Here is a 72,089-nt window from a genome sequence, read left to right as displayed (position 1 = left end):
CAGGGCCATCCACCTAGCCCAGCCCCAGAAGGGGAAGAGATTGAGTGCACCGATGCCCAACCACTTATATTTCAAGATGAGTACATGGGGGGACCATCACAGCATGTCTTGCATGATGATGATGAAACAGCTGGTGCTTTTGCAATTGTGCAGACCTACAAGGAGGGCAGTGGTGAAGACTGGGTGGAAGATGATGTGCAGGACGATGAGGTCCTCGACCCGACATGGAATCAACCTCATGCAGGTGACCCATGTAGTTCGGAGGAAGAGGCGGTGGTCGCACAGAGCCACCAGCACAGCAGAAGAGGGAGCAGGGGGCCAAAGCAGAGCGTCCGTCCCCTAGACAGTACGCCTGCTACTGCCCAATGCAGCAAGGGACCGAGCACACCAAAGCCAGGTCCAAGGAGTTCCCTAGCGTGGCAGTTCTTCACACAATGTGCTGATGACAAGACAAGCGTGGTTTGCACGTTGTGCAATCAGAGCTTGAAGCGAGGCATAAACGTTCTCAACCTGAGTATAACCTGCATGACCAGGCATCTACTCCACTGCAGCTCGTGCTTTGCACTTAGACACCTCAAAAACCAAGAAAGGTCTCTGGATCCTCCTGCTTCCTCTTCTGCATCAGTCTCGGGCCTCTCTGCCTCTTCATCCACCTCCATAGTGACAGTGCCACCTGCCACCCCTCAATTAGAGGACCGGCAAGCAACACTACCACCTGGGTCACCAAACATCTCCACAATGTCCCATGGAAGCATTCAGCTCTCCATCTCCCAAACACTGGAGCGTAAGAGGAAGTACCCCTCTACCCACCCACGATCCCTGGCCCTGAATGCCAGCATTTCAAAATGACTGGCCTTTGAAATGCTGTCATTCCGTCTGGTGGAGACGCAGAGTTTTAAAAGCCTGATGGCATTGGCTGTCCCACAGTATGTCGTGCCCAGCCGCCACTACTTTTCCAGACGAGCCATCCCTTCCCTGCACAACCAAGTGGGGGACAAAATCAGGTGTGCACTGCGCAACGCCATCTGTGCCAAGGTCCACCTAACTACGGATACGTGGACCAGTAAGCACGGTCAGGGACGTTATATCTCCCTAACAGCGCACTGGGTAAATGTAGTGGCGGCTGTGCCTGAGGCGGATAGCAGTTTGGCGCATGTCCTTCCACCACCGAGGATTGCAGGGCGCTTCAGTTTGCCTCCTGTTCCTAACTCCTTCTACTCCGCTTCCTCATCCTCTACCGCCTCCTCATCCAGTCAGCGTAACAAATTCACCACCAACTTCAGCACAGCCATGGGTAAACGCCAGCAGGCAGTTTTAAAACTTTCCTGTTTGGGGGAAAAACCACACACCGCGCAGGAGTTGTGGAGGGACATGGAACAACAGACTGATGAGTGGTTGACGTCAGTGAGCCTCAAGCCAGGCCTGGTGGTGTGCGATAACGGGCAAAATCTCGTAGCAGCTCTGGGCCTAGCCGGTTTGACGCACATCCCTTGCCTGGCGCATGTGCTGAATTTTGTGGTGCAGAGTTTCCTGAAAACTTACCCCGATACGCCACAGCTGCTGCAGAAAGTGCGGGCCGTCTGTGCGCACTTTCGGCGTTCTCACCCTGCTGCTGCTCGCCTGGCAGCGCTGCAGCGTAACTTCGGACTTCCCGCTCACCGCCTCATATGTGATGTGCCCAGACTGTGCCCAGACTGTGCCAGCAGCAGCAGGCGATAGTGGAGTTCCAGCTGCAGCACGCACGCGTGAGTCGCTCTGCGGAACAGAACCACTTTACCACAAATAACTGGGCCTCCATGCGAGACCTGTGTGCCTTGTTGCGCTGTTTTGAGTACTCCACCAACATGGCCAGTGCCAATGACGCCACTATCAGCATGACTATCCCAGTTCTATGCCTCCTTGAAAAAATGCTACGGGCGATGATGGAAGAGGTTGTGGCACAGGAGGAGGAGGAGGAGGAATCGGGATCATTTGCAAGGCTTTCAGGGCAGTCATTCACAAGTGGCTCCGAGGGTGGGTTTGTGCACCAACAAAGGCCAGGTACACAATTGTCCAGCAAGGGCACAGTTCTGGAGGATGACGTGGTGGAGGATGACGAGGAAGACATGGAGGAGGAGGAGGAACCATGTTCACAGCAGGATGGCATCCAGACCAGCTCATGGCCATTACTGGTGCGTGGCTGGGGGGATACAGAGGACACAGATGATACACCTCCCACAGAGGACAGCTTTTCGTTGCCTCTGGGCAGCCTGGCACACATGAGCAATTACATGCTGCAGTGTCTCCGCAACGACCGGCGTGTTTCGCACATTATGACAGGTGCTGATTACTGGGTGGCCACGCTGCTGGATCCCCGTTACAAGGACAATGTACCGTCCTTAATCCCCTCACTGGAGCGTGAACGCAAGATGCGCGAGTACAAACGCACGCTGGTAGACGTGCTGCTGGTGCAATTCCCACCTGGCAGCGGGGGCACAGTGGAAGCAGAAGGCGAAGGCAGAGGAGGAGGAAGAGGTCGCCAACGCAGCAGGGGAACCGCCAGCACCTCAGAAGGCAGGGTTAGCATGGCCGAAATGTGGAAAAGCTTTGTCAGCACGCCACAACAAACAGCACCACCAGCTGATATGGAACGTTTTAGCAGGAGGCAGCATTTCAGCAACATGGTGGAGCAGTATGTGTGCACACGCCTACATGTACTGAATGATGGCTATGCCCCCTTAAACTTCTGGTTCTCCAAATTGGGCACATGGCCTGAGCTTGCCCTTTATGCCTTGGAGGTGCTGGCCTGCCCTGCGGCCAGTGTATTGTCTGAACGTGTATTTAGCACGGCAGGGGGGCGTTATCACAGACAAGCACAGCCGCCTGTCCAGAGCCAATGTGGACAAGCTCACGTTCATTAAAATGAACCAGGCATGGATCCCACAGGACTTGTCCGTACCTTGTGCAGAATAGACACCGGACCAGCCTTACCCAGCCATTGTTTTTTTTCTGATCTTTCTAGGGTTGCCATCTCATCCCTTTAAAAGCAAAAACATATTAATTACACAGGTTCTCTGGCTAAATAAGTTGCTGCTAATTAAACTCACTTGGTGCCTTATTGACAGTAAATTAGCCCCAGAACCTGTGTAATTACTCTGTGTTCTGGTTTAAAGAGATGAGGTAGCAACCCTAGATCTTTCTCACTCTTTTGGGGTTTACCCCAATTTAAAAAATACATATATAGCTGTGTTGGCTACCTCCTCCTCCACTGCCGCTTCCACCTACACCGCCACATCCACCTCAACCTCCTAATACATATGGACCTCGTCCTCGTAGGTCAAAATGATTTTATTTTTTTTTATTTATTTTTTTATGTTTTATTTTATGTTATTTTGAGTTATTTCCCTATCCACATTTATTTTAAGAGTACTTGCCATGCTGTTTCCGACATTTTGCAAAATGATAATTTTTTATGTTATTTTGAGTTATTTCCTTATCCACATTTATTTTCAGAGTATTTGCCATGCTCGTCCCGACATTTTGCTGCCATTTGCAGCCCTCCAGCCCTTTCCCTTAGTTTTTTAGAGACATTTTTGTAGTCAAAAGTCCAGGTCCCCATTGACTTCAATGGGGTTCGGGTCCGGGTCAAAGTCCGGGTTCAGGTTCGGTCCCGAACCCAAACTTTTTTTTCAAAGTCCGGGTTCGGGTCCGAACATCCAGGTGTCCGCTCAACTCTATACATAATGTTTTGGGGCGTTTAAGTAATTTTCTAGCAAACCATATGGATTTTAACTTGTAAACACCAAATGTTAGAAATAGGCGTAGTCATGAAAGAGTTAAACACTTCCTCCTTAGCTCATGGCAGCATCATCGCATTTCTTGGTTTGGTACATTACACAACATCAAAATGATGTATTTCCTTAAATCAGGGGTTTCCCAACACTGACCAACCTTGGCTCCCTTACACTCTTCACCCCCCTAATCACACCCCCCCATAATATACCCCTCTATAACCTCATATCTTTTCCTACACCCCCATACAATCTGCAACTCTCTATATCCCCTATGCAGATTAACGCTTCTATATACTGTAGGGGGTTAGCTCGGTAGCAGGGTGTGTGACCCCCCTGGATGGGTTCACTACACACAGAAAGGCAGTCGAAGACGGTTGAAAACAAAGATTTTGGTTTATTCGTCCATCTTGCTGGAAACAAGTGCAAGCATCCAAACAGCATAAACAAAATCAAACATGAAATAAACCATGGCCACTTGGGGCGTCTACCTTCACCACACAGGAACATATCTAGGGAGTCTGGCACAGCCTAGTGCTGGGCAGACACTGCTGGTCATACAGCAGAAAAACAATAGTCTTTTGATTTTCATCACACAGAAAAATCGATCACTACCTCACCTCCTCAGAAGACTTTCAGCTACTGCTCTCCTTACTCACAAAGCCTCAGGATGCAGCAAATCAGTGGTAATCCTCTGTATTACTTATAGAGGCCTTAATTGCCTCATTCTGAACAGCTGAAGTTTTCCAACGCCCTTATACCTTTTCTGGCTACTTCTGCAGCCGACGCCTAATAACAATTGGTGTATTGTCTAAACAAGGCAGAAATGTATCTCCCGTTTGTGACAACACCCACAGATTTACCTGACTTCCTGTCACAATACATACACCCAAGCTAAAGATTGATTACATCTACTACCGGTATGTATGTCCACAAACCAATCGACACCAAAGCATAAAAGTCCTACGTGTCGAATTTCCATTAGTATCTGAAGACCCCCTACTAAACATTACTAGATACTTAGATACTACCAGTAGTCAACACAACCTCATGGCATAGGTGAATCTAAATACGAAATACAATAAAGTTACATCTATCTTTTGGGATGTAAACCTACCATCTTCAGAATCAGACTATTGGAATGTTTTTAATAAAGAGTTTCAAACAGTGAAAATTACAAACATGGAAATAAATCAGGGGTTTTCAACCTGCAGCCCAAGACGGCAATGGATGCGGCCCAACACAAAATAGTAGAATTACTTAAAATAAATATGTTGATTTTTAGGGCATTTTATGTACAAAATTTACACTTAGCAAACCTATGTAGCCAAAGAAACATTTTACAGTGTCCCTTTACTGGACTTTTATATGTTTTATCTTCCAAAAGAAAAATACCCCACTCTTCACAATCACGCCTTGTTCATGTCATCAGTTTAACGGCAGCACCTATATTTGTGAGCAACTATTTTCAAGGATGAAGCACATGAACGGCAAAATTAGAACCAAAATTTCAGATGAGCACCTTGAGAATTCATTGAGAATTGCTACTACATCCATCAAACCAGATATTGATGCGTAAGCTTATAAAAAACCTTTTCAAATATTTCATTTGTTTTATAAACAATAAAACAAAAACAAAACCAATTCACTAGTTTTATGTGGCTCTCATTTACTTTTATAATAATAATAATAAAAAAAAAATGAAGTTGTATTATTCAGAGTGGATATATTATCTACAGACAATCAGTGATTGTTAACTTGCGATCTGCTTGACTTTTTCTGTCCATCAGGTATCCTTATTACTAGTGTAGTTTATGTTTGGCCCAGGACAATACCTCTTCTTCCAATTTGGTCCAGTAAGGTCAAAAGGTTAGACACCCCTTCCTTAAATTGTGTGAATTCTGACTTCTCCCCTTTGCTTTCCACATTCTTCTAATACAACATAAACACATACAATTTATTTGGGAAAGTATAGGACTAGGTTTACCAAAATATCCTGTTTGCCTTAAAATGTCTTATCTGTGCCCAGTGTTCACTATTATTACTTAGCTGCTAATATTATCCCTGATTCATGTTCAACATAAGTGACATGATAAATAACAATGTATGTACCTGGTTGCCATTTTTGTTGTTTTTTTACTTTTACGGTTTACTTTTTCTTTTACAGTTTGCTTTTTCTTATGTGAATGAGCAGGGCCACTATGTACCACTTCTTTTTTTACATGGTGGGTGATATGTGGGTGCCCTCTTATTGTATAGGGGGCTTTTAGATTCTGATAAGCCCCCTGCCCCAAGACCCCCACATTCAGGGGTCATTGGGGTTTCTGGGGTCATTAGCCATTGTTGTTTTTTTTAATTCAGCTCCCATTGACTTCAGTGAGGTTTGGATTTGGCACCCAAACTTTAGTCATGTTCTGCAAACCATTTTTGATCTGAACGCAGGTACATTTGGCACATTTTTATTAAAAAGTCCCATACAGGTGGTAAATTTAAAGGGGTTGTAAAGGTTTGTTTTTTATTTTCTAAATAGGTTCCTTTAAGCTAGTGCATTGTTGGTTCACTTACCTTTTCCTTCAATTTCCCTTCTAAATGTTTTTTTCTTTGTTTTCTGTGTCTGAATTTCTCACTTCCTGTTTGTCCTCAGTAAAGTGTTCAGCAAGCTGTTCTAAATGACTTTCCACCGTTTGGATGATGGTGGAAAGCTTACTGAGGAGAAACAGGAAGTGAGAAATTCAGACAAAGAAAAAAATAATTTAGAAGGGAAATCGAAGGAAAAGGTAAGAGAACCAACAATGCACTAGCTTAAAGGAACCAATTTAGAAAATAAAAGACAAACCTTTACAACCCCTTTAACCCAGCTTGTCAGGGTGTTTCCTCAAAACGAACCCTTCCACCTGTTTCTGTGGCTGTTACTACCCAAGTACTATGATGCATAGTCAGTGGACTTTCTAGATTGTAAAACTATATCCACATCCTACTTACTAACTCCTTCGTACATTACTTCTTACATACCAATCTTCTTAAAAACCCCTATGGAGCATGTTGTTAGAATTGTATTTTGGAAATATAGTTGGCATTAATTGTATTTCCAGGTAAGATAACAATTCTGATTTCCACTGAAGCCAGCATTTTTTTATTTTCTTTTTTTTTTTTGCCCATAAGTATGACCTTTTATTTCAGTTGGCAAAATAATAATTAGCGATGCACAGATACCATCTTTTTAACACTGAGTACGAGTACAATACTTTGTTTTAAGTACTCGCTGATACCAATTACCGATACCTATCCCCTAGGAAGAGTAGTTAGAGGGGTGGTTTGGGAGGTGGGAGGTGCAGGGGAGATGGGTGAGGCTGGGGTAAGGGCAGGGTGGGGGGACGGAGTAGGGTGTGAGGAGTAGGAGGTTGAGGGCTGGGTGGGGGGAATTGATGGGTGAGGACAGGATGGAGGGAGTAGGAGGTAAGTGAGGGCTGGGTGGGGGGGAATAGGGGGGTGAGGACAGGATGGGAGGAGTAGGGGGTAAGTGAGGGCAGGGTGGGGGGGAGTAGGGGGGTGAGGACAGGATGGGGGGAGTAGGAGGTAAGTGAGGGCTGGGTGGTGGGGGGATTGCAGATGGTCAGAGACTGCGGACATGGCGTATAGTATGATGACATGATATTTACATAGGAAATAGTCAGAGCGCCATCAATAATCAGTGAGAATCCCAGCACAGCTATCAGTGTGTTGTGCAAATTAATCTTTATTTCATATTCCCATTCAGGACCTTCACACAGATGACAGATAACCCTTCATTTGATTATCAATCAGGCAGACATAAGGTTACCTGCAGACTCACCCCAGTAACGCAAACTTGTTCCTGTAACCTGCATTCCTATTCCTATGAAGGGATCTACCGAGGAATCTTGTGTTTTCCGGGCTGCACTGAGTGATCACATCCCTGCTGTCCCTCCAACTTGAAGTGCCTTACAGTGCACATTGAAAGATGTCAGCAGTCCGAGCAACATACAAATCATCAGAAAGGAGCCGAAACTGCACAGCATTACACACACACACAAGGACAGGGAGAGCTGTTACAGTTGAGTGAAGCAGGAGGAAGGAGGAAACAGAGTCCATCCTGTCCATTCTCTATAGATGGGGGTGAGTGGAGTCCCTTAGAGATGGCTAAAGAGAGGAGGGAGGGGGGATCCGCTATGCAAGGACATGTCTTGGAGACTCTAGGCAGCTGAACACTTTCATTATCCATTCACCCTCTGCTGAGTCTGCCCCCCTGCCCTCCTGTAGCAACATAACTTGTTTGCGTCGATAGATACGACCCTGCCTTTCAGTACACCTAGCACTGCAGAGGACATGCGACACTGGCCAGGGGAGGAGAAGGCAGGGAGGGCAATCCCATGGCCAGCTGACATGGTTGTAAAGGACACGGTGGTCCCGCTCCTTAACAACCAATAATTAACAACTTTAATTTCTTTACATTTCAGCTGTTAGTGGGGCATTCCGTCTGACAGCTGTAAAAAAATAAATAGAAGGTATCGGTTCATTTTCACGAGTCCCGATACCCTTAAAAATGCTTAGTATCGGCACCGATACCGATAATGTTATCGGTATCGGTGCAGCCCCTGATACCGATAATGTTATCGGTATCGGTGCAGCCCTAACTGTTATATTTTTTACTGTTTTTCACTTTGGTTGGTTGTTTTATTTTACATTTGTTATTTATTGTTATTAATATATTTTGTAAAATATGTTGTAAAATATATTTTTTGTATTTATCAATGTTCTCTCAATGATATCAATTGATATCAATATCAATTTATCAATGTTCTGTGAAAATTCTTTGAGTTTTTTACTACTGCGTGACACGGAAATAAAACAGTTTTATTCTTTTATAATGTCTTGAGTTCTTCATAATTATAAAGAAGATATCATTAGTCTGTATTGTGGTTTGAAAACTGTCACATGACATAAAAAAAAAAAGTATCGGTAATCGGTATCGGTGAGTAAATCAATTGCTTTTATTTTTTTATAATAATAAACAGGTCAAAAAATAAACAGTTTCAACAGGTCTTCTAAAGGAGAAAAGCTCCAGAAGTTCACCTTCGTTGTTCTATATTTTGATGATATTTTAAGGACAAGATAGTATTTTCAGTCCATGATAGTCCATAAAACAGGATTTTTTTTGTTATGTACTGTAACTTGGGTTAAAAAAGTAATTGAGTAAATTAGTGCAAAACGTTATCATTTGGTCTGGTAACAAAAGTTATGATGACCTTGGATAAAAAAATCTAAAAACTTTAATAGTAAAAAAATATATTGGAATTTAATAGACAAGCATAACAATTATTTAGCCAGATAGATAGATAGGATACTATAGCATGCAATCAAACTTAAATCATTAAACTTAAACTTATTTAGCCAGATTCAGAAAGACTGGCTTAACTTTGTGCAGGCGTAGCGTATCGCATATACGCTACGCCGCTGTAAGTCAGAGAGGCAAGTGCTGTATTCACAAAGCACTTGCCTCCTAAGTTACGGCGGCGTAGCGTAAATGGGCCGGCGTAAGGGAGCGGAATTCAAATTGTGAAGAGGTGGGCGTGTTTTTATGTAAGTAAACCATGACCCCACGTAAATTACTTTTTGAACGAACAGCGCATGCGCCGTCCGTGGACGTATCCCAGTGCGCATGCTCCAAATTACGCCGCAAGGACTTATTGGTTTCGACGTGAACGTAAATTACGTCCAGCCCCATTCACGGACGACTTACGCAAACAACGTAAAATTTTCAAAATTCGATGCAGGACCGACGTCCACACTTAACATTGGCTAGGCCAGCTTTTTGGTGGAATAACTTTACGCCTGAAAACGCCTTACGTAAACGGCGTAACTTTACTGCGACTGGCAAGCGTACGTTCGTGAATAGGCGTATCTCGCTGATTTACGCATTCTAGGCGTAAATCAGCGTTCACGCCCCTAGCGGCCGGCCTAAATAGACAGCTAAGATACGACTGCGCAGGCGGTCGTATCTTAGCTAGATATCTTAGCTAGATTTAAGTGTCTCTCAATTTGAGAATACACTTAAATTTACGACGGCTTAGATTCAGAGTTACGACGGCGTATCTACTGATACGCCAGCTTAACTCTTTCTGAATCTAGCTAATTTTATTTAATTGAATGTAAATAAATCTAACCCTAAATCTTTACATTTACGTCAAACACAAGAATTCTCTTATTATTAAAGAATCACTTTATTTACTTACATTTTTTAGAAAATAGCAAACCACAATATACATAGTTACATAGTAGAGGTTGAAAGACACAAGTCAATGAAGTCCAACCTATGTGTGTGATTATATGTATATATATATATATATTTTTTTTTTTTTTAACGCAAAGCAGAAACAGTCAGTAAGCCAGTTAATAAAGATTTAGATTTGTTTATTGCTGACTTAACATCCTTGTTTCTCAAAGTGTAAATAAATGGATTTAACATTGGAGTTAGGACAGTGTATACAAGAGCTAGGAATTTGTCCATTTGGGTGCCAATGGGTGTAATATATACAATCATAGCTGTACCATAGTACAGGCTGACCACAGTAAGATGAGAGGAGCAGGTAGAGAATGCTTTTTTCTTTCCAGCAGAACTTTTAATTTTTAAGATAGTGTTAATAATATGAATATAGAAACCTATAATGATAAAAAATGGGATGACTACAGCTAAGACAGCCGCTACTAGTATAGCCAGTTTGCTGATTAAAGGATCAGAGCAAGACAAATCTTGAAGCGGGGCTGCATCACATACAAAATTGTTGATCTGGTTTGAACCACAATAATTTAGACAAGCTGTACAAAATGTAGTCACAAAAGAAATAGAAAGCCCAACAATCCATGGTGCCACAGCTAGTTTAAAACAAAACTTCTTACTCATGATAGATAAATAATGAAAGGGATTGTTAATAGCTAAATCCCGATCAAAGGCCATTACTGCCAAGAGGTAGCATTCAGTTATCCCTAATCCGTTAAAGAAATATAACTGTGTGAAACATCCTAGAAAAGAAATACTCTTTTTTCCTGAAATTAAGTTATCCAGAAGCTTAGGTATTGTAACTGTTACGAACATAATTTCCAGGAATGCAAAGGTGCCTATAAATGTATACATTGGGTTATGAAGTAAAGGATCAGTTATAATTAAAATGATAATAGAAATATTTCCAGTAACACAGATCAAGTATGACAGCAAAATGGTGACAAACAGTAATATCTGCAATTGTCCTAAGTCAGAAAATGCCAATAGGATAAATTCTTTCACCATGGTCTTATTGTTGTCATCAGTTATGTAGGACTCTAATCTCTAAGATAGAAATACAATTAGCTTCCATTAACAAGCAAGGAAAGAATAAAGGATACATTGCATTACCTAATGTATGTATGCAGTTATGCTTTTGTGCATATTGCTTTACTCTATCTATAATATAGTTAGGAGTGTACAACCAGAAAAAAAAAACAATCATACAAGGTGTTTTTTGGCTTTTTATATATTCACTGTGTTTTGCAACTATGGCACAAAATATCTTATGTAGTTAAAATAACCATTTGTTCAAATGCATCATAATAACTAGATGTGATTTTTATTCTTCCACTCAAATCTCAGTCAATTGTTGTTTTACTTCACACTTACTAAATTATCATCCATGGTCCAAACAAAGCGAATAAAAAAATATATTATTATTTTGTACATTACGTAGAGCATATAAATCTCAAAACAATTTGGATGTGAATCATTTTATAACATAAATCATAGGTATAGGAGGAGGAACCTGGAGACTTGTAATTCCCATTTGATGTTCATTTGTATATTTTATGAAAACATCTAAAATAAAAATTCTAATTACTATAATAAACTCCTAAGGGTATTTTAATTTATTTATTTGTTCTGCCATTGACATATATATATATTTTTTATACATAAGAGATTTTATATCTTTGAAGGGAAAGATTTAAAGAACCCCTTTTTGACAAAAAATTTAAAATTCATGCTTGATATGCTCAAATGTTTATTAGCATGCTTTTTAAAAATCTTTTCTAAACTTACTTTTGCAGCATATCTTTGTTTGCATGTGACAGTGACCTGGGCTGGGACAAACCATAACCATATAGCAACAGTTTTTTTTGTAGAACAGTTTTTGTGTTCAAAATTTTTATTGAGGAAACAAAGTTTACATAGTAAAGAGATAAATGTGAGTCATCCCCTAAGAACAGGGGGTAGGACAACGTATGAAACAACACGGTACAGTGACTGGGACACAACCCACATTAATAAAGCATACATGTAAAAGATACATAAACAAGGATTTGAGGGTCCGGCATGTGCACATACCCAAAGTGACACAAGTTTTCAATAATATGGCATGGCTTAAGGGTAGTTTAAGTGTCAGGTACCTGATAGGAGACTAAGTTGATGAGTCCAGCCTCTCTTATTTCTGCTGTCCTGGCTCCGCTGAGGATGAAACAGAGGAGACAAAAGCACAAGAGGGACATGAGTGCCTGATGTGGAAGGTCCCAGGTCAGCAGCTTGTCAGGGTTCCGCAGACTGGAGTAGGCAGAGCAGGGACAGGAGACAGCCAGGCAGGCAACCAAGGGTTAACAGCAGCCAGGATCAAAGACAGTAGCAGAATCTCAGGAATAGCCGGGTTTGTCAACAGGCCAGAATCAGGAACAGAGCCGGGTCAGAGGGGGGTATAAGCACAGGAACAGAATACGGAGCCAAGGTCAAGAACAAGTCGGGTCATAAACTAGGAGCGCACACAGGATCAGATCAGGATAAAGGACACAACTGAAGATCAGTCAGCAAAGATTAGGAGGCTAGACTCTCTTTAAATAGTACGTCTGGCGCCAAGAGGAATTAAGCCCGTGCGTACACACGATTGCGGGCTCCTGCATGCATGCGTGCGCCTGTTAGCAATTCTATGGGCAAACCTATGCGCCAGACATCTCATGGGGATTCCATGACATTGCCCTCTCCTTAGAAGAGAAAAGGGCCGCTCTGGTGTGGAAATCTTCAAGGTGATTGCTTCTCCCAGAAACCACGGGTGCAGGCAATGTATATGTAATTGCAAAACAAAAGAACAAATTCTTCTGGACAGCCACACACCGAATAAAAATTGCCTTTATTGAAAAATCCAAAAATAGAAAACAGCACTAAATGTCACAGCACACCAGTAAATCTGACGCATTTCACACTGTTAGTTTTTAGTCATGAGCTATGATTAAACACTAACAGTGTGAAACGTGTCAGATTTACTGGTGTGCTGTGACATGTAGTGCTGTTTTCTATTTTTGGATTTTACAATAAAGGCAATTTTTATTCGGTGTGCGGCTGTCCAGAAGAATTTGTTCTTTTGTTGTGCAATTGCCCCCTCTTTAGGGGCAGCCTGCAGATGCCCACAAGAGCCAATTTTTCAGGATGAAGCTGGAGGTAGGCTTGTACCAACTGGGGAGCATGGACATTAGAGGCTTGTTCCCAGGAGTTATCCTCAGGACCATAGCCCTTCTATTTAATGAGGAATTTAGTCTGACCTCCCCTCTTTCTACAATCCAGGATAGCCTCTACGGCCGGGTACACACGGGCAAACATGTACGATGAAACCGGTCCGTCGGACCGTTTTCACCGTACATGTCTGCCCGGGGACTTCTGTACGATGGCTGTACTAACCATCGTACAGAAGTCCGCGCGTAAACAATACGCGGGGCGTGACCGCGCCGTCGCCGCGACGATGACGCAGCGATGACGCGGCGACGTGGGCGGGCCTGCCTTTTAAATGCTTCCACGCATGCGTCGAAGTCATTCGACGCATGCGAGGGACGGCGGGCGCTCGGACATGTACGGTAGGTCTGTACTGACGACCATACATGTCCGAGCGGGCAGGATTCCAGCGGACGGTTTTAAAACAAGTCCAGGAATATTTGCCCACTGGGAAAAGGCCCGGCGGGCAAATGTTTGCTGGAATTCTGCCCGCTCGCGCCTACACACGACCGAACATGTATGCTGAAACTGGTCCACGGACCAGTTTCAGCATACATGTTTGGTCGTGTGTACGGGGCCTACCTCGTATTCTTCATTACCATCAATCAGTAAAGGGGCAAGAGTTTCAGGACCACGATTCGGGAAGGAATTAGCAACCGTTGGCTTGAGCAGAGAAATGATGAATCCTCATATTACTTGGTAGGGACAATTCAAAGGCCACAGAGTCAATCCGTTTCTTAATAGAGAAAGAACCCAGGAATCTTGGGCCAAGCTTCTTCGAGGGGCACTTTAATTTTAAATTAGCTGTGGACAACCAAACCCTGTCTCCTTCAGGTTTCCTCTCCTCTTCTTATCAAAAAATGTTTTCTTGATCATACATCACGGGACACAGAGCCTTAATTACTTAATGAATTATGTAGTCACCACAGGTGATTGGACACTGGCAAATCCAATTAAAATTGAGTTCCTCCCCTATATAACCCCTCCCAAATGGAGAGTACCTCAGTTTTTTCGCCAGTTTTAAGGTGGTTGGTCACGTTCAACATGTGCCAAGAAGAAAAATGCTCTTTTGATGGTCTGGCTGCGGAGACCTAGGAGCTATAACGGATCCATTCCTTGGGCTGATATCAAAGGCCTAAGATGGTTGGTACTCAGGCCTCGTGTAAGAAGAAACAAGGTTTGCCTGTAATGTCTCTCTGCGGAAGTCTGGGCTCTGGGATCCAGACTTTGGTGTGCTAATACATCTGTGGCACGAAAGGTTTCTGGCAGAGTCTTCTACAGGTCCAGGTTTCTCTAATAAAACCCTTGGTAAACCTGAAGATTGGCATAACTTGCTTGACGTGATGGGTGAAAGCTGGAACTACTTTTAGTAGCTTTTCTGCGGCGTGGATCAGGTAAGAAGAAGATAATTTTTATTTATGTATTATCTTCTTTGGAGTAGGATGTCTTTCCTGGTTCTCACCACTGGAGGGAGTAAGTGCAAAACCTGGCAAAAAAAAGCAAAAGCTTTTTTGTCAGAATAGAGACATGGATGGGGGATGGTCAAAAGTGGTTGCTAGTGCCCGTGTGCAATGCAGGACACCTGTGTGCAGGCACCAAGAGGTTGGTTCAAAAGCCCAGCACGCCAGAGCCTTCTGTAAGCAGCATGGACATAGAGCTGTCAGCTATAAGCATCCCTGTGGACTGAACCAGGAAAACCTAAGACTCTTACTCGGCATCAGGTTGTGCAGTGGGCTGATATTTTTGTGTATTGAAAGACTATAGCATAACAGTGATTGCATTTGTATTTGTGGATAGTACCTTTGCTTTGCAGTAAGGACTATGGGCCAGATTCACAAATATCTGTGGTGGCGTAACGTATCCCCTTTACGTTACACCGGCGCAAGTTTTCAGCGCAAGTGCCTGATTCACCAAGCACTTGCGTATAAACTTACGGCGGTGTAACGTAAAGCCATCCGGCGCAAGCCCGCCTAATTCAAATGGGGTGTGTACCATTTAAATTAGGCGCGTTCCCGCACCGGACGTTCTGCGCATGCTCCGTTTGAAAATTTCCCGATGTGCTTTGCGCGAAATTACGGCGCCCCGACGTATTTTTTGAACGGCGACATGCGTTACGTCGTTTCGTATTCCCGGACGTCTTACGCGAAACAGAAAAAAAATTGAAATTCAATGCGGGAACGACGGCCATACTTTAACATGGCTGTTCTAAAGATAAGCCATGAAAAAGCAGGCCTAAGTTTGCGACGGGAAAAACCGACTAGCGACGACGTAAGAGATTGCGACGAACGCGCGTATCTTCGTGGATCGTCGTAATCAGCTAATTTGCATACCCGACGCTGGAAAACTACGCGAACTCCATCCAGCGGCCACCGGAAAATTACACCTAGGATCAGCCGTACGCCTGTCGGATTTCAGCCAAAAGCCGTCGTATCTTCTTTGCGAATTACAAATAAAGATACGACACAGCAAATTTGAAAATACGCCGGAGTATGATACTCCGGCGTATTTCCTCTGTGAATCTGGATTGCTAATATTGTCGCAATCTCCTTGACCCCTGGGTCACACTGGTACAATTTGAGATGCGATTTGACATGTCAAATCGCATCTCAAAATCGGCGGCATTTGCTGGCAATTGTCGGCAATGGCACCATCCTAATCGGTGTGACGCCGCATCTGCGGTGCTGCACCGATTTCAAAAAGTAGTTCCTGTACTACTTTTTGCGATTTCAGGCCACGATTTACATTGACATCTGTGCAGAAATCTGAAATCACGTACGAAATCGAGAATTCAGCTGAACTTGCACGGCTTCACTCTCGCAGCCCAGTGTGAACCATCTGTAAGAGATAGCAGAAAAATGAGTAGATACCCTTCATCTGCTCTGGCTCTCTTTTCAGATAAGCCTTCTGAGGGTAAAAAATCCCTCTCTGGAGATAAGGATCATGTGCAGTCTGAAGATTCAGAGCATGAGAGGTTTCCTGCGACCTCTCAGTCGCTAAAGATGCAGGTGCAATATTATGCAGAGATGGTGCGTGCCACTTACAAATTGCCTCATGTTGAAGCTTCTAGGCCCTCTGTTTCCTCTTTGGGATCCCGGAAATCCCCACAGTCTGCATGCGCCTTTCCAGTTCATCCCTTGCTGGATAAACTGATGCATGATGACTGGGTTCACCCAGATAAGCTGTTTTCTCCTCCTAAACAGTTCTCCCTCCTTTGTCCTATGGAGGAAGGTTTCACCAAAAAATGGGGGGTACCTTCTATTTATGCAGCTATTTCTTGTGCAAATAAAAACCTGACCTGTCCTTTAGACAACGCTCAGGGTTTTAAGGATCCAACTGATGAAAAATGCTGGAGTCCCTATTAAAAGCCTCCTCTGCCATGGCTGGGGCTGTAGTACAACCTGCAGTTACAGCCATTGGTGTATGTCAGTTCCTCAAGGAACAAATGAAGCAGATGATTAACCTCCTCCCTACAGAAGAGATTAAGGTTTATGAGGACCTTCTTTAGGCCTTGTGCTTTGTGATTGTTGCGATTATGGACTCTGTTCAACAAGCATCTCGCTTGAATCTCCTGCAGGTACACATGCGCAGGTCCCTTTGGTTAAAACATTGGGAGGCCGAGACTTTCTGCCAGAAATACTTGGCAGCATTCCCCTTTGGGGAGAACGCCTGTTTGGAGATGACCTGGATAAATACATCCAAAAGATTACCGAAGGCAAGTCTACCCTATTGCCGGTTAAGAAAAAGAGTAAGCGTCCCTCATTTAAACATACTCTTTCTCCAGCCCCTGGAAACTCAGTCTCCAGGCAGTGGCGACGACCGCCCCAGTCTAACACTAGGGGAAAAGCCCAGAGCCAAGCCCAAGGGCAGAAAATAACTTGGGGTTCAAGGTCTAAACAGATCCCCAAAACTTCTCTATGAAGGGATGCTCCCGCTCAGCTGAGTGGGGGGGGAAGGCTGTTTTGAAATTTTGGAAACGCCTGGTGGAACGAGGTTCAGGACAAGTGGGTCATCTCCACAGTGTCCTCAGCTCAGGCTACAAGCTAGAATTCAGAGAACTTCCGCCACCCCGTTTTATGGGATCAAGAGTTGCCAAAGATCCAGAAAAAAGAAGGCCTTTGCTGTTGGCCTTGGAACACCTGTTGTCCCAAGGGGTAACCATGGAATTAGCCCCAGAGGATCAGGGATGAGGGTTTTACTGAAACCTTTTCATGGTTCGAAAACCAAACGGGGATGTCAGACCTATCCTAGATCTGAAAAGCCTGAATCAGTTTCTGAACATTTGCTCCTTTTGCATGGAGTTTGTCTGTTCAGTTGTTTCCACCCTTTAGGGAGGAGAATTCCTGGCATCAATAGACATCAGAGATGCATATCTACATGTTCCAATATTCCCCGCACACCAAAGGTTTCTAAGGTTTGTGGCCCTTTCCTTCGGGCTGGCTACAGCACCTCAAGTGTTCACAAAAATACTGGCCTCGGCCCTGGCAAGGCTAAGGGCACGGGGCATAGCAGTAACAGCCTATCTGGATGATCTGTTGATCATAGATCAGTCCGCTGCATGCTTGAGCCACAATGTGCACAGCACAGTGGAATATTTTGAGTACCTAGGCTGGGTCCTCAATCTGGAAAAATCCTCCTTGCAGCCTTAAAGAAGGCTGGCGTATTTGGGCATGATTGTAGACACGTCCCAAAGCAAGGTATTACTTCCCAAGCCAAAGGCAAAAGCCATTGGAGACTTGGTCCGAGTGATAGGGGCAAAGAGAAGGCCTTCCATCCGTCTATGCATGGGATTATTGGTAAAGATGGTAGCCCCATTCAAGGCTATCCCTTTACTCCCAGCTTCACTCAAAGCCGTTACAGGGCAGAATTCTGTCAGCTTGGAACAAAAATGTTCAGGCCCTGGACCTTCCTATGATCTTATCTCCAAAGGTTCGCCGGAGCCTCAATTGGTGGTTGCTCCCTGAAATCTGTCAGAAGGAAATTCCTTCACTCCGTTTACCTGGAAATTGGTAACCACAGACGCCAGACTTCTTGGCTGGGGGCAGTTCTAGGAGAAGCATCTGCCCAGGGGAAGTGGTTCGGAGCTAACAAGCTCCTACTCAACAACATTCTGAAGATTTGGACAATTCATCTAGCCCTCAGAGTTTGGTCTTACAGACTGCAGGGTTGGCCTGTTCGGATTCAGTCCAACAATGCTACAGCCGTGGCCTATATCAATCACCAAGGAGGCACCAAAAGTCTGGATGCCCAAAGAGAGGTGAATCATATCCTGGCCTGGGCAGAAAGGCATATCTGCCTATCTGCGGTCTTCATTCCAGGGGTAGAAAATTGGCAGGTGGACTTTTTAAGCCGCCAGCAGCTGAGTCCAAGAGAATGGTCTCTACACCCCGACATATTTAGAATCATATGTCAGAAATGGGGAACCCCAGATGTGGACCTGTTGGCTTCCAGGTTCAACGCAAAGCTGGACAACTTTGTGCCAAGAACAAGAGATCCCAAGGTTCAGAGGCCCTGACAATCTCATGGGGTCGTTATTCTCTGATTTATGCGTTCCCTCCAGTTCCGCTTCTCCCATGATTCCTTCAGAGAGTCCAGAGGGCAGGAAAGCCAGTGATTTTGGTCGCCCCGGCTTGACCGAGGAGACCCTGGTACGCAGAAATCATAAGCATGGCAGTAGAAAGACCTTGGGTTCTCCCACTACGCTCTGACCTACTATCGCAGGGTCCACTATTCCATCCTGCCGTACAAAGTCTAAATTTGTCAGTTTGGCTGTTGAGACCCACATTCTGAGGAAACATGGGCTCTCAGGTCCAGTCCTATCCACTCTGGTTAATGCTAGGAAGCCGGCCTCTAGGCTCATCTACTACAAAATCTGGAAGGCATATGTTTCCTGGTGTGAACCCAGAAGGTGACATCCTAGGAAGTATGCCATTAATAGGATTCTTGCATTTCTTCAGTTGGGCTTAAATATGAAGTTGGCCCTAAATACCTTGTCGGTATTCTTTCAAAAACCGCTTGCCTCTCGTTCCCCAGTCCGGGCCCTTGTTCAGTGAGCACTGCGTTTGAATCCGCCGGTTAAGTCTCCCGTGTGCCCATGGGATTTGAATTTGGTATTATCTATTTTACAGAAGCTACCTTTTGAACCATTACACCATGCTTCTCTAAGTCTTTTGACAAAGTAGCCACATCCTCAAGCAAGGAGGGTATCGGAATTGGCAGCTCTTTCGTGTAAAGAACCATATATGATTATTCATGATGACAGGGTGGTGCTGCGTCCTCACCCGACTTTCTTATCTAAGGTGGTTGCAGGATTTCATCTGAATCAAGATATAGTCCTACCGTCTTTTTTTCTAGATCCGCAGTCTGCAGAGGAAGAGAGTTTACACTCTCTAGATGTTGTAAGATCGGTAAAGGTTTATCTGCAAGCTAGGGCTCAGATAAGAAAGACTGATTGTCTGTTTATTCTTCCACAGGGCCCAAGGAAGGGACAGGCAGTGTCGAAGTCCACTATTGCAAGTTGGATTCGACAAGTCATTATTCAGGCCTATGGTTTAGCAAAGAAGAACCCTCCTTATCAGTTTGAAAGCGTACTTGACTAGAGCAGTTGGTGCTTCATGAGGCCTCCATGGCTCAGATCTGTAAGGCTGCTACTTGGTCTTCGGTCCATATATTTACTAACTTCTACCAGGTAGATGTGAGAGGGTACGAGGATGCCACCTTCGGGTGTAGTGTGCTGCAGGCAGCAGTATAGATCCTCTGGCCCGATGGCGGTCTTGTTCTGATCTGTGTCTCCCTCCCCTCAATTTTAGCATTGCTAAGGGACATCCCATTAAGTAATTAAGGCTCTGTGTCCCGTGATGTATGAGCAAGAAAATAGCATTTTTTATACAGCTTACCTGTAAAATCCTTTTCTTAGGAATACATCACGGGACACATAGCTCCCGCCCCTCTTTGGAGTTAAACGTGGGACACTTATTGCTTTGCTACAAAACTGAGGTACTCTACATTTGGAAGGGGTTATATAGGGGAGGAACTCAATTTTAATTGGGTTTACCAGTGTCCAATCACCTGTGGTGACTACATAACCCATTAAGTAATTAAGGCTCTGTGTCCCGTGATGTATTCCCAAGAAAAGGATTTTACAGGTAAACTGTATAAAAAATCCTATTTTTGTAGTCAGGTAACAGATCAGAACTTAATTTGGAGTATGTGAGATGGTCACCTAATAGGCGTTCTGCTTCCAAGATTTAGTTGGTGCAGGTCCTGTATGAGAATCCCGCCACCCTTGTCTACAGTTTTGATTATAAGTTCATTATTTTTGATAAGGGATGACAGGGCAATATTTTCTTGTTGGGTCAAAACCCACATTATAAAAGGTAATAAGGTGCGGCCCTTTTGAATGATAAGGGTAGAATATGGATTTGGGTTTTAAAGTAGAATGTATGATCGGTGGGGAGGTATGAAGATGTTGAGTGTATAACTCAAGCTGTGTATAGGACTCATCATGATACAATTGTTCGAGCATCTCAATTACATCTGCGTCAAAGTCAAAATCACATGGGTCTACCTCAGGCCCAGACATGGTTGGACCCTCAACAGTATCAGCTAGGGGTGTGATTTTGGCATTTTTTTATCTGGAAAAATCTCTTTAAAGTCAGATTCCTTACATACCTGTTTAAACCTTTGAACAGTACAAAAGGATCTGGTTTGTTAGAGGGAGCAAAATTAGAGCCATGGCTTAGCAAGGACATCTCTGCAGAGGATAAAGTATGTTTGGACAGGATGAAAATCTTTAAATTTTCTTAAATTTGGACGGATTTGCCTCTAGTTCTGCCTTTACCCCCTCTGCAGCCTCTCCTGCAAATGTCCTTTTGCTTGGTGCGGCTGGAGAGGGGTTCCTCAATAAAAAAAGAACATGAAACAGAATTATCTAGAGCAATGTGTACAAAAAGAGTCCCTAAAGTCAAGCTCCTTGCTGCTGTCACAGACTAAATCTGCCTCCAGCAGACATGCACACTCTGGATGAGCACATGCAGCCTCCCTGACTCCTGCAGAGGATTGGAGTCCTCCTGACTCCCATGCACAGACCTCCTGTCTGTGGGGTGGGGCCCTGAGCCATAGTGAGATCACAACTAATAGCCCTGCACACAGCTGGGCAATCAGCGTGCCTGTCTCTCCAAAAATCTGGCGTAAACCAGCAATCTTCTGAGTAGCACAGAGTCCCACTGCTATACTGTCTAATGTACTGATAGCCTATCCTATTTCTCACTCAATGCCTGGACAATAAAAAATACCCCCCAAATTACCCCTTTTTGGAAAGTAGACAGTCAGTTGTATTTAGTAAGAGGCATGGGAGTTTTTTGAAGTTGTAATTTTTTTGTTATAATTTTCTTGGAAAACAAAGAAATTAAATGATATATATATATATATTTTTTTTAAATTGTGAAAAAAAAGTGTCACCAGTGCAGTACAGCGTCATAGATCATGGATACTGACTAGTGACAGCATATTAAAAAATATATAATTTTTTATTCAACTTAACATCTTTTTCTTACAATTGTTGTATTTTTTATTTTTTTTACATCCTGTTAACAGAGTAGCTCAGTGTCAGCATAGCGTGGGTGGGGTGATCATGGATTTTTATTTTTATTTTACACTGTAAACAGCAATGTATATTGAACTGTCATGAATGGGTTTAATTTATAACAGCTGTGATAACTACTGTGATGTTGTGATTGGCCTACAGCTATTACTATACATGTTACAGGGTGCTGCGATTAGTCCACAGCTATCACATGGTACCTGGGCCAATCACAATGCTAACCACAATTGTTACGAATGAAACCCATACATAACAGTTGTGTTTACATTGTAATTATGTGATCGCATAGCAATCATGTGATACTCCGAACACTCAAAGCAGCTGGGTACCGGGTGGACACAGGGGTCACATGATAATCATCAAACATGACATTGAAACATATGAAGTCATAAAAATATAAATACAGTTCCCTATGGACTGGTGGCGCTATAAACAACTGCACCATTTTTTTGCAGCCCACAGGGGGTTCTATTAGGGAGCACTCTACTCTAAACCACTATGAGCATCTGTTCATTGAAAAGGAGCCTACACCTCATATGATCACTGAACTCTATAAGCTTCTGGGGTCTGCCCCCACTATGCCAAAGCCAGCCTTTATTCGGGAAAGAGAGCCTGACCTTGAGTTGGAGTTCTCCGCTGAACAAATAACACACAATCTAGCTCCATAGAATCCAAGACACAGACTACAAACTCTTGATGCGTTAATACTGGGTACCTGTAACTCTGTCACGTATCTATCCTTCAGTCACAGATTGTTGCTGACGTGGATGTGGTCAGAGGGGCACACTTCTTCACGTCTGGTGGGAATGCCCTGCGATTCCCCCTTTCTGATTGGATATCAAAACTCAGATAAAGGGCGCTCTTGGGGTCGATGTCCCTATCTCCCCGGCTTGTTTCCTCCTACACATCTCTACCCCCTGCTAAGCCATTACAAGAAAAGTGCATTACCTCACCTCTTGAATGCAGCTAAACAACTTATACCTATTTACTGGAAACATCCACAGGTGCCCACTAGAGAGAAATGACTGAGATCAAGGAGACAGAATAGTGGGTATTGACGTGTGAGGACAGATGCAAGCGCTTTACTAGTATTTGGGCACCTTGGCAGGAGTATACTGCTGATCCTGATCCAGTGCTGTCCAGCCTGTAGGTTTCTTTGTTGGAGTTGACAGAAGTCTCGTTGAGAGTACCTTCTTGAATTGTGCTACTGATACCTAAACCCAATCTTTGCACTCCCGTTCCAATGTTTTTATTTTTCATTCTTTCCCAATGATCCAGATCATTGTGGGCGATTATTTTATTATATAATGGTATATGTTTTGTGTTTTTGTTAAAGTTCCTGTTCTTGTTGCGCTATGTATATTGCCTATGGGTGAAATACCTGAACTATAGTTTTGCTACATTAGTGGGGTCTTCACCCTGAGTGGTCCTGGTGATGTTGCCCCTGGATGAAGTTTGATGGAGGCCTCGTTGCCCCCCTCCTCCGGTGGTAAAGCTTGTGGGGTTCCCAGTGGTCATTTCATGGTGAGATACTCTGAAATAATAGAGTTGGCCCTCAATGTATGCTCGCCCAAAGTAACCCCACGGGTCAAATAGGGGGTGACCCCACTAGCGGCAATGCTTTACCATTTCCACTTTTTCCTTTTCCCTAGTTTTCCTTCCCTTTTACACCCCACGTTTTTGTAGCTCTATATGCCAATGTACCAATATATGCCATTTACTTCTGGTGTCTTATTTGCAAACCCTCATAAGTAGGGCATTGTTGGCTATGCTGTATTCTCTGTTTTACAAATAACGATTACATAAAATAATTTATATATATATACAGTGTATATAAATGTAAATATAAATATATATATATATATATATATATATATATATATATATATACACACACATACATATTTATATATATATATTAAGTCAAATAAACTCAAGAGACTGACACCAATTATTCTTTCTAAGTCTCATAACACATGGATTAGAGGATGAATCAACAATTCCCATATACATTAGCTACCAGTGTGTGTATTATAAAAGGCCATAAGATCACATTGTCAGAACACTTTTAATTCTACAGCTAAACATATTGCATCACATTGGCTTACAATGTGTGTTTATGCTTAGGCATTACAGCAATGAACATTTTAAATTTGTCCTACTGGAAACTAGAAAGTAAGCTTCACGGTGTCTTTCTGTTAACTATTAAGTTAATTTATGAGTTTTATAATATTTTAATGAACAAACAAAAATGCAACATAATTTAATGAATAGGCAAAAAATGGACAGCACAATAGAGCATATATTTTAATGTAAATTCTATCTTAGATTATTAATATTTGCTTATATTGTATTTACACTGGATAATTACAAAATGTGGACTTTAATTCACATCTAATTCAAGTGTATTTAGATAGTGTATAAAAAACAATAAATATGTATTTCACAATGTACACCTTCTGCTGTTAATGGATACAAATGGTGTAATCATTTATTTAATAATTTAAATTACCCAACTTAAGTTACACATAAATATACAGTGATTGTTAGAGTAATTCACAACCAACATGCAATAGTTTTTTAGGTCAATATAAATTAAGTGCACATTTATTTAAATGTACCACTTGATGCATAAAGTGGCACTTAATATCCTTATTCTTTAAAAATATTCTATACACATCCACTATTTAGAGGCTCAATTTGCACTGTGTTTTTCTGCCTCTGTGAGCTCCTGACCCTCTCTTTCTCCTCCTCGCTTCTGTTTGAGCAGCACAGGTTAGTTGAGGTCATGTGCACTACTTTATGCACACTACAGATTCCATAGTCCATAATCCCTAAACCATCTCAGGAGTGAATAAGTGAGGGTGACTATTTTCCTGTATACAGTGGGACCAATAAAGTCTGAACGAGTAAAGAATACGTACTTGAATAGATTTTTGTTTTTGAAACAGTTTAGTACTTAATAGGAAGTGTATGAAATTGTTTATGTATAAAACAATATAACATATAATTATTAAATTTTAACTTTGGTCCAAATAATTTCATATTTCTGATCACTGTTTATTGTTTGTCCCATTTCCACTCTAAAACAATTTTTTGTTTTAATTTATTTACCTGAATGTTCTTATATATGGTTTGTTTGGAAGTGGGGATGCAATTATGTGATTAAATACAGACATTCATTAATGGACAATAGTAAAGACCATAGACCAGATTTCCAAAATAAGGCCCAAATAAATGTAATTAAGTGAACTGAAGTATAGTTGCGCTAACTTCGGACATTCAGTCATTTGGAGGAGAAGCTCTACATTTTTTATTTATGTTTCACAGAATCAAATATCTAAATAGTAAATTAAGCCTAAGGTGTTAATATATTTCTCCACCTTCTGCAGTTGGACGTTTTTGAAAACGATTTACAGAAGGGATTGATATCCCAGTACCATTCTATAAAAGGGTTAGTGTGCAGCAGTCATAATGCCAGTGTATGTTATAGCTGTTAGGAAGAGTTGATGAATCTGTGTAGACAGATATAATTTTTTGTGCATTGGTCCTCTATGGTATTGCCTAGTTTCCTATGCCCTGTGTTTGGCCACATCTTGCTTATTAGCCCTACAATTAGCCAGTACTGAATAAAGAGGTTCATCCTTACAGGGCCGGTGCTACCACTAGGCAAACTAGGCAGCCGCCTAGGGTGCTCTGCTGCCTAGGGGCGCCTGGCCACTGGTGTTCCTACTCTCTTCTCTCTGCAACAAGCAACTAAGTCTCAGCATCAGCAGGCAGCTGTGTTCACACAAAGCCTCAATGGCGGCAGAGGACTGTGTCTGTGTCCCAACTCCTGAATGAACGGAAGCAAGCAAACTTTCATTGATGGGCACTAGTAGGCTGCATTGATAGGTGCTGGTGAGGGTGCATTTGATGGGCACTGGTGAGGCTGCATTTGATGGGCGCTTCATTAAAAAGGTGGGGTATACATGGGCAGGGAAAATAGGGTGGAGTCGGGGGTGGAGCCAAGGGGGGTGCGGCAAAATAAGGTTTCACCTAGGGTTTCAAAAATCCTTGCACCAGCCCTGCATCCTTAACCACTTGCCTACTGTGCACATACACCTCCTTCCTGCCCAGACAAGATTTTAGCTTCCGGCACTGTGTTGCCTTAACTGACAATTGCGCGGTCATGCGACGTGGCTCCCAAACAAAATTGATGTCCTTTTTTTCCCCACAAATAGAGCTTTCTTTTGGTGGTATTTGATCGCCTCTGCGGTTTTTATTTTTTGGGCTATAAACAAAAAAAGGGCGTCAATTTTGAAAAAAAACACAATATTTTTTACTTTTTGCTATAATAAACATCCCATTTTTTTTAAAAAATATATTATTTTTCTCAGTTTAGGCCGATACGTATTCTTCTACATATTTTTGGTAAAGAAAAACAAATCGCAATAACCTGGTTTGCACAAAAGTTATATTGCCTACAAAATAGGGGACATAATGATTTTTTTTAATTTTTTTTTTTACTAGGAATGGTGGCGATCTGCGTTTTTTTCGGGACTGCGACATTATAGCAGACACATTGGACACTAATGACACATTTTTGGGACCATTCACATTTATACAGTGAACAGTGCTAAATAAATGTGACTGGCAGGGAAGGGGTTAACCACTAGGGGGCGGGGAAGGGGTTAAATGTGTATCCTGGGTGTGTTCTAACTGTAGGGGGAGGGGGGTGACTGGGGGAGGTGACCGATCTGTGTTCCTATGTACAAGGGACACAGATCGGTCTCCTTTCTCCCTGACAGGACGTGGAGCTCTGTGTTTACACACAGAGCTCCACGTCCCTGCTCAGTTACCGGGCAATCGCGGGTGCCTGGCAGCCATGGCGGCCGCCGGGCAGGCGCACTGTGTTCCCAGTGATGCGACGGGTGCACGCGCGCGTCGCCGGCGGCACGCGTGCGCCCTAGAGGCTTTAAATGACAGGACGTCATGTGACGTCCTGACGGAACAATAGAGCGTTCCGCCCACCATCATTTGACGGCGGGCGGATGTTAAGTGGTTAAAGGAGGAGGCACAGTTTGCGAAATTCACATTTTTTAAAAGATTCTCAAACCCAGGCATATTCATCTTTTCCAGTGTCAGGGTGATAGTACAGAAGTAACAGAGACAGGACCAAATGTTGGCACCTTATAACAGGAAATACCTGAACAAAAAACCTTCATAGCTAAAATCACTAGGTATTAATAGATGGAAGTTGTAGTTTAAAAAAAGTTTTCTAAGAATGAATACAGAGTACCCAGAAGCAAACATGGGCTTCCAGGCAATGAAGCATGTCCTCAACTGGAATTGAATATATAATACATTAGAAGCCTGTCAACAGACTGCCAACTTCCTACAAGTACATATCAATGTATGTCTATGCTGCAACTTTGAGCACCCTGGCACCCTGTGAAGATGAACAAGGCAAATTACCAGTATGTCCTGACAAATTATGGTGCCTTGTTTCTTGCAAGACGATTGTTTTTAAACACATCATGAGAACAAGTTCACGTTAAAAACTCCATTAGTGGGTATAAACGATATATCTTTTCTTTTATGCCTTTTTAGAATACAATGCAAGATACCAACAACACTGTGGTGAAGGAATTTCTTCTGCTGGGCTTTTCCGACTTGCATGCATTTCAAAATGTTTTGTATGGCCTTGCACTTCTAGCATACGTTATATGTGTCTTTGGAAACATTGCCATAATTATTTTAGTTAGAATGGAGGCATCGCTTCACAGTCCCATGTATTTTTTCATTAGTATCTTTGCTGTTTTAGAAATAATGTTTATCTCAGTTTCCGTTCCAAATCTCTTATCAATCTTACTTCAGACTAAGAAGACCATAATATTCATTGGCTGCTTTGCACAAATGTATACCTTTAATGCTTTGGGGGAAACCGAATGCTTTCTCCTTTCATTAATGGTATTTGATCGATACTTGGCTATAAACAATCCATTGAGATATTCAACAATTATGAACAGTAAATTTTGTTCAAAATTAGCAGTTCTTCCATGGCTTGGTGGTTTCTTTGTTTCCTTCCTCCCTACATGTCTTACTTTTCTTTTGGAGTTTTGTGGCCCTAACATGATTGACCACTTTTTCTGTGATCTGGCTCCAGTGCAAAAATTGGCATGTTGCAACTCTTTTTACAGTGGCATGGTTACAGTTTTGGCTGCAATTATTTCTGTTGTTTTTCCATTTGTTACAATTGTCACATTATACATTTGCATAATAGTTACTGTCCTGAAGATTAAAAGCAAGGATGGGAAAAAGAAAGCGTTTTCAACCTGCTCTTCTCATCTCATTGTAGTATGTCTGTTCTATGGTTCAGCAATTATTGTGTACGTCAGACCTCAAGGCAGCCACTACGATAAATTCCTTGCGCTAATGTACACGGTTGTCACTCCAGCACTAAACCCCTTTATTTACACCTTAAGAAACAGTGAGGTAAAGCAAGCACTCAAAAAATTATTAAGACAACATTTCATGCAGCATCCACGTTAGTGTGATGCAGTTTTTACTTTTGCAGGATATTTGCTCTATTATATAATATAGTTTGAGTATATCATACCTTGCTGAAATGTTAAGTTTAGGTTTTAGCTATCTCACCACAACTGGATCAGTCATAAAGATCACAATTGCAAAGCTTAGATTTGGAAAACAGAACACTCATCTTAAATAAATATGTAGAAGTGAGCAATCTCCATTTATTTCAGAAATAATTTAATATAACTTAGGCCCGGATTCAGAAAAGAGGTACGACGGCGTATCTCCGGATACGCCGTCGTAACTCTGAGTGTGCGTGGTCGTAACTATGCGACTGATTCATAGAATCAGTTATGCATAGATTTCCCTAAGATCCGACCGGCGTAAGTGTCTTACACCGTCGTATCTTAGGCTGCATATTTACGCTGGCTGCTAGGTGGCGCTTCTGCATATTTACACAAGGAGTATGCTAATTAGGTAGATACGACGATTCAGAAACATACGTCCGGCCGGCGCATTTTTTTACATAGTTTACGTTAGGCTTTTTCCGACGTAAAGTTACCCCTGCTATATGAGGGGTATCCTATGTTAAGTATGGACATCATTCCCACGTCAAACTTTGAAAATTTTACGTTGTTTGCGTAAGTCATTCGCGAATAGGGCTGTACGTAAGTTACGTTCACGTCTAAAGCAATGACGATTTGCGGCGTAATTTTGAGCATGCGTACTGGGATTCTTTCACGAACGGCGCGTAAAATACGCAGGGTCACATGAAATTTAAATAAAACACACCCCCATCATCCCCATTTGAATTAAGCGGGCTTACGCTGGATAACATACGTTACGCCGCATAACTTAGTGCGCAAGTTCTTTCTGAATACGGAACTTGCGCCCTAATTTACGGGGGTGTAACGTATCTGAGATACGTTACGCCCGCAGAAAGATACGCTAATCCTTCTGAATCCGGGCCTTAATGCTCAGAACAGACAATCAGCCTAACAATGACACAACATAACCACTTGCCTACCCCGCGCTTTAGCCAAATGATGGCTACAGCGCTGACAGGTACTTCTGGGAGACCGTCATATGATGACCCACCGTGATTGCGCGCATGCAGCTAGTCGCGGACGGCATGCTCTGTGATCACAGTGTGCTGAGAACACTGCTGATCACAAATTGAGGTAAAGAGTCAATCAGCGGCTCTTTACCACGCGATCATGGATGTAAACAGAAGCCACATGAGGAGAGGAGAACCGGCTTCTCTAAAAGGAAAATGCAAACTGATAACCTATCAGTGCCCATCAGTGATACCTATCAGAGCCCATTAGTGCTGCCTATCAGTGCAGCCTCATCGTTGCCCACCATGTGGCCCGCGGAGCCCTCTGATGTGGCCCGCGACCTCCTGCTCTGGGATGGCTGGTTGGCAAGCCCAGATCTCAGGTTGCCGACCTGCCATCTGAGAGCATCAGTGTTGTGAATGAAGCCGGCGGTAGAGGAAGCAAGCGGCTTTTTAGAAAGTGCACCACACCTGCAAGATATAATAGACGTCTATAGCAAAGTGCAGCTAACCGGCGGGAAAACCACAGGTACACTGCGCCGCAATAGACCACAGACCATCAGTATAAAAGCAGCCTTAGGCCCCTTTCACACGATCGGTCCAACGCAAGCCGACCCTTCATTCACCTCTATGGAACAGGCAGATGTAAACAGACTTTTGTCCGTTTACACCTCCCTACCTCAAATCCGATCTGCTAAAAAAATAGAAGTGGATCTGTCCCCTTCCATCTGATTGGATCAGAGGGCCCATAGAGTAGATTGGGCTGTGTCTGCTTGGCATATGTAGACTAGACACAGACCTATCATCTGCCCACTCTTCTCATTGTGGCCCACGACTGGTTACTAAGTCGCTAAAGTGGCCCTCGGCCTTCAAAAGGTTGAGCACCCCTGCTCTAAAGCATACATTGTAGTCCTCAATACAATATTAAACATATTTGTAACCATGTAGCTTTTGTGCAGCTATGCAAAGAATATGTGTAATTACAGTTGTGCTCATAAATTTACCTACCTTGGCAGAATTTATAATTTCTTGTCCATTTTTCAGAGAATATGAATGATAACACAAAAACGTTTCTTTTACTCATGGTTAGTGTTTGGCTGAAGTCATTTATTATCAATCAACTGTGTTTAATCTTTAAATCATAATGACAACATAAATTACCCAAATGACTCTGATCAAAAGTTGACATACCCTGGTGATTTTGGCCTGATAACATGCACACAGGTTGACACAAAGGTAAACATCATCACTTGTGATCTGTTTGCTTGTAATTAGTGTGTGTGTATAAAAGGTCAATGAGTTTCTGGACTCCTTACAGACACTTGTATCTTTCATCCAGTGGTGCACTGACATTTCTGGATTCATGGGGAAAGCTAAAGAATTGTCAAAGGATCTGCGGGAAAAGGTAGTTGAACTGTATAAAACAGGAAAGGGATATAAAAAGATATCCAAAGAATTGAGAATGTCAATCAGCAGTGTTCAAACTCTAATCAAGAAGTGGAAAATGAGCGGTTCTGTTGAAACCAAACCACTGTCAGGTAGACACTAAAATTTCAGCCACAACTGCCAGGAAAATTGTTTGGGATGGAAAGAAAAACCCACAAATAACTTCAGGTGAAAGACAGGACTCTCTCAAAACATGTGGTGTGGCTGTTTCAAGTAGACATGTGCAATTTGTTTAGTTTCAAATATTTTTTTTAAGGAAAATTCAGAATTTTCGTATTTCCAATTTTTTTTATTTCAGAATTTTCGGATTTCTGAAAATTTTGAATCTCAGAATTTCAGAATTTTTGGATTTCCGAAATCTCGAATTTCCGAAAATCTCGAATTTCAGAATTTTCGGATTTCCAAATTTTTCAATTTCCGAATTTTTCAATTTCAGAATTTCGGATTTTCGGAAATTTGGATTTCGGAAATTCAGAAATACAAACATTTTTCGAATGTAATTTTTTAATTTTGACTTTTTTTTTCAAATTTTCAAATGTTTTCATTGTAATTTTCAAATTTAGTAATTTTCAAATTTTTTAATTTTCAAATTTTTTAATTTTCAAATTTTTTAATTTTTAAATTTTAAATTTTCCAAAAATCCAAATCTCAGAAAGAAGGCACCTGGCCTCCTATCACGGAGCCCAGTGGGAGCAACACCATCAGAACCCACAAAGCCACACTCCAGTCTCTCACCATCTAGCCTCTTCTCCTTCTCCTCTATACTTACGATTGTCCTCCACTCCACCTTCCATCATGCCATCCTCACGTTTTTCAGTAAAAAGGCAGACTTCCGTGGCCCAAATGTTCCATCGTAAAAAAACAATGACGCCGGATAACCCTTTTGCCCAACGTTTGACCGCTGGCTTATCTGAACTTATAGCCCGCCAACTACTGCCATATAAACTGGTGGACTCGGAGGCCTTTCGAAAATTTGTGGCCATTGGAACACCACAATGGAAGGTCCCAGGAAGGAAATATTTCTCACAGAAGGGCATCCCAGAGCTATATGGCCATGTTCAGCGGCAAGTGAATGTATCTTTGGCACACAGTGTTGGTGCCAAGATACATCTGACCACAGATACGTGGTCTAGCAAACACGGGCAGGGAAGGTATATAACTTTAACTGCCCACTGTGTGAACCTTCTGATGGCCGTCAAGCATGGCACCCATGTAGATTTGGTTTTACCGCCAAAGATTGCATGCAGGCCTGCCTCTTCTTCTCCTCCTCCTACTTCATCCTCCCTCTCCTCCTTGGCTGACTCCTTCTTTTCCGATGCTACCGTCTCTTCCGTTGCGCCGCCCAAGATCTTCAGAACCTATTCGACATGCCAGGTGAAACGTTGCCATGCTGTGCTGCGTCTGTTGTGCCTGAAAGACAAGAGCCACACTGGTCCTGCACTCCTTTCAGCTTTGCGTTCACAGACAGATCAGTGGCTAACACCGCTCAATTTGACAGTTGGTAAAGTGGTGTGCGACAATGATGCCAATCTGCTGAACGTGCTGAAACATGGCACAATTACACATGTGCCATGCATGGCACACGTCCTGAACTTGGTCGTGCAGCGATTCGTTGCCCAATACCCTAGGGTCCAGGACATTTTGCGGCAGGCCTGGAAAATCTCTTGCCATTTTAGAAGATCTTACACGGCCATGGCCCGCCTTACTGACATTCAGCGGCGACACAACCTGCCCGTCAGACGCCTTATTTGTGACTGCTCGACGCGATGGAACTCAACCTTATATATGCGTGATAACTGCGCGTTTCTGCTGGAGCAGCCTAACGACTACCTGTACAAACTCTGCGGCAGGACAGGTTCTGGGGAGCTTGTTTTTTTTTCACCGCGCCAGTGGCTGCTCATGCGCGACTCATGCAGACTTCTGCAGCCAGAGAAACAGTCAGTCGCAGCCAGGGCGCCATCAGTGACATCGTACCTTACGCCTTCTTTCTGGAACGTGCATTGCGTTGTGTCATTGATCAAGCCGTCGAGGCGCAGGAAGATGAGGAAGTCGCAATGCTGGATGAATTCCCAGGGGGGTTACTCCACCTGAGACAAGTCAGCAACAGGAGTCTGAAGAGGAGTCAGAGGAGGATGGTGCCGAGGCGGATGAGGAGGAGCAAGAAGAGCATGCTTTAAAACTTTCTGGGATCCCTGGTGTTGTCCGTTGATGGGGGGAGGAGAACGAGGACAACATTATCCTGGATGATGAACAGGAGCCAGGCCACTACACTGCTTCCAGTTTAGTGCAAATGGGGGCCTTCATGCTCCAGTGTTTTAAGAGGGACCTTCGTATAAAAAGCATAAAGGGCAAGGACCAGTACTGGGTGGCAACGTACTTAGACCCCCCGGTACAAACAAAACATGATGGAAATGTTACCACCATCACAGAGGGCAATCAGAATGCAGCACTTCCAGGCCTTGCTTTGAGAAATGCTGCATTCTGCTTTTGCATGCTCTGGCAGAGGAATTTCCACTCAGAGAAACAGTTGCGGGTAGCAATCCAACGGCACTTGCAAGAAGAGGTCTATTTAAAGATGTGTTGGTCACTAATGATATGAGATCATTCTTTCAGCTGACCCATCGACAACTGTTCTCTGGATCCAGCATCAGGGAATGCCTAGACTGACAGGTGTCCGACTATATCGGGTTAATGGCCGATGTTGACGCACTGAGAAGTGATGAACCCCTGGACTACTGGGTGGGCAGGCTTGACTTCTGGCCAGAGCTTGCACAATTTGCAATAGAACTGTTGGCTTGCCCCTCATCCAGTGTCCTGTCCAAAAGGACATTAAGCGCAGCAGGGGGGGTCGTGACAGATAAGCGCACTCGCCTAGCTCACAACAGTGTTGACTACCTCACATTTATAAAACTGAATGAGGCATGGATCTCGGAGGAATTCAACACGTGACCAGTAGACCATGTTTGATTCAAATTCCTCATGATAGGCCACAAATATCCGCCACCACCCATAACAATTCATGGTCCCTGTCTTAGGTAAATACAGCGGCATAAAAGGCCTTTTATGTTCGTTGAATGCCTAATTTTTGGGGCCTGCAATTATTTATCCTGTGAACCACCAGCCACAGAATACAAAGTTGTTTGCTGTCAGGTGAACGCCTGTGGGCTAATTTTTGGGGCCTGTACTGGCAGACATTTACTTCTGTATATGGTGAATAGCTTAATGTACCTACAGCCAGAGAATACAAAGTTGTTTGCTGTCAGGTGAACGCCTGTGGGCTAATTTTTGGGGCCTGTAATGGCCGACACTTACTTCTGTATCCGGTTTTCCGCTTAATACTTCTGGTAGGTCAGTGTCCATGTTGTGGGACTATTTGTGCACAGCTAGTAAGTATTTTGTGGCTGCAAATATGACCTGCAGGTTTTTAATGTTCGCCTGACATTAAAGTCAATGGGGCCCACCGCGAACTTGTGGTTCGCGAACATTTGAGAAAGTTTGCGGTTAGCGTTCACAAACCGCCCCTTCAGATGTTCGTCCATCACTAGTCTAGGGTTCAAAAACATGAAAATCCAGTTTGACTGATGACACACCAATTATTTGCATTTTCCTTTCCTTAGAATGTCAAATAAGATGGACTCTTAAACATAAATCTGTAGTTATGCCACATTGTATTTATACATTTTTACATATATTGCAAACATTTTAAATTGAATGCTGGTATATACAAATCATGGACATTTAGTGCTTTGAGTCCCTTCCACTCGTACAGTATTAAAACCCCTTAGGCCGCGTACACACGACCGGTCCATCCGATGAGAATGGTCCGACGGAAAGATTATTGGTGGTTGAATACCATTGAGTATGTTCAAGATCTTTAACAGTCTGATACAGAAAAGACCAGATATTTGGGCATTGTTACAAATCTGGGAAATTACGCAATTTCAGTTTAAAATGTACTTCTTGAGATTTTATAACAGGGAATGATGACTGTACAGTCTACTTGAATTGTTTGTGTTCAAGATTGACCTCTCCCTCATCATAAAGGAGCGAGTGATCTCTTAGTTCTCTGAATTCACTAATAAAGATTATCTGTTCAGTCAAGTCTATTTCTAATTTATTTTGTTTGTGTTCATCTTCGAACACATATTTGAAAGTGTGCGAACATGTAAAGGTCTTTTATCGTTTCCATGATGTCTATAGGGTGTGTGGGGCAGAAGCTCAATCCTAATTTTAATACTGAGATTTGATCTGGCATGAGCTGTGTAAGGTTTATTATGTTGAGTGCTGCATTTGTGTGTGGGTCCTATACTTGAGGAGTTTGAACTACAAATGACTTCAGATTGCCCTGTTTCGGTGTGGTGGTGGTTTGTTGGTTTAAAAAATCATCAGTCTGTACATTACCATCAGTCTGTACCGAGACTATTGAGTTCCAGAAGCCCGTGGATGTGTCTGTTGAGAAATAGAGGTAGAGTTAAAGGAATTAGATTCTGAAAATTCTTCTGTCTGAGATTGAGATGGAATAGAAAACGTTTTCTGTCTATTACGATCAGGGTACTGTGTTCTACCGGTAAATTTATAAGCGTAACCTCCCATAAACGCTAGTTTGTCTCTGTGGAATTTAGAATCTTTTTTAGGAATAATTTCTTTATTTCCAAACAATTTTTCTACTTCCTGCAACTAGGGATGAGCTCCACGTTCGATTCGAACGTATGTTCGACTCGAACATCGTCTGTTCGACCGTTCGTCGAAATACGAACAAAACGGGTCGTTCGTGCCAAATTCGAGTGACGCGCCGCCACGGCCCATAATTCACTGCGGCATTGCGCACTGATGATTGGTCAAGCATGCACTATGACTCGCATGCTTGGCCAATCACAGCGCGCAAAAAACGGAGGGACATAATTGGCCAAAGCCAGGGTGGCTTTGGCCAATTATGGCTCGGGGCTTTAGTACACGCCCCACACTATAAAAGGCTGCCTGCAGGGGGGCCTTGTGTAGTGTGTTGCAGCGGTGTTAGAGAGAGATAGTGTCTTTTTTTCTAGATATATAGAGCTGGCCCATCATGCTCCGGTAGGTACCCACGTGGTGGGTGCACGTGGGTAGGCACCCACCACGTGGGTACCTGCCGGAGCATGATGGGACGGTGATGCCTATATAAATGGGATGCAAGGCGCGCTTCCATCATTACAGTGACAAGAGGCAACATCGGAAGAGGGGAGAAGAACAGAAGAGAAGAAGGTGACGTCACAGAAGACCGCGCCGGCTGCCTGTTACTAATTGAGCTAACACACAAAGATAGCAGGCAGCCAGCGCTGAAGAAAAAGGCACCGGACATCTGCAGAAGAACCGGGGTTCGCCGAGTCAACAGCAGAGAGCGGCGAAGAGAGATGAAGACCCCCGGAGAGCGGAGAAGCCCCCCCCGGAGAGCGGAAGAAGAAACCCCCCCCGGAGAGTGGAAGAAGACCCCCGGAGAGTGGAAGAAGAAGCCCCCCCTGGTAATAGAGCTAATAAAGAAGACAGGGGGGCCTCCGGAGCAGAATAATAAATTATTTTAAAAACCCTTGTGTTGTGTGTTTACTAACTTTTACTATTTGCCTCCAGGTGAATGGATAGGGGTACGATGTACCCCATATCCATTCACTTAGGGTGGGGGGCCGGTATCTGGGGGCCCCCTTATTTGAGGGGACTCCCAGATTCCGATAAGCCCCCGCCCGCAGACCCCGACAACCAACGGCAAGGGTTGTCTGGAAGAGGTCCTGTCCTCATCAACATGGGGACAGGGTGCTCTGGGGTGGGGGGGCCCGCAGCGTGCCCCCCTGCCCCAGAGCACCCAACCCCCCCATGTTGAGGGCATGCGGCCTGGCACGGCTCAGGAGGGGGGGGGGCGCTCGCTCGTCCCCACTCCCATCCTGACCGGCCGGGTAGCGTGCTTTGGATACGGGTCTGGTATGGATTGTAGGGGGACCCCCTACGTCGATTTTTCGGCGTAGGGGGGGTCTCCTTACAACCCATACCAGACCTAAGGGCCTGGTATGCTCCTGGGGGGGAGAACCCATGCCGGTTTTTTCTTTGAAAATTGGCATGGAGTTCTCCCTCTCAGGAATGCATGCTGAGCGACGCTGTCATTTTTTTTTATAATTATTTGTTTTCCCGGCGCGTATATTTTTTTTCACCCGTCGCAACTTTAGTGTCCCGTCGCAATTCTCAAAGCCGCCCGGCGTTAATTACGTTCGCGCGCTGCACGTCGGGAAAATGACGTCACACGCATGCGCAGTACGGCCGGCGCGGGAGCGTGCCTCATTTAAATTTTAAACGCCCCCCGGAGAGGAGGACCGCCTTGCGACGGCGGCACTTAAGTTACACGGCCTGAAATTTCTAGGTAAGTGCTTTGAAGATCGGGCACTTAGGTAGAGATTTTAAGTCAGTGTAACTTAACTGCTGAAAGTTAAGTTAGGCAGCTTTTTTGGGAATCAGGCCCTTTGTGTGTACCAGTACTGAACCAGTACTGAACTTGTGCTCTGTAGTTTTCACCTAAAGCTACTTTGTGTGTACCAGTACTGCACTTGTGCTCTGTAGTTTGCGACTAAAGTTACTTGTTGTGTACTGCACTTGTGCTCTATAGTTTGCACCTAAAGAAACACATGCTATTTTTCTCAGTGATTTCCATCCATATTGCAGGGACCAGACTGTTTTTCTTATAGTAATCTCATTTTGTGCAGGGACATTTCTAAACATGTGCACTACTATTGACACCCAGCAGGTGCGATATTTAAAGGAATTAAAAATATATATATTTTTCACTTTAAGCATCATTAAAATCGCTGCTCCAGAAAAAACGACCGTTTTTAATACTTTTTTTTCCATTGATACATGTTCCCTGGGGCAAGACCCGGGTTCTCAAAGACGTTTTCCGACAATAACTTGCATATTGGGCTTTAAAATTAGCACTTTTGAATTCAAACGTTCGAGTCCCATAGACGTCAATGGGGTTCTAAATGTTCGCGCAAAGGTTCTGGTGCGAACCGAACGGGGGGGGGGGGGGGGGGGTGTTTGGCTCATCATGAACTGTGCCTAATACATCATGTCACAAAACCACTCCACATCATATTACAAATGCAAAGGTAGTATGATATGGAAAACTTTTTTAATACATTTGTATTCATATGCTGTTTTGTGAATTGCCCATAACTATTACATATTTTTTGTTGTGTAATTTAACCTTAAATGCCTCCCCTACCTTAGGTATACCATAATTGAAAACTGTGGGAAGATGACCCAGATAAATTTTGATCTACTCTAATGTGAACCTGTGAGCCTACCTTGTAAAGATATTCCATGTCTAGACATCTCCAGGTACAGCTTCTGTTGTAATTTCTTGCCTCCTCCTATTCCCATGCACAACTTCTGGCCATGCAATGGTTGCCTCATTAGCCAACAGAAAGGCATAAGGCTGGGTTCACAATGCCGCACGGAACGGCTCACAGTAGGGGTCTGGGGTGTCCCTGTTTACCATTTCAAATCCGATTTCAGTCCGAATTTTTAGCTGAATTTGGACATTAAATGGTCAAGAAGATGCAATTCGCACCAGAGCCACTCTGGAAATGTGTGAACCGGCTCCATAGAGAGCTGGTCACAATCTAATTACATGCAAATTGGATGCAGGTGTAGCACCCTCTACCTTAGGAAAGAAAAACAATTCTCACCTGTTCAAGCAAACCAAGTTATATCGAAACTTAAGCCACCGTCTGCAAGATTTCATTATATTTGGGTGTTTATTTCTCTCTTTTTTTTCTTTTCCTTTCTGTTTTCAATCTGAATTTATTAAAGATTTTATATAAACAAGATAAAGCATAGATATAAAATACTGAGCAAATAGATGACAAATCCAACCATTAACGATAAAATAACAGAGCTGAGCCCTCATTGAAGCACATATGGATAAATTACACAACCAAACAATGCGGGACAGTTAAAATTAAAATAAGAAGAAGAGGGAGGGTTAAAGAAAAAAGGAAAGAAAAAAAAAATCGAAAACATACCACAAAGGGGCTAAAAAGCAATAGGAAAGGTAAAAAGGTGAGGGAGAAAAGAATGGGAAAATTACAAAAAACAAAAAAATAAACATGGCACCCAGAGTGAGGGAACTTAAGTGTAAAACACAGGCCGCTGGATTATCTCCTAGGGACAAACCAGTGATTTCATAAATCAATTTACACACCTCCAACCAGACGAGGTGGATTCCCAGACAAGATCAGAATATATGCAAAAATGTACCTTATGTTTCCCCACATTGCGAACATTAAGACCCCTTTCACACTGAGGCAGTTTTCAGGAGTTTTAGCACTAGAAATAGCACCTGAAAACTGATAGTAACAATGGGTGATCTATAGAATGCGCCCTAAAAAGTCGCCCACCGTTGCGCCTATGGAGGAGTGGATGATGCCTAGCTGCTGTTTAGAAGATAATAAGTGAACAAAAAGAATGTAAGATGATGAAACTCTCTAAGGAGTGTCAACAAATTAAAACAGCGCTATCAAATAACTGTGCATATTTGACTATATAAAATACATTACTACAACCCATATGTAATGATATACAGTGATAATAAACAAAATATATCCAGTTTAAGAAATAAACACTAAACTGTGACTGTAATAATAAACACCCGTGATTGACTTAAACGTGAAGTGAACGCACTGAAAGTGCAAGAGACAGTCTTTAAAAATAATTTAGAACGTGGCCAAACAAAGCAAAGTTCATGTGTATAAGGATCCTGCGATCTTCAAATTTTTTCAAAAACTTCCACCACACCCGACAGTGCTCAGTGACTCCTCCCCCATCAAATGGACACTCACCGGATAGGTATGCCTCACACTCTCGTGTTTTGGCACAAAAAACCTTATCAGATGTAGTTGTTCCCGTCAATAAAGATGTAATCCAAATATGACATCCAATCAGTTCCACATATATGTCAGAGAGAGACAAAAGAAGTGCAAATAGTGTGATACCATCAAAGGTTTAATAGCACACCAAAATAAAACTTCAAACAGTGCACTCACAAACAAAATCTTGTAAAACAGCAGAATATCACATCAAGAAACTCCTTCAAACGTCAAAATGGTGAGAAGCGGTCACGGCGGACCCCCGATCAGCGAGAAAAAGTGAAACCAATTCTCCTACTCACGGTGCCATGGACTTCTGTCAGAAGCGGCTGCACATCCACTTAAATAAAAAACTTCAAACGCACTCTGCATCCAAAAACGCAGCACTCACTAGTAAAATTAGACTGTATGGCAATACCCCGACATGTTTCGTTATAAAAACTTATTCATGGGACTAACCACACAGTCATAAATGGTTACCTTATATCTGATGTAGTCAGATCAATCAGCCTATCAGTCCTGGGCGTTTTCCCACTTCCTCCAAAACTGTGGGCGGAAGTAAACGATAATCCCAAACTGCTGTGGGCTGACAGCATCATCCACCACCACTGGCTGGTGTATAAATCAATCAGCCAGTGCGATAGGCGTGGTGCCAGTCCCCAGATACCAATAGGTGAGAGAGTATGTTAATCACATCCCCCAACAGCAGCAGTCTGAGCCAATCACGTGCTGCACAGCGCATCCCGCTCCGCCTACAACGATGGGCGGGCCTAGAACGCTTATGCAGCCAAAGCTAGGAGGAAGTCAGCGCCTCCTCCATTGGCTGGCTGTCTTACCCAGCAGCCACAGCGGTAAGCCGACCTGATAGGTCGAGCAGACGCTGCTCATGATAGGCTCGCCGCGGGGAATGGCTTCTAACAACACAACAGGGGCAAATCAGCTGTTGTATAGGCAGACGTGGGCGGCGGAAATGAGAGGAGAAAAAAAAAAAAAAAAAAGCCGATTTCCGGGTGTCCCCGTGACCACGAATCACATCTACAGCACAATCATTACACTGTGTTTATATTGAATAGCCATACAACAGTTCCTAATTAAGTCATCAGCTGATATATATCAATCATGCGCTGGAGTATATCAACAAATACATATAAAAACATTTGTCACTGGATGAAGGCAATAGTCAGTTAAAATAAATTAATAACATTTTGCATTAGTACATATTAGTATCAAACGCTAATTGCAAATTCATATAAATGATTAAATATATATAATTAAAATATATCTAAAATATGTAAGAAATGCATTAAAAATGAAACTCGATAAAATCAATCTAAAACTGGAACTAAATACAAGTGGTGAATTAGTGATCGCTGAGCTGATCGCAAATGGTCACCGATAACACCACCACTGGAGAAGGGATTAATTAATAGCAAAATATCAGATAAATGAATAAAAGAGTACATATACTGAAAAGATGACAGAAAGGGTAATACTAAACCCACGGAGGGAAAGGTGTGGGTATGATAAATGTCTAAGAATTATTGATGAAGCAATTCAAGTCTACCTCTATATTCAACCCCCGCGGAAAAAGACATTTTAGCAAGAATATCCAGTGAGTTTCGCGCTGTGAAAGGTCACGGACTCTGTGTGACCCCCTCCAAGATGGGTAAACCACATCTATGCCACAAAATTGAGCAAGCGTGGGGTCCTGGTTATGTACCTTTTTAAAATGCATGGAAACGCTATGTTCCTCAAAGCCTTTTTTAATCGGGTTATTATATGTTGGGAGGACTAAAAGACTTCTAAGAATCCGCATATCAGAACACCTAGCAAATATTAAAAAAGGCTTTGAGGAACATAGCGTTTCCATGCATTTTAAAAAGGTACATAACCAGGACCCCACGCTTGCTCAATTTTGTGGCATAGATGTGGTTTACCCATCTTGGAGGGGGTCACACAGAGTCCGTGACCTTTCACAGCGCGAAACTCACTGGATATTCTTGCTAAAATGTCTTTTTCCGCGGGGGTTGAATATAGAGGTAGACTTGAATTGCTTCATCAATAATTCTTAGACATTTATCATACCCACACCTTTCCCTCCGTGGGTTTAGTATTACCCTTTCTGTCATCTTTTCAGTATATGTACTCTTTTATTCATTTATCTGATATTTTGCTATTAATTAATCCCTTCTCCAGTGGTGGTGTTATCGGTGACCATTTGCGATCAGCTCAGCGATCACTAATTCACCACTTGTATTTAGTTCCAGTTTTAGATTGATTTTATCGAGTTTCATTTTTAATGCATTTCTTACATATTTTAGATATATTTTAATTATATATATTTAATCATTTATATGAATTTGCAATTAGCGTTTGATACTAATATGTACTAATGCAAAATGTTATTAATTTATTTTAACTGACTATTGCCTTCATCCAGTGACAAATGTTTTTATATGTATTTGTTGATATACTCCAGCGCATGATTGATATATATCAGCTGATGACTTAATTAGGAACTGTTGTATGGCTATTCAATATAAACACAGTGTAATGATTGTGCTGTAGATGTGATTCGTGGTCACGGGGACACCCGGAAATCGGCTTTTTTTTTTTTTTTTTTCTCCTCTCATTTCCGCCGCCCACGTCTGCCTATACAACAGCTGATTTGCCCCTGTTGTGTTGTTAGAAGCCATTCCCCGCGGCGAGCCTATCATGAGCAGCGTCTGCTCGACCTATCAGGTCGGCTTACCGCTGTGGCTGCTGGGTAAGACAGCCAGCCAATGGAGGAGGCGCTGACTTCCTCCTAGCTTTGGCTGCATAAGCGTTCTAGGCCCGCCCATCGTTGTAGGCGGAGCGGGATGCGCTGTGCAGCACGTGATTGGCTCAGACTGCTGCTGTTGGGGGATGTGATTAACATACTCTCTCACCTATTGGTATCTGGGGACTGGCACCACGCCTATCGCACTGGCTGATTGATTTATACACCAGCCAGTGGTGGTGGATGATGCTGTCAGCCCACAGCAGTTTGGGATTATCGTTTACTTCCGCCCACAGTTTTGGAGGAAGTGGGAAAACGCCCAGGACTGATAGGCTGATTGATCTGACTACATCAGATATAAGGTAACCATTTATGACTGTGTGGTTAGTCCCATGAATAAGTTTTTATAACGAAACATGTCGGGGTATTGCCATACAGTCTAATTTTACTAGTGAGTGCTGCGTTTTTGGATGCAGAGTGCGTTTGAAGTTTTTTATTTAAGTGGATGTGCAGCCGCTTCTGACAGAAGTCCATGGCACCGTGAGTAGGAGAATTGGTTTCACTTTTTCTCGCTGATCGGGGGTCCGCCGTGACCGCTTCTCACCATTTTGACGTTTGAAGGAGTTTCTTGATGTGATATTCTGCTGTTTTACAAGATTTTGTTTGTGAGTGCACTGTTTGAAGTTTTATTTTGGTGTGCTATTAAACCTTTGATGGTATCACACTATTTGCACTTCTTTTGTCTCTCTCTGACATATATGTGGAACTGATTGGATGTCATATTTGGATTACATCTTTATTGACGGGAACAACTACATCTGATAAGGTTTTTTGTGCCAAAACACGAGAGTGTGAGGCATACCTATCCGGTGAGTGTCCATTTGATGGGGGAGGAGTCACTGAGCACTGTCGGGTGTGGTGGAAGTTTTTGAAAAAATTTGAAGATCGCAGGATCCTTATACACATGAACTTTGCTTTGTTTGGCCACGTTCTAAATTATTTTTAAAGACTGTCTCTTGCACTTTCAGTGCGTTCACTTCACGTTTAAGTCAATCACGGGTGTTTATTATTACAGTCACAGTTTAGTGTTTATTTCTTAAACTGGATATATTTTGTTTATTATCACTGTATATCATTACATATGGGTTGTAGTAATGTATTTTATATAGTCAAATATGCACAGTTATTTGATAGCGCTGTTTTAATTTGTTGACACTCCTTAGAGAGTTTCATCATCTTACAGCACCTGAAAACTGCCTCCTATTTATTGCAATGGGTGCTTTCACACTGGAGTGGTGCGATTGTGGGACGTTAGAAAAAGTCCTGCAAGCAGCATCTTTGGGGCGGTTTGGGAGCACTGTATACAGCGCTCCCAAAACGCTCCTGCCTTTTGCAATAAATGGGCAGAAAGCGTCGCAACACCTGAGTTTTTAACCCCTTTTTTGGGGTTAACAGCGCCCCTAGTGGACAAAAAGTGGTGCAAAAGTGCTGAAAAACATCAGTAAAGTGACGCTAAAATGAGCGGTAAAGCGCTGCTAAAATGAGCGGCGCTTTACCGCAAACATAGGCGGCCCCCGTGTGGAAGGGCTCTTAGGATTAGTCTCTGGATAAATTATGTGAAGTCTTGCAGAGACCCTGCACCAGTCTATAAGTATCTTGTAGCCAGACTACTGAAATTGTGTAGATCTTGAAGATTGATTTGCACAATAAATTATAGATTACAGATTATAGATAGAAGTCCCATTCCAATTTCATCAGAAAAAGTGGGACATAATTTACTCCAAGTGTGACAAGAATTGAGTAAGCAACAGAAAATCTGAAGGTTTATTACTTAGAGACCTATGGAAATGACCTGTAAAGCCTGCAAAAAGGGCAGCTGGTGGGAGGCCACAGAAGAGGAGGATCGGGGCCACTATGTGCAGTTCTATTGCAGAAAGCAGATAAATATAATGGCCCGGATTCAGGTAGATCGGCGCATTTTTAGGCGGGCGTAGCGCATCTTATATGCGCTATGCCGACGTAAAGCAGAGAGGCAAGCACCCAATTCACAATGCAAATGCTCTCAACGTTGCGCCGGCGTAACATAAATTTGTTGGCGTAAGCCCGCCTAATTCAAAGTAGGTGGAAGGTGGGCGTGATCCATTTAAATGAAGCGTGACCCCATGCAAATGATGGTCCAAATGAACGGCGCATGCGCGCGCATGCTCAGAATTACGTTGAATATACTCTCTAAGATACGACAGCTCAATGCCTACGACGTGAACGTAACCTACGCCCAGTCCCATTCACGTACTACTACGTAAACGACGTAAAATATGACGGCTGTTCCCTTGTCCATACCTTAACATGACATACACCTGCTTTATGTGGCTTAACTTTACGCCGGACGTACGACTTACGTAAACCACGTATATTAATGCGCCGGGCGCAAGTATGTTTGTGAATCAGCGTATCTCACTCATTTGCATATTTGCAATGAAGCGGCCAGCGTAAATATGCGCACAAGATACGCCGGCGTAGGAAACTTACGTCGGTCGGAGGAACCCTTTTTTCAGGCGTATCTAGTTCTATGGGCACGGCTCATAGATACGACAGCGCACATTTACACTTACGCGGCGTATCTGTAGATACGTTGGCGTAAGTGCTACGAGAATCCGAGCCCATATGTTTATTGTCACAAAACTATATCAAAATTGCTTAAACTGCAGTAATATGTGCTCTAGCAGGATATGGAGAGCTAATGATTTTTTCCCCCTGATGAGCAGCTACTAATATATATAAAAAAACAACAACAACCATGAGTGTATTTAAAACCATTCACAATCAATCACTCTAATAGCCCTCTACCTTTTCATTCACACCACATTCCATCACCCAGTGATAAAATGTGAGCAAAATGTAATCCGCTCATCAGTGTTGTTTAACCTCCCTGACGGTAAACACGAGCGTGACTCGGGGTTGGTTTTACATGTTAGGATCGGCAAACCCGAGTCACGCTCGGGCTGGACGGGCTTACCTTTCGCTGGATCCACAGGCTTGGTTTACTCACCTTGTCCCTGGATCCAGCGATGCCACCCGCTGTGTGAGCGAGCGGGACCTCCTCGCTCGATTCACAGTCCCCGTGTGACGCCGATCTCCGTTCCCTGCGACGTTACGACGCACGGGGACGGAGAACGGCGCCAAATTCAAAAAAGTAAACAAACACATTACATACAGTATACTGTAATCTTATAGATTACAGTACTGTATGTAAAAAAATGCACACCCCCCTTGTCCCTAGTGGTCTGCCCAGTGTCCTACATGTACTTTTATATAATAAAAAATGTCATTTCTGCCTAAAAACTGTAGATTGTCCAAAAGTGTCCCTTTATGTCAAAAATGGTTTTAGATCAGCTAGAAAACAGCGATAATAAATTATAATCACTTGCAGAAATGTGCGATAGCGATTTGCGGGGAAATTCGTCATAAAAAAAATAAAATAATGACAGCGACAATTCTGCAACTGCAAATTTCAGTGATTTTGAGTTGATTACATTATTGAATAATTTTTATTATAATTATATTATTATTTGTTATAATTATTTATAATTATTTATTATATTATAATTTATAATTTTGTTTAAAAAAAAAAAATTCATACCCGGGATGCCTACAAGACTCTTGCTTGGTCAGATTCAAGTGAGTTATTTCTAAAAATTACAGGCCTACAGTATAAAACGCCAATTTCCTTGCAAAATAAATGTACCGCTTTTGGTACGTAATTCCAGACAGAATCATACCGCCAGGGAGGTTAAGGTAGTAAAAGTCAGTGGGCCAGATTCATGAAGCACTTACACCGTTTTTTTGGTAGATTCACGGCGTAAGTGCAGATTTGCGCCGGCGGAGCGCTGCGCCTTACCCAGAGAACCAGATTACGCCTCCAAACAGACTTCATCGCCTCGGTGTAACCTTTCCACGCCGGCGCGGCGTTGGCGCAGATTTACGCTGGTCGGATCTGGCGCGGCCATGGTTTTTGTGTTTTAAATATGCAAATGAGGTTTTTGGGCCGATTCATCAACTTAAGCTTGACCGGCGCAGGCTACTCCCGGTGAGCGGAGCTGAAATTTCCGGTGCAAAGTTACACCTCATAAAAGCAGGGGTAACTTTGCACCAAACTTGCAGAGGTCAGCTGGAGAGCAGCTAAAGCAGCAGCATTACAAACGAACTGAGCAACAACACTTGCTGGACAACACATAGAGGCGGTCCCCATGTTGGGAGAGGCCCTCAATAATTACAGCCCTCTCCTCTGGGCTGAAATTGGTCATCCGCCCACCTGAGGATTGCTCATCAGCCATAACTGCCCCACCACAATGCAAACGACCTAGCTTAGAAAAAAAATAGCTTCAGTACATTTGCACCTGCAGGGCGGAAGTCTGGGCTGATTCATGGACTGGGCTTTGGTAGTGGGTCGGCGTAGCTCAGGGATCACGCCGGGGCGCAGTTCTGAGCATGTGCAGATTGGGGCATTTACCCCTGGATGTCACTGAGCATGTGCGGTCTAAGATGCGCCCCGGCGTGACCCCTGCGCCACGGTCGGCACTTCATTAGCATAGGGTGACTCCCAGTTGGCCTTACCCCGCCTTACGCCGTCTAAAATCCGCCCCGCTGGGGCATCGTAGACAAAAAAAGTTTCTTGAATCACCTAACTGCCTCTCCGCGCTGGACCGGTGTAGTCTAAAAATGATGCACCACGCCGGTGCAAATCTGCACCATTGTACATGAATCTGCCCCAGTATGTTTAAGGTAGCAAAAGTCCATATAATAATGTCTTGATATCCACTTGTGACTATACTTGCTAAACATAATTGGCAAAAGAGCAGGATTGCCCCAATCACAATTGTTGCTCCATCAATGGCTGGTAGTCCCCACCGCAATGCAAATTATTCAATAAAAAACAAATGATCCACATAGTGTAATCCCATTCAAAAATGTATTGAATGATCTCTCCCCTCATTAAAATCGCACTTAGAAAAAAAAATCATATTTAATTAGCTTATTATCAAAATATAAAATCAAGCTTCTACCATAATGGATTACATGGCATCTAGCATACTGCTATTGCAGCAGTCCAAGGCACATTTGATAAACATGCTGATGTAATTTCCAGTTGCCATACGACCCTTTTCTGATGCATTTCATCATTGCGACTTTCTCTGGGGGTGTGGCCATATGGCATGGCGGGCCGGCAATTTATAAGACGCCGTCACTGGCGCTTAACCCTTTGTACACCATCCCTCATTTCAATCCACACAGCTACACTATAGAGGCACCTAGAATGCAATGTCACTGTACTACTTGGGGGGGCGGGGGGGGGGGTGATTGCTGTTAAAGTGATCACAGCAGTGTTTTGAACTATCATGAATGGATTTCATTCATAACAGCTATGATTACTATTGTGATTGGCCCACAGCTATCACATGGTGCAGGGTGCTGTGATTGGCCCATGTACCATGTGATAGCCGTGGGCCAATCACAGCATCAAAATACTATGTACAGATGTTATGAATGAAACCCATTCATAAGAGCTGTGTTTACATTGTGATCATGTGATATTTCCTCAGCAGCTCAAAGCGGCCACATTCAGCTGTGTTTGCGGGAGTGGTGCACTAGTGCATACAGTACATACTGGGCGATGTACAGGTACAAATACTGTGGGCAAGCGTGAAGTGGTTAAAAAAAAATAGAGTTGTCCCGATACCACTTTTTTAGGACCAAGTACAAGTACCAACACTTTTTTTCAAGTACTCGCCGATACCGATTACCAATACTTTTTTTAATGTCATGTGACAGTGGCACGAGTCAGTATTTCTTTTTTTTTACCATTTTTTTTTACTATTTTTTGTTATGTTATTTTTACAGTGCTTTCTTTTTTTTTTTTTTAGGGGGGGGGGGGTGTTTTTTATTTTAATTATTTTTTACAATTCATTCATATTTTTGAGATAATTAAAGGGGTCTTAACCCCTGAGACAGATAAAGGGACTAAAGTCACAGATTCCCCAGTCCCTTTCTCTGCAGCCTCAGCTAAAATGAATGGAGAGGAGGCACCTCTCTATTCATAAACGGAAGCATCGTAAGCACAGGTTCATTCGGAAAAGGAAGGAGGTTTAGCGGCTCCTACCTCCGCTCTCCATCCTGACAGATTGAGGACAGAGGGGGACACGGAGCACGGAGGGGGAGAGCAGCAGGAGGGGGACACAGAGCGTGGATAGCAGCAGCACAAAGGGGGACATGCAGAACGGAGGGGGGACAACGAACCTGGAGGGGGAGAGCAGCATGGAGAGGACACGGAGCATGGAGGGGGAGAGCAGCATCATGGAGGAGGACACGGGACACAGAGCGTGGAGGAGGACAGCAGCACCATGGAGGGGGATACAGGGACAGTCAGCGGTGATCAGTGCGGCTTTGGGGGGAGTTACAAGCACTGATAACTGCTGTATAAATTTCACTAAAACAGCTGAAAAGGGGGGGGGGGGGGGTCCGAGGAGAAGCTGTCAGGCTTTATTGAAATTTATACAAGCAGATTGGTGCATGTAACTCCCCCTGCCACAACGATCATCCCTGACTGCCCAGGTATCGCGTGAAGCATCGGAGCATTTCCCTGAGTAGAACAGCCCTAAAAAAATAAAATAATTAACTTTACCTGTACAATCACTTTAAGAAAAAATATTTGGGACACATTTTAGATGCTTGTACTTTTGTGTTTTTATTAGGGTACTAAATATAGAGCCATGCATGTTAACTATACCCACAATGAGTTAAGACATGTTTTATTATTTTATTTTGAATCCCAAAAATAATGACACTATTATTTTAATATTTCTCCAGTGTTGCATTTTCTAGCTTAGATACAAGAAAACATTTCAATTGAGATTGGACCCTGGGTATGAAGTCTCCAGAGCTCTTCTAGATTCATTTAGCTATATATTCATACACTAAACATGGGTGCTCAACCTGTGGCTCTCCAACTGTTGCGGAACTACAAGTCCCATCATGCCTCTGCCTTCGAGAGTCATGCTTGTAACTGTCAGCGGCTTGCAATGCTTCATGGGAATTGTAGTTCTGCAACAGCTGGAGAGCCACAGGTTGAGCACCCATGCACTAATACATTGCACTCAGACACTTGGGCTAATTTTGAAAAACGCTGTTCATACTATTTCAGTTATTTACCTGTCGTTTCAGGTTGTTCTGTTGTTTACATGTCTGCATGTCTTGGACTATGGCTGACAAATTTCAAGTAAGTATACATTATACACTGTGGCACACACAATGCATTATATAGTTAAATAAACCTTAGGGTTTAAATTGGTTCAAACATGGTTTTGTATCTCTCGTGTTGGCTTCCCACTTATTGTTTTCCTGACCATGAGGGTAGTCTGTGCGACTTCATTTAACAGATATCAATGCAAGCCCCACTGAAATCATGCAGGAACGTTTTTAAATTTGGTGCAATTCACAGTGATTTGAATGGTTCTATCTTAAATAGATTGCATCTTGTCATGCAACTTTGAAATGTCAGGTCACGACAAGTTGCAGTGGTGTGAACCAAGGCTTAACCACTTCCCGCCCGGCCTATAGCACAATGACGGCCGGGCAGTGGTTGCATTATCCTGACTGGGGTGCGCATTGCGGCGATCGGTGGTGAGGTTTGTCAGTCTGACACACCGCTACACCGATCTTGGTAAAGAGTCTCCAACGGAGGCTCTTTACCACGTGATCAGCCATGTCTAATCATGGCTGATCATGTTGTAAACAGGAAGAGCAGTTGATCGGCTTTTCCTTACTCGTGTCTAAAAGATGTGAGTAGAGAAGAGCCGATTGGCTGCTCTCCTGACAGGAGGGGTCTGTACTGATTGTTTATCAGCGCAGCCCCCCTCGGATCCCGCCCAGGACCACCAGGTATTCCCCCCCCTAGCCCACCAGGGAAATGCAAATCTGTGCCCAGGCAGCTGCCAATCAGTGCCCTACCACTATGTGGCACAAGGAATGAGTATCAGTGCCGCATATCAGTGCAGCGTATCAATGCCCATCAGTGCCCAGCAGTGTCGCCTATCAGTGCCCTGTACCCAGAAGTGCCGCCTATCAATGTCAACCATAAGTACCAATCTTTGCAGCCTTTCAGTGCCCATCAGTGTCGCCCATCAGTGTCGCCCACCAGTGCCACCTATGACTGCCCATCAGTGCCGCCTATCAATGCCCATCAGTGCTGCATATCAGTGCTGCCTACCAGTGCCCATCATCAGTGCTCACTCATTGGTGCCACCTAATCGGTGCCACCTTATCAGTGCATGCCAGTGCTGCCTTATTAGTGCCCATCAGTGAAGGAGAAAACATACTTATTTACAACATTTTATAACAGAAATAAAAGCAAAACTTTAAATTTTTTTCATAATTTTCGGTCTTTTTTTATTTGTTTAGCAAAAAATGAAAACCGCAGAGGTGATCAAATACTACCAAAAGAAAGCTCTATTTGTGGGAACAAAATAAAAAAAATTATGTTTGGGTACAGTGTAGCATGGCCGTGCAATTGTCATTTAACCACTTGACAACTGGGCACTAAACCCCTTTAATAACCAGACCAATTTTCAGCTTTTGGTGCTCTCACATTTTGAATGACAATTACTCAGTCATACAACACTGTAACCATATGAAATGTTTGTTCTTTTTTTCACACAAATAGAGCTTTATTTTGGTAGTATTTAATCACCATTGGGTTTTTAATTGTTTGCGCTATAAAAGAAAAAAGATTGAAAATTCTCTAAAAAAAATGTTTTTTTCTTTGTTTCTGTAATACAATTTAGCAAATTAGTAATTTTACTTCATACATTTTGGCCAAAGTTATACTGCTACATATCTTTGGTAAAAATTAGTACAAATTGGTGCATATTATTTGGTCTTTGTGAAAGTTATAGAGTCCACAACCTATGGTGCCAATATCTGAAAATTGATCACACCTGAAGTACTGACGGCCTATCTAATTTCTTGAGACCCTAACATGCCAGAAAAGTACAAATACCTCCCAAATGACCCCTTTTTGGAAAGAAGACATTCCAAGGTATTTAGAAAAAGGCATGGTGAGTTTTTTGAAGTTGTAATTTTTTCCCACAATTCTTTGCAAAATCAAAATTTTCATATTAGCAGGTTATTTCTCACACACAGCATATGCATACCACAAATTACACCCAAAAACACATTCTGCTTTTTACTCCTGAGTATGGCGATACCACATGTGTGAGACTTTTACACAACATGGCCACATACAGGGAGCACTTTCAGGCTTTCTGGAGCACCCAAGCCAATTCTGACATTTCTCTCCTACGTGTCGTTGCAACTTTTTATCTCGCACGGTATTTGTGCAGCAATTTTCCGAACGCTTTTTTGGGGAAAAAAATGTTTTGTGCTTAAAAAAAACAAAAACAGTAAAGTTAGCCCAATGTTTTTCATAATGTGAAAGATGAAGTTACGCAGAGTAAATAGATGCCTAACATGTCACCCTTCAAAATTTCACAGGCTCGTGGAATGGTGCCAAACTTCGCTACTTAAAAATCCCCATAGGGGACGCTTTAAATATTTTTACTGGTTACATGTTTTTAGTTACAGAGAAGGTCTAAGGCCAAAATTATTGCTCTCGCCCCAACGTTCGCAGGGATACCTCACATGTGTGGTTTGAACACCATTTTCATATGTAGGCGGGACTTATGTATGCTTTCACTTCTGTATGCAAGCACACAGGGACAGGGGCGCTTTAAAAAAAATATGTAAATGTAAACATCCGCATGACAGATCCTCTTTACAGTGAGATATGGAGTCAATAAGACCCCACATCTCACCTCTAGGCTGGGAAGCCTGAAATAAAAATAAAAAAAATGATCCTGGCTTTGATTGTAGAGGTGAGTCGGTAAAAGCACCGGAGGGTGGCGGGAGGGGGGACGCCTCCCGTAAGAAAAATCAAGCGGTGGAACAGCCACTATTATCATTCTTATGGTGTAGGGCAGGGATATGCAATTAGCGGACCTCCAGATGTTGCAGAACTACAATTCCCATGAGGCATAGCAAGACTCTGACAGCCACAAGCATGAACCCAGAGGCATGATGGGACTTGTAGTTTTGCAACAGCTGGAGGTCCGCTAATTGCTTATCCCTGGTGTAGGGAATCGCCGGCTGAAAAAGCTGATTTCTGAATGATGCCTGTATCTGCAGGAATCATTCAGATATCCCCGCACAAAGTCAAGGACATCATATGACGACCGGCGGGCAGGAAGTGGTTAAAACACATTTTTTTTAACACAAATTTTAACACAAATTTGTCCATTTATACAATATTTCTATACAATATTTCTAGCACATAGTATGTACATAACAAAAATGACACCCCATAATACCACGTGTGAGACTTCCACAACCTGGCCACATACAGAGTCAGAGTACAGCCGAGCATGGCAGAGTATGGCCGTGTATGGATGAGTATGGCCATGTATGGATGAGTATGGCCAGGTATGGCCGAGTATGGCCGAGTTTGGCCGGGTATTGCAGAGTATGAATCATACAAAAAGGTCCAACACAGGATGGACTGTGGCTGTCTAAAATAACGCAGTGCAGCGTCCCAAATAAATTGGATCAAAATGTTGTAAATCCAAAAAAATTTACTTTGTAGGCACCAATTATAAAAATACAAATATATTTATTAACAAATAATCACAGAAAATAAATGTTAAAAGGAAAATACAAAACATGAATAAAAAAAATAAAAATAAAAATACAGTAACAACTGCAGTAGCAGCAAATTGTTCCAATAGAGGTCCAAAGAACCGATTGTTTAGCTTGACATGTTTCACGGGGATCGCTTCTTCAGGAGCTATCATTGTTTTTGTTTTTTTTAAATATATACAATACCATCAAAGATAATGTATAAAAATATATAATATATCACATGCATTAAAGCAACATTAAAAACAGTTAGGATATGTGAGTGAAACCAATGGACACCCAAGCCATCAGCACCAAAAATCCGCTTGCAACGTGCAAAGGAGGAGAGATGTGGGGACACACCGAGTAATACGAGAGTAGAAATGTATAATATTACATAAAAATAGTATGTGGATGTTGTTTGATTATATAAAATATTAGTACAGTAAAATTTACCATCCACACCTCCAAAAGGAACAATAGGAACCATTACTAAAAAAGAAAAGAGGAGGGGGGAGGGAACAAAACAAGAATAAGGGGGTACCTACCGTGATGGGTAACACGGTGTGCTTGAAGAGTAATTTTGTATAAAAAGATGAGTGGTATATGACTATAGCTTCCAAAGTAAACCTTATTCCATATTAAACAGGAATTCTGTAGATTTAAAAAATGAAGATATATAATTATGGATGAAGAAAAAAATGTATCTGAAAAACTGGGATAGTTACAGCCCTTACATACCTGATAACCAGAGAGTGATAACAAACCGAGAGAGCAGCAAAAATATATAAAACCAGTAGGGCTGTGGAAATTAACTATTAATTCATCGATTAATCTTTAACCACTTAAGGACCGCTCACTGTATATATACGTCATTTTTTTAAAGATGGATATCTCAGTAACGGCAGCAGCTGCTGCCACAACCAAGATATCCATCTCTTCGGTGAGCGGTCCTGTCAACGATAACGGTGGTCTCCGCGGATTCGCTGCAAGATCACCGTTATCGGGAGAGGCCCCCCCTCTCCCGCGCCCTCCGCCGCTTACCAGAGCCGTCGGCAGCGGCGGAGGCGATCAGGTCCTCTCCCCTGCTCGGGTGGGATATGAGTGAGGGAAAGATGGCCCCCACCCATCCCCATAGCATAGCAGGGCGTCACTTCCGCCCATGCTTCTTCAAGCAATATTTTCTGGTTGTCATTTTTTCAAATGACAAATGTATCTATTTATTTATTTTTTGCATTTTAGTCTAAATATAAGATCTGAGGTCTTTTTGACCCCAGATCTCATATTTAAGAGGACCTGCCATGCTTTTTTCTATTACAAGGGATGTTTACATTCCTTGTAATAGGAATAAAAGTGATCAACTTTTTTTGGTGTAAAAATTAAAAAATAAAAATTAAAATAAATAAGAACACAAAAAAAATTGTTTTAAAGCGCCCCTTCCTGATGAGCTCGCACGCAGAAGCGAACGCATACGTGAGTAGCGCCTGCATATGAAAACGGTGTTCAAACCACACAAGTAAGGTATCACCATGATCATTCGAGTGAGAGAAAAAATTCTAGCCTTAGACCTCCTCTGTAGCTCACAAGATGCAACCTATAGAATTTTTTAAACGTCGTCTATGGAGATTTTTAAGGGTAAAAGTTTTTTCACCATTCCACGAGCGGGCGTAATTTTGTAGCGTGACATGTTGGGTATCATTTTACTCGGTGTAACATCTTTCACAATATATAAAAAAATTGGGCTAACTTTACTGTTGTCTTATTTTTTAATACAAAAAAGTGAATTTTTTCCAAAAAAAGTGCGCTTGTAAGACCGCTGCGCAAATACGGTGTGACAAAAAGTATTGCAACAACCGCCATTTTATTCCCTAGGGTGTTAGAAAAAAAAAATATATATATATAATGTTTGGGGTTTCAAGTAATTTTGTAGCAAAAAAAAAAAAGGTTTTAATCTTGTAAACGCCAAATCTGAAAAACGGGCTTGGTCCTTAAGTGGTTAATTTTTTGGATCAATCAAAATTATTTTGATTGGTACTTACCTCTCCTCCAGCTTCTGGGCCTTCAGGGAGTTCTGTTGGAGATCCGGTGACGTCTCGGACACCGGCGGGACTTGCCGTGTCCATCTAAAGGGCTCCTTTGCTGTGCCTTCATATCTGCATGCCGGCGGGACCTTACTATCTGCCACACGCAAGGGCTGTTACACTTCCCTCTATTAACCTGGGATTCTACAACCATCCACGGGACATCTACATGCCGACGGACTGATGTTAACCTCTCCTCATCTGGATTCAGCAGTGGCATCGTTGTACACATTTTTATACCAGTATCATACTTAGCTACATGTTTTTATGACTGCTTTTGCTACCGTTTGGTATTACTAGCACCATTTTTACAGTTTATGTAGCTACATCGATTTTATCTCCAGTGCAATATTTATTTTGTTACCTACTTGAAGACTATAAATGTTTAATGCTATTCCCATCGAGCGCTGCCTTTGTGTGTTTTTTGTATCCTGCTATTCATTTTTCCAGTGGTTGGTAGCTGCACTGGGAATCAGACTGCAAGGAGGAGATCAGCTAAAAGTAGTTGGATCTGTATGTGCATTATAATTAATCAAAATTAGTCGATTAATCGATTTTAAAAAAATAGATTAATCGAACACAAAAATTTTGATCAGAAACAGCCCTAAAAACCAGATGGTTGAAACCATCTATAGTTATAGGCATGTACCAGGAAACGATAAAGGTAAACCTGGGAGTATTTTTGCACAGGCTGGTTACATTGAAAGAGATGTCTATGATGTGATGCCTGTTAAAGACAAACAAAAAGACCAGCATGTAGGTTATTGAGGCTTCAGTACACTAAACCCAGGTACAGAATAGGGCAAAGAGGAGGAGGACTGGCGGTGATCCATAAGACATCTTGCAATCACTAAACCTGTCCTTCAAAACCCTCTTCCATTCATGGAAACTCTTACCCTGCAACTACAAACAAACTCCCAGGAGACCGTCCGGATTCTACTCTGCTATAGGCCACCTGGCCCAAAATCGCAGTTTATCCCATCATTGACGGACTTTATCTCCACCTATACCCTTAACAGCAAACACCTTTTGCTGCTCGGGGACTTCAATCTCTGGGCCAACTCCCCGCAAGACCCCATTGCCGACGCCTGCATTGATCACTTCGAAGGATTAGGGCTACAACAACTAGTATGTGGGCCCACACATGTTTCAGGTCACACACTCGATCTTATTTTCAGACAAGATCTGGAAATAAAAATCTTGGAAAATTAACCATTGCCATGGACAGATCACCATGCAATCAAATTCATTATTTCCGATTTCCCACCCTTAACTAAAACATCCAATCCAGTGATAACACACTGGACTAGATGTCAGAAGAAGCTCCACTCGGAACTCTTCAAAGACACGTTAAGGAAAAAAATAAATACAATTCAGCCCTATTACAGTCAGCCGACTTAATAGCGCCGAAACGTAAAACCCGCATCCGGAAAAATAACTCCAGCTGGTTCAACAACCAACTGGCATTACTGAAGCAAGAGCGTAGAAGGGCGGAAGCCGCCTGGAAAAGAAGCTCTTCAGATGAGAACCTCATCGTCTACAAAGCAACAACAAGAAAATACCACAAAGAAATCTTCAAAGCCAAGAAAAACTATTTTTCCGAGGCTTTCAACAGCGCCCTTAATCGCCCACGCGAACTCTTCAAGTTGGTCACTCAGACCATGAATCCAGGATGTCTTGAAGCTAGGCATGTGCATTTCGTTTCGTTCCGAATCGAAATTCGGACGAATTTTTCATTATTCGGACATTCGGATGCATACGAATTCCCGAATTGCAATATTAATGAATTTACCGAATCCGAACGAACGTTTTCGATTCCGAATCGAAAACCCGCGGACCACATTCGATCGGAATTCGAATATTTTTTTTTTTTTTTTTGAATTCCGATCGAATTTCGTCCGCGGGTTTTCGATTTGGAATTCGAAAAAAAAAATTTTTTTTTTTTTTTTTGGAATTCAGATCGAATTTCGTCCGCGGGTTTTCGATTTGGAATTCGAAAAAAAAAATTTTTTTTTTTTTTTTTGGAATTCCGATCGAATTTCGTCCGCGGGTTTTCGATTTGGAATTCGAATTTTTTTTTTTTTTTTTCGAATTCCGATCGAATTTCGAAATTATATTCGAAGAGAGAATTTTCTAATTCGACCGGATTTTTCGAAATTCGGTCGAAAACGAACGAGTTCCGAAAACGAATTTAACACATGTAACGAACCTAACTTAACGAAATTAATTAAATAACGAATTAAAACGAAACGAAACGAAACGAAATTTTCCCTTTTGCACATGCCTACTTGAAGCCCCCAATTCGGACTCACAAGAATTTTGCAGTGAATTGTCGGATTACTTCATTAATAAAATCGAGGGGATCCGACAAAGCATTCAGCAAAATAATTCCCCCCTCAACCCTCCCCGTAATGATTTACACAATACCTGCAGTAATTCACCACAACCAGGTAAGTTCATGCTGGAACCTATCTCTATCCATGCCACAAAAAATATCATCGGTATTCTGCGTAACAGCACCGCGCCAAATGATATCATCCCCACTAAACTGCTGAAGGAATGCGCCGACATCCTGGCACCTCCTATCACGCAGCTTATCAACCAATCCTTCAGGGAAGGCATGGTGCCCTCCCAGTTGAAGGAGGGTATAATTCGACCCATCTTGAAGAAACCCAACCTGGACCCCAAGGACCCACTCCATCGTCGTCCAATAACAGGCCTAAATGTACTCTCAAAGGTAATGGAAAAAGTAGTGGTACAACAGCTGCAACAGCATCTAGATACCCACAACCTATTTGATCCATTTCAATCGGGATTGCGGCCTTGACATGGGACAGAAACCGCATTGCTCAAAATATGGGACGACGCTCTTGAGGCCGCAGACTAAGGAGTATCTTGTCTTCTGGTTATGTTGGACCTAAGCGCAGCCTTCGACACAGTAGACCACAAGCTTTTATTGACTCGGCTAGCTGAAGTAGCCAGAGTCGCAGAAGGCGATTTATCTTGATTCTCTTCTTTTTTGGAAAACCGATCGCAAATAGTGAAGTTAGGACCTTTCACTTCTGAGAAACGCACATTATCGTGCGGAGTCCCTCAAGGATCCCCCCTGTCGCCGGTGTTATTCAACATCTATCTTCGCCCTCTTTTTGAGATTATTAGCAGTCAAAAACTGCTCTACCACTCATATGCAGATGACACGCAACTATATTTCCGCATTTGCAATAAAAAGGATCATCACCTCAATCTAGAGACATGCCTCTCTTTGATAGAGGACTGGATGACAAAGAGTTATCTTAAACTCAACGGAGCGAAAACAGAACTTCTCCTGTTTCACGCCAAACGTATGAATCAACCTGCAACAACTTGGACCCCCCCGCCCATTCTGGGCAAAATCATCACCCCTAGCGCCAAAGTCAAAAGTCTTGGGGTCATCTTTGACTCCTACATGACAATGGATGCACAAATAGAGTCAGTAGTCAGCGGATCTCACCATCTGCTGCGCCTACTACGCAGACTTACTCCTTTTATTCCCAAGGAAGACATAGCGGTCGTGGTGGGAGCTATTGTAAACCCAAGATTGGACTATGCAAATGCCCTTTACCTCGGACTCCCCAAGTACCAAATCGCTCAAGTCGTCTACAAGTCGTTCAAAATATGGCCGCTAGACTTGTGACTGGGAAAAAACCCTGGGAATCAATCTCACCTTCACTGAGAACCCTTCACTGGTTACAAGTAAAAGACAGAATCACTTTTAAAGCACTCTGTCTAACGCATAGATGTATCTATGGGAATGCTCCCCATTATCTATGCAAAAAAATAAAAGCTCATAATCCCAATCGCGTTCTGCGATCCACCAATCAAAATCTCCTCCAGATACCGAAAGCCAACTACAAGTCCAAAGGAGAAAGGAGATTCGCGGTCCAAGGGCCTAGACTATGGAACGCTTTACCAACCAGCATTCGGTTGGAGGAGAACCACTTGGCGTTCAGGAGAAAGATCAAGACTCATCTCTTTTGATACCAAAGGAGACAGGAACAACAAGCGCCCAGAGGCGATTAAGTTTGCATGTGTTGCGCTTTATAAGTTTTCATTCATTCATTCACAAAGAAGGGAGCAGGCATATAGGAGTATAAGGAGGAGAACCACAAAGTAAACACTGAAAACGTCCGAATATGGAGGTCCGCGGATGGAACTGCTGCCATACAGAGGGGCTACACATACCGCCTTATATGTGTGTCCCAATCAGGTGTGCAGCGGGGACTTCCGCATCACCTGACTCGCCCAGGACACAGGCGCGCGCACAACCATGGAAGCTGCACAGGCACGGCTAATCCAGCCGTCCAGAGGCAAGTCCCATGGCAGCAATGTAACAAGCCTGTGCAAAAATACTCCCAGATTTACCTTTATAGTTTCCTGGTACATGCCTATAACTATAGATGGTTTCAACCATCTGGTTTTATATATTTTTGCTGCTCTCTTCATTTGTTACCATTCTCTGGTTATCAGATAGGTAAGGGCTGTAACTATACCAGTTTTTCAGATTATATATCTTCATTTTTTAAATCCACAGAATTCCCGTTTTAATATGGAATAAGGTTTAATTTGGAAGCTATAGTCATATACCACTCTTTCATCTTTTTATCCAAAATTACTCTTCAAACTCACCGTCAGGGCTCGAGTCCTGTGGGAACGGCATCCCTGCACTTTTTTCACAGCAGGAACGCCATTTCCTTTGCAGGACTAATGCCCCCCGAGCCGATCAGAGTCTGGCCGGTATGAGGTATGCGACACCTTCCTCCTCCTCTCTCAGCGCCCAGCTCAGTGCTACTTCCGTGTTTTCTCACACTGTGGTTAGCTGGGGCAGGCGGTGGCAGGGAGGAATCTGCTGGTGGTGGTGCTGCGGGACCTGGCTGCCCCAAAGGGACACCCAAGATGACAGAATGGGAGACTGAGCTGTGAAGAGGTGGAGAGAGAGCTGTGCGAGGCAGTGCTGCAGCTGCTGGGGGGAAGGTGGGGCTGGTACACAGCTGGAGAGCTGTGTGTGTGATGTGGGGTGAGCTGAGTGCAGCTTTGCATTATGTTACTGGTCACATTGCTCCCCCGTCACACTACTCCCCCACCTGACACACTGCTCCTCCACCTGACACACTGCTCCCCCCCGTCACACTACTCTCCCACCTGACACACTACTCCCCCACCTGACACACTGCTCCCCCTCCTGACACACTACTCCCCCCAACAAACTGCTCCCCCACCTGACACACTGCCCCCCCCAAGAAATTGCTCCCCCTGAACACTGCTCCCCCACCCGTCACACTGTTCCCCCCGACAAACTGCTCCACCCTGACAAACTTCTCCCCTGGCTGTGTTTAACCCCCCTACCACCCCTGGCTGTGTCTAACCCCCCTACCACCCCTGGATGTGTCTAATCCCCCTCCCTACCACCCCTGGCTGTGTCTAACCCCCTCCCTACCACCCCTGCCTGTGTCTAACCCCACCCTATCACCCCTGGTTGTGTTTAACCCCCCTCCCTACCACCCCTGCCTGTGTCTAAACCCCTACCACTCCTGGCTGTGACTAACACCCCTGGCTGTATCTAACCCCCCCTCCCTACCACCCCTGGCTGTGTCTAACCCCCTACCACCCCTGGCTGTGTCTAACCCCTTCCCTACCACCCCTGCCTGTGTCTAACACCTTCCCTACCACCCCTGCCTGTGTCTAACCCCTCCCTACCACCCCTGCCTGTGTCTAACCCCTCCCTACCACCCCTGGCTGTATTTAACCCCCCTCAATACCACCCCTGGCTGTGTCTAAACCTCTACCACTCCTGGCGGTGCCATCAACACTTCTCGTTTAAACCTCGGCCGTTCCCCCCCCCCATATACATTTCATAAAGAAGGTACGTATCTGGTAAAGAAAGGTCTTTGGAATTTTAATCGGTAGTTCCTGAAGCAAATACAGAATTTTCGGAAGGAAACACATTTTGATTACATTAATCCGACCAAACCACGAATGTAGTCCATGTTGCCATTTGTCTAAGAGCGATTTTATTAGATTATATACTGGTGGAAAATGTATCTTAAAGGTATCTTTTTCCTTTGATGGTATATGTGTGCCCAAGTATTTAAGAGATGATTCCCACCTAAATCCAAAATTAGATTGTATGTTATTACGTAGTAACGGTGGAGTTGCAATGCTCATGGCCTCAGATTTAATATTTCTCATATTTCTCAATCTCTTCTACTAAGTTGGGAAGCGAGATATGTGGGCATGACATAGAAAACAACATATCGTCTGCGTATGCCGACACTTTATGGGAGTGCCCTCCCACCTGTATCCCTTGTATGTCCGGGTTTTGACAGATTCTGTTCAGTAGTGCAATGACAGAGCAAAGAGTAAGCGTGAGATGGGGCACCCCTGGCGAGTGCCATTTGCGATGGTAAAAGGTTTTGAGAGATACTCCATTCACTTTCACAGCTGTGTGTGGAGTAGTATAAACACTCATAATCCAGCCTATCATACATTCCCCAAGACCTACTTGTTTCAGCACCTCAAAAAGAAAATCCCAATTTACTTTATCAAAAGCTTTTTTAGCATCAGTATTCAAGAACACACAAGGTGTGGTCATCTCATTGGCGCAATGGACCAGGTTAAGAATTTTTGTCGTATTGTCTCTCGCTTCCCGTAAAGGAATAAATATACTTGATCTAAAACCACTAAATGAGAGAGCCAAGGTTGGAAACGGGCCGCCAATATTTTAGTAAAAATATTTAAAACTGTATTCAATAGTGATATAGGTCTATAGTTTCCACATTCTGCCGGGTCTTTCCCTTCTTTTGGGATTACTGTAATGTAGGCCATAAGTGAGTCCGGAGGGAAGGTGGATATCTGGCCTACAGCGTTAAAGACCCTTACCATCTGACCTATTAAAATCGTGAGGAATTCCTTATAGTATCCTACCGTGAAACCATCCGGGCCAGGGGCCTAACCAGGTTTTACAGTTTTAAATATTTCAGTCAGTTCCTCAGTAGAGATAGGATTTTCTAAGGTCTGGCGTGTTAGAGATGGAGTGCTGCAGAGTGTTGCAGAGTGTTGCAGAGTTGGCTGAGCATGGATGGATGGGATCTCTCCCCTCTCACACTGTACCGATCGGTACAGAGAGGGGAGAGAGGAACCAACGTCATGTAATGACTAGGGATGAGCCGAACACCCACTCCCCGTTCGGTTCGCACCAGAACCTGCGAACAGACCAAAAGTTTGTGTGAACTTTAGAACCCTGTTAAAGTCTATGGGACTCGAACGTTTAAAATCTAAAGTGCTAATTGTAAAGGCTTATATGCAAGTTATTGTTATAAAAAGTGTTTGGGGACCTAGGTCCTATCCCAGGGGACATGTATCAATGCAAAAAAAAGTTTTAAAAACGTCCGTTTTTTCGGGAGCAGTGATTTTAATAATGCTTAAAGTGAAACAATAAAAGTGAAATATTCCTTTAAATTTCGAATCCATTATTGTGCCATTGTGTACAATTGTGATTGGCCACAGGTGCTGTGATTGGCCCTGTACCATGTAATCACTGTGACCAATCACAGAGATCCCAACAGTACACAATGAATGACTATGAATGAAAGCCATTGTGTACCACTGGCATGTGATCACTGTCACAGCAATAACATTGTATCAGGGCCAGCCCGGTACAGTGATCAGGATTCCACTGTGTCCACCTTACAGATCATGCCACTGTGCGGCCCCTAGGGTGCGAGTGGGAAGTTGTCATATGACATAAACCCGGGATAATAGTGCTCCCACTCGGCCATATCTTCATAATAGGTCAAGTGAGAGGTGATTAATGACAATTTTTTTTTATTTTTTACAGGGATTCGGCTCTATAAAACAAGATCTTAATAAGACCACGGTGCAAGAATTTATTTTAATTGCATTCTCCAACCTAAGGCAGCTCCAGTTATTACTCTTCCTCTTTGTATTAATAGCATACACTATTTGTGTTACAGGAAATATTACCATCATCGTCTTAGTTAGGATGGAACCCTTGCTTCAAACTCCAATGTATTTTTTCATAAGTACTTTTGCTGTTCTGGAAATTATGTTTATGACGGTTACTATAGCTAAGCTTCAGGATAATTTGATTTCAGGAAATCAGAGGATATCTGTCATTGAATGTTTCACACAGATGTTTATTTTAGATGGTTTGGGTGAAACAGAATGTTATTTGTTATTGGTCATGGCCTTTGACAGGAACTTGGCTATCAACAATCCTTTACATTATTCTGCTATTATGAAGAAGGAAATATATTCTCTATTAGCTGTGGCACCATGGGTTGGAGGTTTTGCAGCTTCTTCTGTGACTACCAGATTCATGGCCCAATTGGACTTCTGTGGACCAAATCAGATAAATCATTTCATCTGTGACTTGGTTCCAGTTCAGATTTTGTCTTGCTCTGATACTTCCGTGATCAAATTAGCCACAATATTAACGGCCACTTTTTCCATCATTTTCTCAGGCATCATCATCATAGCTTTATATGTTCACATTATTAAGACCATCCTAAAAATCAAGGGAGCTGAAGGAAAACAAAAAGCCTTCTCTACTTGTTCCTCTCACCTTATTGTGGCCAGTCTTTTTTTCGGAACAGGATTTGTTGTGTACATCATACCTACTGGAGGGAAAAATTACAAATATCTTGCTCTTATATACATGGTTCTCACTCCACTATTAAACCCCTTAATTTATACTTTGAGAAATAGTGATGTAAAGACAGCAGCAAAAAAAATTATTATCAAATATATACTATCGGAGGGAAGGCAATACTAGCTGTGGGTTATGGGTGCTGCACACCCCTGATGACAACTTGGTAGAAGGAAAAGGTACCCCAATGGGGCTTTGAATTGCAGCAAAAAATTATAATGGGTTCAAAAGTTGAAGAAATTATTTATTTAAAAAGGTACATAGTGAAAAAAGGTGTTCTAGTGGGATCAAGACATAAGTTCCAGAATAGAATATAAAAATATATGCATATGAATAAATACAACCATATGAGTTCATGTAACATTGAAGTAGGTAAACTTATGCTAGAAACCCCAACGCGTTTCGACCTTTGATAATGGAGGTCTCTTCAGGGGGAAGGGTTGAAAACATGAACTCTGGAAAAAGATACATATAAATGATATTTGTTAAAACAAAAAACAAACATAAATATTATGCAGTAGAATATATACAATCATTGTTTGCCATATTGGCGTAGGTGAGTATATTTACCAGAGAATATAAAAAAAACTGAAACCATAGATCCACCGCAGACCCCATCACCGAGAAGAAGCGCCCCCAAAAAAACACTCGGAACGAGAGGGTCGATGGAAAAGACTAGGCTGCAAATGGGTGGGTGTCCTCCATGCCTACGAGAGGTCGCACTTAAAAGACCCAACACTAGGGGGAGGGGGGAGAAAGGTGATGGGGGGGGACCGAGGAGAGCCAAACAGAACCAGATGACAAAAAAGGAGGAAGCACCAAAAGCAGACCAGCAAAACCTGGAAGAATATATGAATAAAAGAAGGATTACAACCTTCAAAATACTAAATAGATAGTCAACAGGAAAAGGAAGAGAAGGGTGGGAAGAGGGGGAAGGAAAGAAAAAGAGAAGAGGGGACATGCAAAGAAGCAAGGTGTGTGAAGTGAAGAAATGTGTATGTGTGGTGAAAAGATCTGAGAGAAGGGGTGAATGGGAATGGAAGTTCAGTAAAATGTGCTGGTGAGTGTGTGTGAGAGAGTGTCAGTGTAGCAAAGGATGTAATGATGTGTGAATGGAGAAAACATGTTCTGAGTGTTGGAATTGAATGTGCAGGGATAGAGTGAAAAGCTAGGGGACAAAATCCTATGCAAGGTGTGCGTAAAGAAAAAGCAGAAAAATGGCAAACACATAAAAAAAAGATAAGTATGAAATGAATAGAAAAAGATGAAGAAATGTGAGATGTCATGGGATAAATGTGGGGAGTGTGGTGAGGCGAAAAAAAGTAAAATACATAAAAAAAAAAAAAAAAGAGAGAAAAGATAATAAATGTGCATGTGAAAGAAAATAAAGATAAATAAATAAATTGTTTGTATGTGTGAGGCAGTGTGTGAAAAGGTACAGTGGGTATGGGTTATGAGAAAATGTGAGCTGATGGGAATCATTACAGCATTCCCATCAGCTCACACTTGGGGTACCTTTTCCTTCTACCAAATATATTTATACTATAGCCCATAAGCCACATTCATAGTTTATGTTCACATGACCATTTTAACCACTTCAGCTCCGGAAGATTTACCAGGCAATGTTTTGCTCTTTGGCACAACGGACAATTGCGCTGTACCCAAATGAAATGTAAATATGTTTTCACACAAATAGAGCTTTCTTTTGATGGTATTTGATCACATCTGTGTTTTTTATTTTTTGTGTGTGTGTATAAACAATAAAATGTATAATTTTTGTATAATACTTTCTGCCCAAAAACATATCCAATACATTTTTTTAACAAAAATCTAATTTCCTCATACATTTAGGCTAATATGTATTTTGCTACATGTGTTTGGTATATTATTTTGCGTGAAAGTTATAGCATCTATAAACTATGGTATATACTGTATACTGTTTTTTTTTTCTATTTCTTTTTTATACTAGTGTAGCACTGCTCCCACAGGAACTGCTGGAATATTGGTCCCCTGGGCTTCCCACTGCAGCCAGTTACTGTACACACTATTTTCACACAGCTTGGTGCGCACACTCTTCCACTCGTTGTCTTCAATGACCAGTCTAGGGGATTTGTTGTTATGTTTTATTTGGAGACCTTGGATAGGAAAGGGGAATAAGTAGGACAGCTCTCTCTCTGTAGTACTGTGGAAGCAGATGATCTACTGAATCATACAGGATCTGTATGGAAGAATAAATCCCTCTGTAGCAGAAAAAACTCTGTGGACTTTGTCATTAGTAGTGATGGACGAACATCTGATGGGACGGTTCGCGAACGCTAACCGTAAACTTTCTCAAATGTCCATGAACCTCAAGTTCGCGGCGGGGCCCATTGACTTTAATGGCAGGCGAATATTAAAAACCTGTAGGTCATATTTGCAGCCACAAAATACTTACTAGCTGTGCACAAATAGTCCCACAACATGGACACTGACCTACCAGAAGTATTAAGTGAAAAACTGGATACATAAGTAAGTGCTGGCCATTACAGGCCCCAAAAATTAGCCCACATGCTTTCACCTGACAGCAAACAACTTTGTATTCTGTGGCTGGTGGTGCAAAAGGGATTCACCGGATACAGAAGTAAGTGTCGGTCATTACAGGCCCCGAAAATTAGCCCAGGGCCACAAGCGTTCACCTGACAGCAAACAACTTTGTATTCTGTGGCTGGTGGTACATTAGGCATTCACCGGATACAGAAGTAAGTGTCGGCCATTACAGGCCCCAAAAATCAGCCCACGGCCACAGGCGTTCACCTGACAGCAAACAACTTTGTATTCTGTGGCTGGTGGTACAATAGGCATTCACCGGATACAGAAGTAAGTGTCGGCCATTACAGGCCCAAAAAATTAGCCCACAGGCGTTCACCTTAATTTGAATCAAACATGGTCTACTGGTCACATGTGTTGAATTCCTCCGAGATCCATGCCTCATTCATTTTTATAAATGTGAGGTAGTCAACACTTCACAACCAAGTTCAGGACGTGTGCCATGCATGGCACATGTGTAATTTTGCCCTGTTTCAGCGCGCTCAGCAGATTAGCATCGTTGTCGCACACCAATTAACCAACTGTCAAATTGAGCTGAAAGAAGTGCAGGACCAATGTGGCTCTTGTCTTCCAGGCAAAACAGACTCAGCACAGCATGGCAACGTCTCACCTGGCATGTCGAATAGGTTCTGGGGATCTTGGGCGGCGCAGCAGAAGAGACGGTAGCATCGAAAAATGAGGAGTCAGCCGAGGAGGAGAGGGAGGATGGAGTAGGAGGAGGAGAAGAAAAGGCAGGCCAGCATGTAATATGTGGCGGTAAAACCAAATCTACATGGGTGCCATGGGTTACATGCTTGACGGCCATCAGAAGCTTCACCCAGTGGGTAGTGAAAGTTATATACCTTTCCTGCCCATGTTTGCTAGACCACATGTCTGTGGTCAGATGTATCTTGGCACCAACATTGTGTGCCAGAGATACATTCACTTGCCACTGAACATGGCCATATAGCTCTGGGATGCCGTTCTGTGAAAAAAAAATCCTTCCTGGGACCTTCCATTGTGGTGTTCCAATGGCCACAAATTTTCGAAAGGCCTCCGACTCCACCAGTTTATATGGCAGTAGTTGGCGGGCTATCAGTTCTGACAAGCCAGCGGTCAACCGTTGGGCAAGAGGGTTATCCGGCGTCATTTTTTTTTTTTTTTTTACGATCGAACATTTGGGCCACGGAAGCCTGCCTTTTTGCAGAAGAACGTGAGGAAGGCATGATGGAAGGTGGAGTGGAGGACAATTGTGAGCATAGAGGGGAAGGAGAAGGAGAAGAGGCTGGACGGTGAGAGCCTGAAGTGTGGGTTTGTGGGTTCTGATGGCATTGCTCCCACTGGGCTCGGTGATGGGAGGCCAGGTGCCTTCTTAAGGCGGTCATCCCTAGGTGAGTGTTGGGCTTACCGCGACTTATGCATTGACTGCAGATGGCAAAACTATTGTCTGCAGCGGACACGTTAAAAAAAGCCCACACTGCGGAGCCATGGTCCGGCGTCCTGGGAGCGCCAGTTGTAAACGCACATGGTTGATATGACTCACTCCTGATACATTAGGAGTCTGGTTTGTCCCTCCTGTGCAATGTAAGTTCGGCCTGCTTCTCCTCCTTATCTGTTGGTCCATCTCTCCCTCTGAACTCCCCTCCTCTTCCTCTCTTGTGGGCACCCATGTGACGTCTGTAGACAGGTCATCATCGACGTCACCTTCCCCATAACTAACAGTATAAATCTCGGAGTAGGCAGCAAAAGCGAGCACCAACCTCCTTGGGCTGATCTAAGTACTGTCGTCAGACTGCTGAGTGCCGGCTATTGCTAAGTCCTCTTCCTGATCCAATGCCAAGAATGGCTGCTCATCTGAAATGTCTTCTGATGGATCGGAAAATAATTCCTGTGACTCAAGTGGAGGGTATATGGTGGTGGTTGTTGTGATGTTGGTGGCGAGCCACTCAACCAAGTCTGGTGCGTCCTTTGACGTAATCGAACGAACATTGTGCCACTTCCCACTTTGGCTCCAGCCTGGTTATCATGCCCTACCCCTACCACCCCTGCGGAAGGATTTGCCTCCTCCTCTGCCTCTCATTTTTTAAATGACCCTGTGACAAAAGTCTCTAGAGAAGCGCAGTATATGTGGAAGAAGGTACTGTATATAACAAAATTTGTCCTTTTGGGGGGCCACTAGTTTATTTCACCAATTTTCAGGATTTTTTTTAATGTGTGTAGCAGAGGAAATGCAGCGAAAGAGGCAAAAATCCAGCAGTAACCAAATACACCGGCAGCCACAATTCTGCACAATACAAATCCACTATAATATGCTTTCTATATTCGATAGTATGTTATAAGTGTATATTACACCTATATACTGCAGTGCACAGCAAGGAGCACACCTACAGTAGGTGACCGCAATATTGTGTCAATCTCGCTCCCTTTCTCGGCGAGACTGACCACCTATGAGCCCCATCGCGGGAGCCAGCACCGAGCTGGCTTGCCGCGATGGAGACAAAGCCGTCATAGAAGCGACGGGGATCCGACTTGGATTCCCACCAATTCTAGCCACGGCGTTTGGTACGAATCCTGAGAGGGAACTCCACGTCAAATTTTAAATAAAAAAACGGCATGGGTTCCCCACCCAGGGGCATACCAGGCCCTTAGGTCTGGTATGGGTTGTAAGGAGAACCCCCTACGCCGAAAAACCGGCGTGGGGGTCCCCCCACAATCCATACCAGACCCGTATCCAAAGCACGCTGCCCGGCCGGTCAGCAAAGGAGTGGGGATGAGCTAGCGCCCCCCCACCCCAGAGCACCCTGTCCCCATGTTGATAAGGACAGGGCCTCTTCCCAACAACCCTGGCCGTTGGTTGTTGGGGTCTGCGGGCGGGGAGCTTTAATAAGGGGCCCCCCAGATACCGGCCCCCCACCCTAGGTGAATGAATATGGGGTACATTGTACCCCTACCCATTCACCTGGAGGCAAAATGTAAAAGAAAATATACACACGACACAGGGTTTTTAAAGTAATTTATTAGTCAGCTCCGGGGGCCCCCCTCTCTTCTTTAGCTCTTTTACAAGGGGGAGCCTTCTTCATCGGCGGGGAGGGGGTGTCGGTCTTCACCGCCATCTGGTTCTCTTCCGCTCTCCGGGGGTCTCCTCCGCTCTCCGGGGGTCTTCTTCCATCTTCTCCGGCGTTGTCTCGGCGCTCCCCGGTTCTTCTCCCGCTCGCTCTCCGGTGCCTTCTCCTTCAGGGCTGGCCGCCGCTATCTTCGTGCTAGCTCAATTACTAGCAGCGGCGCAGCCCGCTCTGCTGTTATGCCGGGTGTCTGCGGTTCGCACCGATTTATATAGGCCTCTCTTATGATGTCACAGTCCCATCATGCTCCGGTACCTACCCACGTGGGTAGGTACTGGAGCATGATGGGACTGTGACATCATAAGAGAGGCCTATATAAATCGTTGCGAACCGCACACCCGGCATAACAGTGGGAAGAAGCGTTGTGTCAACATCGGAAGAAGAGAAGAAGGCAGAAGATGTCACAGAAGAGCGGGCTGCGCCACTGCTAGTAATTGAGCTAGCACGAAGATGGCGGCGGCCAGCCCTGAAGGAGAAGGCACCGGAGAGCGAGCGGGAGAAGAACCGGGGAGCGCCGAGACAACAGCGGAGAAGATGGAAGAAGACCCCCGGAGAGTGGAGAAGACCCCCGGAGAAGACCCCCGGAGAGCGGAAGAGAACCAGACGGCGGTGAAGACCAACACCCCCCCGCCGAAGAAGGCCCCCCCCTTGTAAAAGAGCTAAAGAAGAGAGGGGGGCCCCCGGAGCTGACTAATAAATTACTTTAAAAACCCTGTGTCATGTGTTTATTTTCTTTTACACTTTGCCTCCAGGTGAATGGGTAGGGGTACGATGTACCCCATATTCGATCACCTAGAGTGGGGGGCCGGTATCTGGGGGCCCCCTTATTAAAGATTCTGATAAGCCCCCCACCCGCAGACCCCGACAACCAACGGCCAGGGTTGTCGGGAAGAGGCCCTGTCCTTATCAACATGGGGACAGGGTGCTCTGGGGTGCGGGGGCCGCAGTGCGCCCCCCTGCCCCAGAGCACCCAACCCCCCCATGTTGAGGGCATGCGGCCTGGTACGGCTCAGGAGGGTGGGGGCGCTCGCTCATTCCCACTCCTTTCCTGACCGGCCGGGCAGCGTGCTTTGGATACGGGTCTGGATTGTGGGGGGACCCCCACGTCGTTTTTTTTGGCATAGGGGGGTTCTCCTTACAACCCATACCAGACCTAAGGGCCTGGCATGCCCCTGGGGGGGGGAACCCATGCCGTTTTTTTATTTAAAATTTGGCGTGAAGTTCCCTCTCAGGATTCGTACCAAACGGCGCGGCTAGAATTGGCGGGAATCCTAGTCGGATCCCCGTCGCTTCTATGATGCGCTCGCTGGAATGTGCTTTTTCTATTCCAGCGAGTGCGAGATGTCGGCACCCTGTCGCAGAGAATCAGCGCGATGCTGTCGTGCTGGAAACACATTCTCGGCAACAGGTACTGTATACCAGTCCTTGAAAGGACTTTTGTGGACCTGTTAGGTAGTGATTTGTGTCGCTAAACTCTGTCCCTGCTCCAAACAGTACCTTGTCCCTACACTGACAAAAAGTATATGAATGTATTAGACACCTATATACTAGAGCAAGTAGCACACCTATACCAGTGCTTGAAAGGACTTTTGTGGACCTGTTAGGTAGCGATTTGTGTCGCTAAACTCTGTCCCTGCTGGAAACGCCAAACTCTCCCTAAACTGACAAAAAGTATATGGATGTATTAGACACCTATATACTGCGGTGCACAGCAAGTAGCACACCTATACCAGTCCTTAAAAGGACTTTTGTGGACTTTTTAGATAGCTATTTAAATGAATACAGCCTGTCCCTGCTCCAAACAGCATCTTGTCCATACACTGACAAAAATTAGAATGTATGATGGCCGCCAGATCAGGTCTATTTATAAGGTAGGGGGTATGTCCATGTGCTGAAATGTCTCAATGGGCTGTCCTGCACCACCTGATGGATGTGTCATAGGTCAAAGTTTTTACCCATGTAACATTGCGGACCGCCACGAACATCGCCAGATGTCCGACGGTTTGGCGGACCGCGAGCGACCAAAGTTTGCTGCGAAATGACCGCTTGGCAAACTGGCAGGCCATCTCTACTGCTGATGGCTGCCTGGTTTTCAGAGCACCTTATGCTTTTAGGAGGGAACCTTTCCTCCTCCGATTCGGTCACTGATACACTACTTTCGACAGGTTTGTACTCTTGATTGAAATTGGGATGTGAGAGCTCCCTGCTGCTTTCATCAGTCATATTTAGGTTTTGAAACGCCTCCTCACTTCTATACATTTTTTGGACATGGCTGGTTCTGGTAACACTGGGATAGGTAGATTGCTGATTGGAGCTGTATGACGGGTACATTGCTGATGGGCAGCTGTGT

General features: G+C 43.5%; 3 protein-coding genes across 3 annotated transcripts; 2 read left to right on the top strand and 1 right to left on the bottom strand.

The window, feature by feature from the left end:
- Positions 1 to 10,146: 10,146 nt before the first annotated feature.
- On the bottom strand, positions 10,147 to 11,109 carry LOC120920080 (olfactory receptor 5V1-like). Its single transcript, XM_040331994.1, has one exon. It carries the CDS (start codon positions 11,071 to 11,073, stop codon positions 10,147 to 10,149), a length of 927 nt encoding a protein of 308 aa, XP_040187928.1. The 5' UTR covers positions 11,074 to 11,109.
- Positions 11,110 to 27,481: 16,372 nt separating this feature from the next.
- On the top strand, positions 27,482 to 28,417 carry LOC120920079 (olfactory receptor 10A7-like). The gene has a single exon (XM_040331993.1). The coding sequence runs from the start codon at positions 27,482 to 27,484 to the stop codon at positions 28,415 to 28,417; it is 936 nt and encodes a 311-aa protein (XP_040187927.1).
- Positions 28,418 to 55,963: 27,546 nt separating this feature from the next.
- On the top strand, positions 55,964 to 64,178 carry LOC120920078 (olfactory receptor 2AP1-like). The gene is made up of 2 exons (XM_040331992.1): positions 55,964 to 56,104; positions 63,222 to 64,178. The coding sequence occupies exons 1-2, from the start codon at positions 55,964 to 55,966 to the stop codon at positions 64,176 to 64,178; spliced, it is 1,098 nt and encodes a 365-aa protein (XP_040187926.1).
- The last annotated feature ends 7,911 nt before the right edge of the window (positions 64,179 to 72,089 follow it).

This window comes from Rana temporaria, chromosome 13 (assembly GCF_905171775.1).
Source record: "Rana temporaria chromosome 13, aRanTem1.1, whole genome shotgun sequence".
In the NCBI taxonomy this organism is placed as follows: Eukaryota; Metazoa; Chordata; class Amphibia; order Anura; family Ranidae; genus Rana; species Rana temporaria.
This window is presented reverse-complemented; position numbering and strand designations above follow the sequence as displayed.

Coding starts and splice junctions, on each gene's coding strand:
- LOC120920079 (XM_040331993.1), top strand. CDS start 27,482: ATGCAAGATACCAACAACACTGTGGTGAAGGAATTTCTTCTGCTGGGC.
- LOC120920080 (XM_040331994.1), bottom strand. CDS start 11,073: ATGGTGAAAGAATTTATCCTATTGGCATTTTCTGACTTAGGACAATTG.
- LOC120920078 (XM_040331992.1), top strand. CDS start 55,964: ATGGTTGAAACCATCTATAGTTATAGGCATGTACCAGGAAACGATAAA. Junction 56,105..63,221: donor ACAAACAAAAAGACCAGCAT/GTAGGTTATTGA, acceptor TATTTTTTACAG/GGATTCGGCTCTATAAAACA.